At 39.5% G+C, this 72,089-nt stretch overlaps 3 protein-coding genes, 2 long non-coding RNA genes and 1 pseudogene across 6 annotated transcripts; 3 read left to right on the forward strand and 3 right to left on the reverse strand.

The window, feature by feature from the left end:
• The first annotated feature begins 203 nt into the window (after window positions 1-203).
• On the forward strand, window positions 204-2,407 carry LOC148203786 (uncharacterized). The gene is made up of 2 exons (XR_015784509.1): window positions 204-1,523; window positions 1,607-2,407. It is a non-coding gene; the product is annotated as an uncharacterized LOC148203786 (long non-coding RNA).
• Window positions 2,408-11,958: 9,551 nt separating this feature from the next.
• On the reverse strand, window positions 11,959-13,378 carry LOC148203787 (uncharacterized). The gene is made up of 3 exons (XM_088107754.1): window positions 12,680-13,378; window positions 12,408-12,523; window positions 11,959-12,015 (listed from the first exon to the last, which is right to left on the reverse strand). Exons 1-3 carry the CDS (start codon window positions 13,272-13,274, stop codon window positions 11,959-11,961), a joined length of 768 nt encoding a protein of 255 aa, XP_087963880.1. The 5' UTR covers window positions 13,275-13,378.
• Window positions 13,379-25,951: 12,573 nt separating this feature from the next.
• On the reverse strand, window positions 25,952-28,601 carry LOC148203788 (uncharacterized). Its single transcript, XM_088107755.1, has 3 exons — window positions 27,443-28,601; window positions 26,870-27,099; window positions 25,952-26,668 (listed from the first exon to the last, which is right to left on the reverse strand). The coding sequence occupies exons 1-3, from the start codon at window positions 28,599-28,601 to the stop codon at window positions 25,952-25,954; spliced, it is 2,106 nt and encodes a 701-aa protein (XP_087963881.1).
• A 6,114-nt stretch (window positions 28,602-34,715) lies between these two features.
• LOC148203789 (uncharacterized) lies at window positions 34,716-35,501 on the forward strand. Its single transcript, XM_088107756.1, has 3 exons — window positions 34,716-34,770; window positions 34,867-35,137; window positions 35,219-35,501. Exons 1-3 carry the CDS (start codon window positions 34,716-34,718, stop codon window positions 35,499-35,501), a joined length of 609 nt encoding a protein of 202 aa, XP_087963882.1.
• A 6,338-nt stretch (window positions 35,502-41,839) lies between these two features.
• LOC148203790 (3-dehydrosphinganine reductase TSC10A-like) lies at window positions 41,840-49,546 on the forward strand (annotated as a pseudogene). Its single transcript, XR_015784261.1, has 3 exons — window positions 41,840-42,382; window positions 42,933-43,080; window positions 44,180-49,546. The product of XR_015784261.1 is annotated as a 3-dehydrosphinganine reductase TSC10A-like (transcript).
• A 1,469-nt stretch (window positions 49,547-51,015) lies between these two features.
• On the reverse strand, window positions 51,016-54,915 carry LOC148203791 (uncharacterized). Its single transcript, XR_015784262.1, has 2 exons — window positions 53,034-54,915; window positions 51,016-52,952 (listed from the first exon to the last, which is right to left on the reverse strand). It is a non-coding gene; the product is annotated as an uncharacterized LOC148203791 (long non-coding RNA).
• Between the last annotated feature and the right edge of the window lie 17,174 nt (window positions 54,916-72,089).

The raw sequence follows: 72,089 nt of genomic DNA on the forward strand, positions 1-72,089 counted from the left end.
TTAAGAATACAGTACAGTGCTAGGAAGTGACTCCTAGGTCGTCTCTCAGGGACCAAATGTGGTTCAGTCTCAGGTCAACACGTAGTGGGGGGCTTATTTTGGTGGTTTTGGTTGCGGATAAATTAAAAAGTGTTTAATTAAAATTCAAAACAGTAAAACGAAATTAAAATAGAAAAACGAAATTGGTACAATAAAAACTAAATTACAGTAACATGAAACAATAAAAATAAATCCGGGACAGTAAAACAAAAATACAGAAAATCATTTCAACATATAAAATAAAATATTTTAAGACAAAAGAAATAAAAGAAAATAAAACTTTTCTACCGTCACACATTCATCTACCAAAAGAAATTGAAATTGTAAATGCTTTTAAGAAAAGAACTCCTTGGCCGTGCAATTTCATATGTTCCATTCAAATAAAATTAAAATAAGTTAAATGCTTCCTTAGTTACTCTTTTGCCGTGACATTCCTATGGGTTGCATCCAAAGAAGATTAAAGGTTTAATTGCTTCCTTTGTCCCCAGTTTGGTTGAATTGTGTCAAATTCATCCTCATTTTTAAAAAAGTTTCATTGTCGTCCTCACGTGGTGTAAAAGTTTCATTGTCGTCCTCACGTGGTGTAAAAGTGTCAATTGAATCCAAACATAGAAAAAATTTGTGTCAAAGTAGTCATTTTTCCTATATCTCTGTGTCTTCCTTTCATACAATCAAGTACAGATATTCATTTTACCTTATCCAATTTAAGGCTTTTCATAGCTCCAGAGAAGTGACATATGAAAGGAAGACACAGATATATAGGAAAAATGACTACTTTGACACAAATTTTTTCTATGTTTGGATTCAATTGACACTTTTATACCACGTGAGGACGACAATGAAACTTTTTTAAAAATGAGGATGAATTTGACACAATTCAACCAAACTGGGGACAAAGGAAGCAATTAAACCAAGATTAAAATAATGGGAATGCCTCCCTTAATGAATGGTTCCTTACGTGAATATGGTGCACTTCCAACATATATATTTTTTTAATGACCATGTGCTCCACCCATTTCCAAAAAGTGAATTGATACCTTTTCTTAAATTTCAACCGTGCAACTACTACTCTTATCTAGTCAAGGTCCATTTTCAAGGAATAAAAGAAATGCATCAAATGGCCATGGGCCACTTTTCCTTTCACGTGAATAACTCTTCACGGCTCCACCCTCCTTGCTTTCTATCTAAAGTCAATCATTCTTCTCCATGGGCAGCTGCACTCTCCACGTAAATAATTCCATTTTGGCACCTAGCTAAATGAAAGATGTGCTTCCTTTCTACTATAAACCGACGCACCTCTTCAACAATTTTGCTGCTGGACCATTCTCTTAAACACCTTACTTCCTTCCTTGCAGCAACGTCCTCCTCTCCTCAAACGTATCAAATCCTTCTCTTCCTCTCTACGTGTACTTGCCTCCAACAAAGCAATTCAAAGTGTGTGGTGCCCCTTTCCATCCAGCAAAAAAATAGATCAACCCTCCAAGGTTTCACTTGCCTCTCCGCTTCTCTTTACCGTGAACTCCCTTCTCCAATTAAACAACTTTCTTTGTGTTTTTTTATTGAGTAGGTGACGGCAATCTCCTTGCTACTCTACTATGAAAGCTAAACAAATAAACTTGTTCTTTGGTTCTACACAAAGCCGTGAATCATCTTCCCAAAGGTTACAAGATGCTAAGAGATTGTATAAAAATGCAGAAAACCAAATGGAAGATGCAATCACAATTCAAGAAAGGGAATAAACATCAGCTATTCATTCATCATGAACATGTTTCCAGTTCTCTCAAGGAAAAACATTCAAAGTACAAAGAAACAAAGCAAAGTAAAGGAAACAAACTAGCTGCCTCTTGGTCTTGTGTCTTCTTCCAGCAGTGTTTCAAGAATCAAATACAGTTTTGCTTCCCCCCTCTAGCTCTCTGGACGTATCATCTCACACCAGCACCCTGCCTTCCTTCATCAAGCCATGATCCCTCTAATACTCTTGCTCCGTACGTACTCTCTTCTTAGAAAGGGGATGAATGATTTCTTTTTAAAGTTGCTGAAAAGAAGGAGTTAAGAGTCTCCACTCTAGACCGTGTGTTGTATTTTTGTGAGCATAGAGTGGTAGCTTGTCTCCCCTAGCAGCTAGCTTAGTTTCATTTTCTTCAAATCAATCCCCTCTTTTCAACTCCCTGTCCCTGCTTGTGCTCTTGGACGTTACCTAGGCATGGAATATTTTTAGCCACCTGGACAACTGCTGCCACATATGTTGTGCACGGATGTAGCACTTCATAATATTTGTCGTGGTGTTTATTGTTGCTGTGTACACCCAAATTCCAATCTGTAGATTTGCTTTAGAATTATCAATTGGAAATTAATAATTGCTGGCTTCTTTCCCTGTGCAAAATAAATTTCATTTTTGTTTCTCATTTAGTTTAAAATGTAATTAATGAGAAATTTATCTTTCGGTCCTAAAATTATCCAATAATTTCCTTGCACTCAATAATGTAAATAATTAATCTCAAACAATTCAAATTAATTAAAATACGAATGTCTGATCGAATTAAGCACAATTCAAAAAAATGGGAAAATACTGGATATTTAAACACAATTTCCTGATTAACTCTAGTACAATAAACTAAGTGAAGTGAAGAAAATAATGACTCATCAGGAAGCTTATTAATTTAATTCGTATGCTGATTGTATGCTTGCTGAAAATGAATGTATGTTGCTGAATGAGTGAATGTATGTATACAGTATGAGGATAATGTATGATGGTTGATATGTATGAAGTATATGAATATGAAAATGATTTATAAATTTGAAGTATAAATTATGGATGTGGATACTATAAAGTCTGAAGATTTATAATTTAGATGAAGTATAAAGTATGAACTGGTATGTGGAAATCTTAAGTTGAAAATATTTATGAAATTGAATATGAACTTTTACTATGGTTGTATACGTTCGTCATCGGATGGTCTTCTACCGTTCGGTTTTCCAGTCGTACCTAATATTCGAAATAAAGTAATATATATATATATATATATATATATATATATATATATATATATATATGTACCTTGTACTTTAAAGATTTGTAACGCTCGGACTTACACCTAGCGTTCGTAATAAGTAGTGCTCGGTCTTACACCAAGCGTACGTCCTATGTACTGCTCGGTCTTACACCAAGCGTACGTCCTATGTAGTGTTCGATCTTACACCAAGCGTACGTCCTATGTAGTGCTCGGTCTTATATTGGATGCTCGTATTCGTCTTTAACCATCAAACGTGTGGAAATAGCGTACGTTCAAACTTTCGTAAAATTCCCTTACCGCGTTCGGTCATAGACTGATAGTCGGTCTCTAAACTTAGAATTATTCTCGTTATGGTTCTGAAATGGTCTTGTGGTGGTTTAATCCATTGGATCCGGCCTGGAGTCCTGTACTTAAATTATTCTTTGAGTATTGAGTTAATCTTCTGAGAATCAGTTCATTTAACTGGTTCAAATGGTAAATAATGTTCATTAAAAGAGATGCTTATTTGTAGTCAAATTTATTCGGTTCTGGAACGAAGGTTGTCGTTCTCTTTTCTCCCGTTCGTCCTCATTATGAAGAGGACTGAACGTTCGTTATTTTATGAAATTGGATTGGAAGATGAAAATGAAAATAAGGGGAAATATTATAAAGAATGAACAGTATATGAGATGAATAAGTGATGGTGGATTTTGAACGAGCGTTCCAAGGAGGAACGACTCTATGATTTGAATATGGGAAGTTGTGTAGTATGAATGATTTGAATATGGGAAGTTGTGTAGTATGAACGTGGTAAAGCTACTGATGGCAGTTCATCCTGATGTTCCGTGAGTGCTCATCCTCACGTAGAGGAGAGTGATAACAGTTGAAAAACTGTTATTTTCATGCTTAAAAGTGATACTAAAAGCAACCTTTAGACTTAGAAACTAGCTTGAAATCATGCATTTTGTTTATATTTTCAGAAATAAGAGAGCTGGACAGGTTTATGCTTGATTTGAGTATTTTTGTGCAGGTTTTGAGGTGAATTTGGTGAAAGAAGTGAAGAATGAGAGAGAGGACATTAGAAAAGACAAGAAAGAGTGCAAAAAGGAGAAGTCGAAGGCACCGCTCAGCGGCACACTACCGCTGAGCGGCACTCAAGAGGTGGCGTTGGAACCGCTGAGGGGCAAATGGCCGCTGAGGGGAAGAAAGAAGACGCGTAACCACCGCTGAGCGGTAAATGGCGCTGAGCGGCACTTTTCGGGCTTGGGCTTTTGTAATCTTTTGTAACTCTAGATTAGTATATAAGGGCTTGCACGTCCTTTAGTTAGGTATCTTTGGCAGAAACGAGGCAAACACTCTCTCTTTCACCCCTTTGAAGGAGGATCTTGGATGCTCAGGCTACCTCTTCATCTTTATTGGGTTTATTCTTTCATACTTTCATTGTTATTCATCTAGGTTCACCATGAATATGGTGAACTAAACCTTGTATGTTTGTTGGGGAATCAATGTAATCTCTTGAAGCTCTCATATATGGATTTGTTGAATACATCTTTGAATTAAGACATATGCTTTCTTTTCATCATTAGTTAGGGTTTTTCCTCTTTGCTCAATGCTTGCATTGTTTAACTCATTCTAATGCATGATTATTGGTTTTGTTGATACGGACACGTACGGGGAAATCTAGATCCGGGGAATTTCTCCCAATATTTTACTGACAATATTATATTGGTTGCCTTAAGCTCCTGCGGTAATGAACTAATCATTAGGAATGCTAGGAATTGTATGAACTATTTGATTAGGGAGAAGCCATCTAGAATGGTACATTAGTGAGTGGCATTAACAATGATGATTTGAATGATGAATTCCTAAAATATATGAGAGTGGATGAGATGAAATTGACCCCCAACAACATATTCATTCATATATTCCATTGAAAGTGTTTATCTTTTGTCTTTGCCATTGATCAAAATTCATGCATACATGTTTATTTTCTGTCTTGCATTTTAAACCCAAATATTTCGTTTGTAAGTCTTAGTTAATCAAGAAACCACATAACTAAACTAGGCCGTGAGTCCTTTGGGAAGAACGATACTTGGTCTTACCAAGTTTTATTACTTGAACGATTCGGTCATACTTGCCGATTGTGAAACAAGTTTGTGACATCATATTTTGGTGCTTACAAATTTGTCCATCAAGTTTTTGGCGCCGTTGCCGGGGACTCGTGGTTTAACTGGTTAATTTGTGTGATTATTGATTATCTTTGACTTATTTTTTTTTTTATTTTATTTTAAATTTCGAATTTTTATTTTATTTTTCTGTTTATATTTTTCAGTTTGTATTTTATTTGATTTTATTTTATTTTTTTTAGATTAGATTTTATTTTATTTTATTAGGTTTTATCTTTTTATCTTTTTAGGTTAGATTTTATTTTATTCTTATTCTATCTTTTAGGTTAGGTTAGATATTATTTTGTTTTATCTTTTAGATTAGATTTTATTTTTTTAGATTAGGTTTTATTTTATTTTATTTCATTCTATCTTCTAAATCTTCTATCTTCTAAATCTTTTTATCTTTTGAATCTCTATCTTCTCCTATATCTTTTTGTGCTAACAATTGTTTTTAGGGTTTTGTGCCTAATGTCTGCAGAATGCAATTTGGTCAAGAGTTTAACTATAGGGGCACTCAATTCTACCAAAGTAATCTCAACCAATGGTGGGAACCTCACTCAAGCATGGATCAAAGCCAAGTTTGGCAAGCTGCTGGACAATTTGAGAACCAACCACAACAACAATGGCAGCAACAACCCTTTCTATCAGGAAGTTTGGATAGGTTGGAGAACACCCTTCAACGATTTTTGAAAAATTCCGACTCTACTCAGAAAAGCATTGAAGAATCATGTAAAAGAATGGAGATGCAACTTCGTCACATTAGTCAGATATTAAATGATGATGTTAATACTGATGTTAACCTTAAGGAGGAAGGGCAAGTCATTATCACTGAAAGTGACAAGATTCTTGATGAGGAAAAATTAGAGGGAGATGAGGAAAGGGTAGAGAGAAAAGAGAAAGAAGAGTTGAGTGAGAAAGATAAAGATGAAGAAAAAGAAAAAGAATTGGTTGAGAGAGAAGAGAGAAAGAAAATTTGTGTGAAGATAAAGAAGTTGAGGAGAAAAAGAGAAAGGAAGAAAAAAATAAAAGAAGAGAAAAAGAGAAAATTTAGGGAGAGAAAAAGGAAGAAAAAGAAGATGAGAGGAAAGAAGAAGAAATCACATGAAAAATCACATCCTCATCTAAAGAAGAATCATAGGAAGGAAAAGAAATTTAAGTGCTTTATGGAAATCTTCAAGAAATTGGAGATTAAAGTTCCTATGATTGAGACACTGCAACAGGTTCCTGGTTTGATCAAATTTCTGAAGAAGTTCAGTAGAAAGAAGAAAAAGAAGAAGGAACTTGAGCTTTATTGGGTCAAGCTAATGACGTTAAAAGAGCGCTTGCTGGGAGGCAACCCAGTGAATTTAAAAACTTTTGATTTGGTTTTGTAATTTTTAATTTGTGAACATTATTTTTGTATTTATTTTGTTGGATATAGCATCTACTGAAGGATGCTAGGTGGTTAAGCATCTACTGAAGGATGCTAGGTTTGTAACACCTACTGATGGGTGTTGGTGAGAAGATTTTGCACCTACTGATGGGTGCTGGTAAGTTTGAAACACCTACTGATGGGTGTTGGTGGATTTTGGGTCAGGCTCGTGACGTTAAACAAGCGCTACCTGGGAGGCAACCCAGTTGATTGATTGTTTTCTGTTTGTTTATTTTTAGGATTTGCATAAGCATTTTTAACATTGAATTGCAGGGAACCTATGAGGGGTATGCTAGGAAGGCACGTAGGTCAAGAAAAGAAGGAGAAGGGCACATCACGAAAGTGCCGCTGAGCGGCAATTACCGCTGAGCGGTACTATCGCAGATGGGCTTAAGTTCCCCTTAGCGGAACCCGAGCCCATTGGGGTATTTTTAAACCCTAAGCTGCGCGTTTTTACATTCTTTCAAGCTCTTCTCTGCACTAAGACTCCCACATATCTCCTCTTAGGTTTCCCACATCTTTTTACTCTTCCCTCTTTAGAAAATTTCTCTTCCACTCACTTTTACACTAGTGTGCTATCAAAGTTTGGGGTTGGAAGAGAGCATTCTAGTTTATATCATCTAGCATCTCCACCCAAGTAAGTAAAATGCATTTTGTTCATTCTAGGGTTCTTGAAATTGACTGTGATTGTCAAAGCATGAATATTTAGGGGTTTTGATTTCTATGCATGATTTGATGATATATTTGATGTTTGAACCGATTAAACTGCTTGATTATGAACTGGAAAATTGAAAATTGCATTTGGGTGGAGTTAGGACAGTTTAAAAACGAGATTTGCAAAAATCTGCAGATAACCGCTGAGCGGCATTTACCGCTGAGCGGCACTCTGCCAGATTTGCTTTTTCTGGTTTGTTGCGTGTTTGAATGTGGCACTGGTGGCGCTGAGGGGAAATTCTGGCCCTCAGCGGTGGTTTAGCTTCAAAAGGAGTTTTGTTTTGTGTTTACTAATGATTAACATCATGTTCTGTGGTTTTGGATTTATGTTTGAATGCAGGAATGGCATCCTCTTCAGGAAAGAGATTGAAAACCATGGCAACCAAGAGAAAGGAAAAGGAACCAGAGCAGCCCCATAATGGCAGGTTCCTCTCTAGGAAACATGAGAAGCACTTTAGGGTGGTTCAGGACAGGAGACTTCTAATGGAGAGAAAGGTTGGAATGATACCTAACTTTGCTCCTCAATTTGGAGAGCAAGTGTTAGGGAATGATTGGGGGAAGCTAGCCACTTATCCATCACCTGCCAACATAGCTGTGGTGAAAGAATTCTACACCAATGCAAAGAAGATTGGTGATTATCCAGCTGAGAATTATTTGGGCTATGTTAGAGGCCATGCTATCAGGTATGATCCTAGGTCGTCTCTCAAGGACCAATTTTGGTTCAATCTCAGATCAAACACGTAATGGGGGAATTTGATGGTTGTTTTTGTGCAGGAAAATGTAAATGTTGAAAGTAGTAAATTAACAAACCGTAAAAATAAAACAGTAAGTAGTAAAAACGAAATTAAACAGTAAAAATCGAAATCACAGTGAAAATAAAATGCGGAACAGTAAATTGCAGAGACGCACAATTACGGAAATTAAATTTTGAAAGTGAAATTATTTCTAAAAATTCCTAAATGCCATAACATGTTGAGCCTCCATGTATTTCATTCAAAAGAAAAAAAAAATAAAACAAAAGGAAATAGGTTCTTCAAACAAAAAAAACCGTGGCCTCTCATCCTCTCCACACGTAAACATACTTACTTCTCCTATGATTAAACTACAATTTAAAATCAAGTGCTAAAGTATTCTACCAACTCTTATCCTTCACGTAAAGAAAAGAATCCAAAACCAAATTCTCTTCTCATTTAATTAAGTTGCTCAAAGAAAAACCAATCTCATGACAATAAGATTCAACACTAAGTATGCGGAAATAAGATTCTCATTCAGCTGAGTAAAGAACTTGAATTGCAAAGATAAGCCAATGCTAGTAAAATTTCAGTGATGTGCTAATAAAATAACAGTACATTCCAGCAGCTCAAGAAGAGAAATAGAACAACATTCAAGCTACTATAAGAAGTGAAAACACGTTCATGGAATAGAACAAAATGAGTGAACTTCCCCTCTTTCACGTCCCTTTCTCCATGTGTCAGCTCAACTCTTCCAGCTCAACCGTAACCCTCCATTCTCTCAACGTACTGCTCCCCTCTTCAAAGCAAAGAAAACCAAAAAAAAAAAAACTAGGTGGCGGCTGGATGCCTCCTACGTCTAACCCTTCAGGTTTTTTTTTTAAACCCTCATGTGCCATCTGTCCAGCCCTTACGTGTGTTGTTGGACTTGCTTCTCCACCGTGCACACCCCAAGCTTGCTGCTCCAGATTAATCTGTCCGTGGGCCCCTTGTGCCAAGCTGCTGGACTGCTGCTTCTTGTTGTTGTGTTGGGCCGGGAGTTGCTTGGATTGGACCGAGATGCTCCTGGAAAGCTGGACGCTCCCTCCAAGCTGCTGAACTTGAAGGCTTCTACTGGACCAAGCTACTGTCAACGCTTCTCCAAGCAGAAAATGAAGTTTCGTGGTGTAGCCCTTTGCTGGATGCTACCTTCCATTGCTTTTCTTCAACTGATCCAGCGTGGACGCTGCCTTCCACTCTGCTGGACGTGCGTCACCTCTTTTTCTGGGCCAGCTTGCTACTGGAAAATGCTGTAGACTTCCTCTGCTGGGCTGTTGATGTGCTACCATTGTGGGCCGTGGCATTCTCTTTCCCAGCCAGCTGGACCCGTGAGTTCCTCTTCAAAACGTGTATATCCAAAGCTGCTCCTACTTGAAGGCAATAAAGAAACCAAAACTTCAATTTGTGGGCCGTTCGTGTGCTTCTTGCTGGACGTGTGAAGGCCTTAAATGAAAGATTACTTCCTCCTTAGGTGGCAGCTGCTGCTTCCTTCCGTGCTGCTGAATGGTGGAGATGGATGTGTCCTGGACCGAGAGGAAGCTCCTGGATGCTTGGTTCCAAGTATGCACGTTGAAGTTGGACGTGTGTGCAGCTGCTTGCTGGATGCACTGGACTCCCGTGTGCGTGGACCTGTTTCCCATTTCTCTCCCCGCACCTCCTACAGCACGCTACAGCTCACCTCCTAATTTGCTGGACACGTGAAGCTTGTTGGACGGACATAAGCCGTGACATGCGTGAGAGTCCAAGTGAATCCCGCTTTTTCCCTGCTGCACCTCCCTTCTTCTCCAAGCACACACCTGCTGGACCTGCTCCTGCTGCTGGGCCATGGAGGCTGCTGGAAAATAAAGCCCAACGTGCTGACTCCCAAGCTGCTGGAACGCTGGACCGAAAACTGTGTTGGCCGTGATACTTCTTTTTCTTCCCGCACCACTTCTTAGCTTCTCCAATCAAGCCCATCTCCATGTGCACTCCCATAATTTAAATCCACACCTCCTCACTCATTTTAGTTTAAAGTATATTTGATGTGGTATTTCTTTTCACCTCCAAATGTCCCAAATATTATCCAACAATTTCCCTACAATTAATAATGCAAATAATTAGCTCAAATAATTCAAATTAATTAAAATAAGAATTTTTGGTCAAATTAAGCACAATTATCAAAAACGGGAAAATACCGGACAATTAAGCACAATTTCCCGATTAAATTCGGTACAATAAACTAAGTGAAGTGAATAAAATATTGACTCATCAAAATAGACCACACTTAGTCTTTTGCACTCCTGGGCAAAATCAAGACGCAGATCAAGGAATAGTTCAAAGGACATCTAGGGTATGACACAAACTTAGCACACAGAAAACAAAGACTCGCAAGGAAACAAACAGAATTTACACAGTCCTCAAGAAATCTGGACCAAGAAAGGAAGTAGACAATATCCAACACAGAATCAATCAGAGAAAGCAAATACTCATTAAATCATCCAAGCAATTCAAGACATGGCAAAATGATCAATCAGCTCAAGAGGTGAATCAAAAGCAACAAAAACTCACAGATGCACTATCAGTGTTTCTCTCAAGTGTATAAGGTAAAGAATTTCAACTCAATGCACTCAAGAAAGCAAACAACAACAGACTTGGCAAACCTCTAATATCAACACTCAAAACATATGCATGTTCAAATCAAAAGGTCTTTAATGGGTGAAATGGGGCCAAGGACAAGGGAGGATAAACATGGATGAGAAGTTACAAACCAAAAGAAATAGAGGAGCAATGGGGAACAAGTGTAAACACAGTCAGCTCACACCCAAAACCTCTAATTCAATCCTCTTCTTGACTCCCTTATTCACAAAATATTTTTTTTTTCTCTTTTTTTTTTCATTTTTTTTTCATTTTTTTTTTTTTATATTTTTTTTCCATCCTGTCTCTTTTCTTTTCTCTCTGTTTAGGACACAACTATAAGAGACAAGATACACAACATATTTACAAACATAAAACAAGAAGAGGAACCAACCAGCCAATTCATCAGAAACCCCAAGGAGACCACACTTGTTCCCAAAACACTTCCAAAGCTCCAAAATTCCCTAAGGTTAAGGTAATCATGGTTTTTCACTTAGGGCTAGTGTATGAGCTTCAAAACAAAGAATTGGGGGAAAGTATAGGCTCAAAAGGGGTTATCAAAGGATCAAAACAAGGTAAGCTTATTTGGCTAGAGAGGCTCAAAAACAAAACTGCCTTTATCACTTCCAAACATGCATATCAATCAAGAGTTGTCAACAAGAGTCAAGCCAAGGCATATGCGCAAGCAATCAAGAGACATATCACACACAAGAAAGAACATAAAGTGGCTCAAATCTCACACAGGGTAATTTTGTGTCACAATCAATTCAACTCTCAAACATCATGACCATCTTCCAAGCAAAGAAAAGCAAAGGATCTCAAACCAATAAGTATCAATGAAGTGAAGTGAAAGACTAGTCTACAACTTAAACAAAGTCCAGAAATCAAGAGAAACATGTAAAACTGTATACAAGACACGACAAAATAACCTAGAAAAGAAAAAAAAATTTAACCAAGAAATCAAAAACTAACAAAGAAAAATAAAAATCTCCCCCAATAGACCACACTTAAACTACACAGTGTCCTCAATGTGTCATAAGCATAAGATCAGAAATCAGAACAATCAACACATCATGGACAAGTGCAATAAAAGTAGGAAAAGGAGGAGAAGAGAAAAGGAAAACTCCCTTGATCATGGTGGCAGTTGCCAATTTTGGACTTGTAGGGAGATGTTTTTCACCATAGTATCCAGCAAGAAGGTTTTGAGGACAAACTGCTTCATCCTCCAGATTTGATCTAGCAGGGAGATATCATCCACAGCTGGATCTAGGAAGCAAAGACTGTTGATGAGCGGGTTCAGCAGGTGCCTACTGATGTTGAAGCTTTTGTGAGTGTTAGCACCTTTGTTTTCCACTGTGGGTGCATGTTGGTCACATTCTTGTGTACCTCCTGCAATAGGGTTAGTGCAATGTGGCTCTACAGAAATTACATGCAGGGGTATAACACCCAATCCAAGTGTAATAGACTGAACCTCAGATACATCCTCAGAACATGAATCAATTTCAAAATCACAAGCAATATCAACGACAGACTCAGATTCATGTCCAATGCATGGAGAATAAACATTCGGATGCGACATCAAAAATTGGTTCTCATCATGCATAGAGGGAAAATTAAAATCAGACTCAACAACAATACAATCATCAGCATACCTCTCAACAACATAATCATCAACATAATCAAACTGAGGTATGCTTACCTCCTCTTCCTTGAAGATTGCTAAAGTGTGGGAAGATGAAGGTGGTCTACCTGGTTCAGGTTTACTGCTTATTTCTGCCTGCTCCTCAAAATACTCATCACTCTCCTCAGGTGCAAAAGTAGGGACATAGGATGATGGGAAAGTAGATGGCGTAGTAGTAAACTCATAACTCTGTTCCCCATCTCCTATGTGGACGACACTATCATCATCAGGAATCTGAACAGTCTGAAATGATGATTCCTCTAAATCATGAGGCTGTTCCTGATTGAGCTGAGTAGCTGTCTGCCCTATCTGATCATTCAAACTCTGAATGACAACTTCTGTTTCCTGCTGAAACTCCATTATTTCTTGCTTGAACAGAAGATTTTGCATGGTCATCTGCTCTAATAACTCCTTCAATGTAGGTTTAAAAGTAGAAGGCTGAGGAGCTATTTGAGCAGGAGCATCATAAAATTGCATCTGTTGTTGTTGCTGCTGTTTTTGTTGCCTGTTGTTGTAGATGTTTGTAACATAAGCCTGAGGTGCATCAAAGGCAGCATGGTGTTGCAAAGAAGGACATGCATCTGTATAGTGGTCACTAGAAGGACAAATAGCACATAGTCGTGCAACAAATGCAGATGGAGATGCAGATCTCTGGTTGGTAGTGAACTGTGTCACCAACTTCGAAAGAGAGTCAATCTTTCCTTCCAACTTGCTTTCAAAATCTGATAAAGACTGGGCAACATCATCATGTACGCCCCTCACCAGAGGATGCGCAATATTGTTCTCCTTATAGAAATCAGTAGAATAATTAGAGTACCATGCAGAAGGAGAATCATAAGTATCGGCGGAATAAGCACTATTCACAAAACCAGAATAAGTAGACATGGAAAAATAAAAATACTAAAAATTACGAAACAAATAAAACACAACACATTTATACATGCAACACGCACACACAAAACAGAACATCACATCACATCACATCACAACACAAGACAAAACACAACACACACAAACACAACAAAAAGACCTAAGACTGAACCGTTGGTCCCCGGCAACGGCGCCATTTTGATGAGAGGGTCGCACCTCCCACAAAAGTTGTGCATAAAAGAATGCAGTATAGTGCTAGGAATTGACTCCTAGGTCGTCTCTCAAGGACCAATTTTGGTTCAATCTCAGATCAAACACGTAATGGGGGAATTTGATGGTTGTTTTTGTGCAGGAAAATGTAAATGTTGAAAGTAGTAAATTAACAAACCGTAAAAATAAAACAGTAAGTAGTAAAAACGAAATTAAACAGTAAAAATCGAAATCACAGTGAAAATAAAATGCGGAACAGTAAATTGCAGAGACGCACAATTACGGAAATTAAATTTTGAAAGTGAAATTATTTCTAAAAATTCCTAAATGCCATAACATGTTGAGCCTCCATGTATTTCATTCAAAAGAAAAAAAAAATAAAACAAAAGGAAATAGGTTCTTCAAACAAAAAAAAACCGTGGCCTCTCATCCTCTCCACACGTAAACATACTTACTTCTCCTATGATTAAACTACAATTTAAAATCAAGTGCTAAAGTATTCTACCAACTCTTATCCTTCACGTAAAGAAAAGAATCCAAAACCAAATTCTCTTCTCATTTAATTAAGTTGCTCAAAGAAAAACCAATCTCATGACAATAAGATTCAACACTAAGTATGCGGAAATAAGATTCTCATTCAGCTGAGTAAAGAACTTGAATTGCAAAGATAAGCCAATGCTAGTAAAATTTCAGTGATGTGCTAATAAAATAACAGTACATTCCAGCAGCTCAAGAAGAGAAATAGAACAACATTCAAGCTACTATAAGAAGTGAAAACACGTTCATGGAATAGAACAAAATGAGTGAACTTCCCCTCTTTCACGTCCCTTTCTCCATGTGTCAGCTCAACTCTTCCAGCTCAACCGTAACCCTCCATTCTCTCAACGTACTGCTCCCCTCTTCAAAGCAAAGAAAACCAAAAAAAAAAAAACTAGGTGGCGGCTGGATGCCTCCTACGTCTAACCCTTCAGGTTTTTTTTTTAAACCCTCATGTGCCATCTGTCCAGCCCTTACGTGTGTTGTTGGACTTGCTTCTCCACCGTGCACACCCCAAGCTTGCTGCTCTAGATTAATCTGTCCGTGGGCCCCTTGTGCCAAGCTGCTGGACTGCTGCTTCTTGTTGTTGTGTTGGGCCGGGAGTTGCTTGGATTGGACCGAGATGCTCCTGGAAAGCTGGACGCTCCCTCCAAGCTGCTGAACTTGAAGGCTTCTACTGGACCAAGCTGCTGTCAACGCTTCTCCAAGCAGAAAATGAAGTTTCGTGGTGTAGCCCTTTGCTGGATGCTACCTTCCATTGCTTTTCTTCAACTGATCCAGCGTGGACGCTGCCTTCCACTCTGCTGGACGTGCGTCACCTCTTTTTCTGGGCCAGCTTGCTACTGGAAAATGCTGTAGACTTCCTCTGCTGGGCTGTTGATGTGCTACCATTGTGGGCCGTGGCATTCTCTTTCCCAGCCAGCTGGACCCGTGAGTTCCTCTTCAAAACGTGTATATCCAAAGCTGCTCCTACTTGAAGGCAATAAAGAAACCAAAACTTCAATTTGTGGGCCGTTCGTGTGCTTCTTGCTGGACGTGTGAAGGCCTTAAATGAAAGATTACTTCCTCCTTAGGTGGCAGCTGCTGCTTCCTTCCGTGCTGCTGAATGGTGGAGATGGATGTGTCCTGGACCGAGAGGAAGCTCCTGGATGCTTGGTTCCAAGTATGCACGTTGAAGCTGGACGTGTGTGCAGCTGCTTGCTGGATGCACTGGACTCCCGTGTGCGTGGACCTGTTTCCCATTTCTCTCCCCGCACCTCCTACAGCACGCTACAGCTCACCTCCTAATTTGCTGGACACGTGAAGCTTGTTGGACGGACATAAGCCGTGACATGCGTGAGAGTCCAAGTGAATCCCGCTTTTTCCCTGCTGCACCTCCCTTCTTCTCCAAGCACACACCTGCTGGACCTGCTCCTGCTGCTGGGCCATGGAGGCTGCTGGAAAATAAAGCCCAACGTGCTGACTCCCAAGCTGCTGGAACGCTGGACCGAAAACTGTGTTGGCCGTGATACTTCTTTTTCTTCCCGCACCACTTCTTAGCTTCTCCAATCAAGCCCATCTCCATGTGCACTCCCATAATTTAAATCCACACCTCCTCACTCATTTTAGTTTAAAGTATATTTGATGTGGTATTTCTTTTCACCTCCAAATGTCCCAAATATTATCCAACAATTTCCCTACAATTAATAATGCAAATAATTAGCTCAAATAATTCAAATTAATTAAAATAAGAATTTTTGGTCAAATTAAGCACAATTATCAAAAACGGGAAAATACCGGACAATTAAGCACAATTTCCCGATTAAATTCGGTACAATAAACTAAGTGAAGTGAATAAAATATTGACTCATCAGGGAATGATTGGGGGAAGCTAGCCACTTATCCATCACCTGCCAACATAGCTGTGGTGAAAGAATTCTACACCAATGCAAAGAAGATTGGTGATTATCCAGCTGAGAATTATTTGGGCTATGTTAGAGGCCATGCTATCAGGTATGATCCTGACTCCATCAATAACTTTCTGGATACTGTGTGGGCTGGTGAGCAATGCCAGTTTGCTCTTAGCATGGAGGAAGGTGCTGACTTTGAGGATGTTGAGAGAGTATTGTGCATACCTGGAGGACACTTCCAAAGGAATAGATCTGGAGCAGTGGTTAACATTAGGAGGACAGACTTGACTCCTCTTGCAAAGTATTGGATGGCATTTTCTCATGCCAACATTCAGCCATGCTCACATGTGTCAGATATCACTCTCAGCAGGGCATTATTCATCTATTGTGCTATCAGAAACTTGAATGTTAATATTGGGCAGGTGATAGCTGATGAGATTAGTGTGTGTGCTAACACCTCAAACAACAAAGCACCACTGGGACATCCTTCTTTGATCACTCACCTTTGCAAGCTAGCTGGGGTGGATACTTCTGTTCCACCATTTGAGAGGCCAAGAAAAGCTATAGATGAGGCCTATTACAGACAGTACAGTGGAGGTGAGGAGGCAGCCCAGCCAGTTCCACCACGCCAGGCTCGTAGAGAGAGAAGGCCAGCACAGGGCAGGACTTCTGCTGATACTCATGAGGCAGAACCATTCCAGATGAGGGACATGTATATGTCTCTTATAGGTGCTCAGTTGCAGTCCATCCACAGAGGGCAGGTGGCCACGGCTGAGATGATAGTGGGGATGTATGATACCCCTCCAGCACACAGGTGGACTATGGATGAATTCCATAATGTGGTAGCTTGGCCAGAAGAACCATGGCATGGAGGAGCTGAAGCAGCTGAAGCTTCAGCCCGAGACATGGATGAAGATGAAGCTGAGAAGGAGGATGCGTTTGATGATGATGATGATGAGGAAGAAGAGGAAGATACAGAGGACAGCTCAGACTGATGAGGAGCTGAGATAGCATTTACTGATGAATGTTATCATATGATTATGCTTTTGTGGTTTAAGTTTTCTGAACTTATTTGTTTTTGTTTTTAGATTAGGGTTTGATGTACTCTATTTGAAACCTGGTTTCTTGTGATGGTTTGCTATTAACTGTGATTGTGTGATAAGTAATGCTGAATGATGCTTATGGTTAATTGATGTTGAGATGATGTGCACATTAAAATGCTTATATAGGTGATTCACAAGCTTTGTGAACAAATGCATAATATCATGATTGTGATTGTGAAATTAAGCAGGATGTGCATGTCAAATGTGAATGAGCTTATATGTGAGGTTTTGAGCTCCAGAGTTGTTATTGTTGAATGCTATTACTTTGCAAGCATGAATGACTTTGCCCAGGTTTTCTATGATTGAATCAATTGCTTGTTTTGCATCATATGATCAAAGGCCGTGTTGTTGAAACCCATTTTTATTGGCCAAATTCATAAAGTTAGCCTTCTAAAAGAGAACACGTTGTGTTCTATCCTTTGAACCCTTAGCCTTAAATATACACTGAACACCCTTGATTGAAAATCTTTACCTTGAGTTAAGTAGAAGATCTTGTGTGGTATTGTTAAATGTTCAAGTTTGGGGTTATTGGGGAAACATGAAAAAGGAAAAAGCATTGAGCTAACAGCTAAAAAGTAAGAATATGTAAAGAAAAGAAAAGAAAAAGAAGCAAAGCTCAATGCAAATGCAAAAGCAAAGGCAAAAGAAAGTTGGGAATGAATAAGAAGATTGTGTTGTTATGATTCTCTTAACTCAAGGATTTTGTGATCCAGAAAAACCAATTTTCTTGTTAGCCCAGCCACATTATAAGCCATTGAAAAGTCCTTGTGATGATGCATGCTTGTGAGTGTATTTGATTGTGGTTAAATGAAAGGCAAAGTTGATTCATGTGACATTGTGATAGTGGAGTGAATGAGTGAAACACTTTACCTCTTATACACTTGTGTGTTGAGTGAAACACTTTACCTAGTGAGGAAATATTCCATAAGCACATGAACATCCATGCTTAATTGATTGATCATTCATGAAAAATAGCATTTGTTGGAATTTAAATGACTTTGTGAACACTAAAGCATGTGCACATCTTGATTGAACTCTTGGTCTTAAGTTTGAGTGAAGTTATTACTTATCTTGAAAAGAGGATTTTGAATGAGTAAACCATCATATGAATTGGTTGGAGATGGAGTTACATTTTGTTTGCTTGAGGACAAGCAAAGTTCTAAGTTTGGGGTTGTGATAACAGTTGAAAAACTGTTATTTTCATGCTTAAAAGTGATACTAAAAGCAACCTTTAGACTTAGAAACTAGCTTGAAATCATGCATTTTGTTTATATTTTCAGAAATAAGAGAGCTGGACAGGTTTATGCTTGATTTGAGTATTTTTGTGCAGGTTTTGAGGTGAATTTGGTGAAAGAAGTGAAGAATGAGAGAGAGGACATTAGAAAAGACAAGAAAGAGTGCAAAAAGGAGAAGTCGAAGGCACTGCTCAGCGGCAAACTACCGCTGAGCGGCACTCAAGAGATGGCGTTGGAACCGCTGAGGGGCAAATGGCCGCTGAGGGGAAGAAAGAAGACGCGTAACCACCGCTGAGCGGTAAATGGCGCTGAGCGGCACTTTTCGGGCTTGGGCTTTTGTAATCTTTTGTAACTCTAGATTAGTATATAAGGGCTTGCACGTCCTTTAGTTAGGTATCTTTGGCAGAAACGAGGCAAACACTCTCTCTTTCACCCCTTTGAAGGAGGATCTTGGATGCTCAGGCTACCTCTTCACCTTTATTGGGTTTATTCTTTCATACTTTCATTGTTATTCATCTAGGTTCACCATGAATATGGTGAACTAAACCTTGTATGTTTGTTGGGGAATCAATGTAATCTCTTGAAGCTCTCATATATGGATTTGTTGAATACATCTTTGAATTAAGACATATGCTTTCTTTTCATCATTAGTTAGGGTTTTTCCTCTTTGCTCAATGCTTGCATTGTTTAACTCATTCTAATGCATGATTATTGGTTTTGTTGATACGGACACGTACGGGGAAATCTAGATCCGGGGAATTTCTCCCAATATTTTACTGACAATATTATATTGGTTGCCTTAAGCTCCTGCGGTAATGAACTAATCATTAGGAATGCTAGGAATTGTATGAACTATTTGATTAGGGAGAAGCCATCTAGAATGGTACATTAGTGAGTGGCATTAACAATGATGATTTGAATGATGAATTCCTAAAATATATGAGAGTGGATGAGATGAAATTGACCCCCAACAACATATTCATTCATATATTCCATTGAAAGTGTTTATCTTTTGTCTTTGCCATTGATCAAAATTCATGCATACATGTTTATTTTCTGTCTTGCATTTTAAACCCAAATATTTCGTTTGTAAGTCTTAGTTAATCAAGAAACCACATAACTAAACTAGGCCGTGAGTCCTTTGGGAAGAACGATACTTGGTCTTACCAAGTTTTATTACTTGAACGATTCGGTCATACTTGCCGATTGTGAAACAAGTTTGTGACATCATATTTTGGTGCTTACAAATTTGTCCATCAGAGAGTAGGTCATGTGTGGGAACGGCAGGAGGTCCTAGTCCTTAGGAGTACTTTGGACTGATAGGGCTAACCTCGGGTGGCAGCTGTTGAGTGTTTCCTAGTTATCACATCACCCGGGTGCACGAACGCCTGTAGATACACGGATTCATACAGTCTGGACGGTCTGTCTAATGAGAGTTTTTGGATGATTATATGTGTTGAGATATTCTTGTATTGCTGGTATGTGTATTTGTATGTTTGATGTATGAATTAAATTATATAAGCTTACCCTGTGTTCTTTCCTTGTGTTGTCTTGTACCTGTACGTCCGTCCTGTCAATGCAATGATCATCCGTGTGGATGTGAGCAGAGGAAGACACTCTTTTGGAGGAGGTGGTAGAAGAAGAGAATAACGTGGAAGTAGAAGTGAAGGCCGAGACTTAGATCGTTCATTAGAATTAAGCATTCTTAGACTTTATGACGTTCGGTTATTGGTTTTTGTAAAACCGTTCGTCCTGAACCCTTATCACTTCTGTATTAAATTGTTAAACTCTGTATTGTTGTGACGTTCGGCTTTTGATAGCTGATTGCTGATTTAAGACTGCACTGTTTGATTATATAATGTGATTAATTCTAATTTATGGTTATTACTATATTTTGGGATGTTACATTAGTGGTATCGGAGCAGTTTTGTTCTCTTAAGGACATTGTAGGTTATGAGTACACTATGTTTTTGCTGTGTGTGATGAGTCAATATTTTTTCAATTTCACTTAACTTATTGTACCGAATTTAATCGGAGAATTGTGCTTAATTGTCCGGTATTTTTCCGTTTTTGATAATTGTGCTTAATTTGACCAAAAATTCTTATTTTAATTAATTTGAATTATTTGAGCTAATTATTTACATTATTAATTGTAGGGAAATTGTTGGATAATATTTGGGACATTTGGAGGTGAAAAGAAATGCCACATCAATTATATTTTAAAATAAAATGAGAGAGGAGGTGTGGATTTCGTTTTTTTAGGGGTGCACATGGAGATGGGCCGGAATTAAGAGCACATGCGGGGATTAATTTTGGAGCTGTGCGGAACTGAAGTGGAGGTGCACGCAGAAGCACAAGTCCAGCAACTTCCACATCCCACATTTGTCTAGTGTCCAATCCAGCAGCAACAGCCACGTAAGAGGGGGTGTGTCCAGCTGAAGCAAGGAAGCAGGCGGCCCACATCTTCATTTTTCCAGCACAATTCAAGCGTCCAAGAAGTGGCAAAAAGAAGTGGTCCAGCAGGAGCAGATGTCACGCGTCCCAGCACCAACACAGCCTTCAAGCACACGCACACGCTAGCAGCAAAAAGGGAGGTGCTTGGAGAAGAATATGGTGTCACGGGCTGGTCCAGAAGAACGTCCAGCACCTGGACCCCTGCTGCAACCTAGGAAGAGGACATTTTAAGTTCACGTTTTTTGGCTTGGAAAAAGGGGGGACGTGCGTGGAAGCCGCCACCCTCACGGAGTGATTATTTTGGCTGGAATTCTCGGAGAGAAAACTGGTTGGAGGGCAACGAGCAGGGGGGTGCGTGCAGCTGCCACAGAGAAGAAGCTTTTGGTTGAATTTTATTGAGTACAGTTTCCAGAGGTTTTGCTTGTATTTTAATGCTGAACCAAGAATCATTTTATTATTATTTTACACCTTGGAAAGCATTAACCGAAGTAGCCTTGTTCATTTGCTGTTAACGCTTTCATCTAATGCCATTTCACTTTGAATTGCATTTAATGTTTCGTTTGTTTCTTGTATCTTTGTTTTATTCCATGAGCTTTGTCACTTCTACACGGTTGAACTAAATAATTGCTGGAGTGGAAAGAGTATAATATTTGTTCAATTGCTTCAAGGGAAGATTAAGTCTTTGGTTTTGCTAGAATAAAGTATAATATGTGTAGGAAGTGGTCACGGCATTTTGCACACATATCAATCTTTAAAAATCAGAAAAGCATTGTCTAGAAGCATGGCATATGAGGTGATGAATAAAAAAATGAAGGTGGAAACTAGATGGTATTAGGTGTCACGGTTTTGAAAGGAAGAAGGAAGAGGGGTCTTGGCTTTTGAATTCTGCACGGTTCTTACCCCTTCTTCCAGAGAGTTTCTGTAACATCCCAAAATTATACAGTCATCAAACTATATATTTAGAATAATCACATGTATCAATAAAGCAAAACAGTCTTAAAGAAAAAGGGAATCAGAGATTCAAAAGTGGCCGAACGGCCTAATATATATATAAACACAGATGAATTCAAGAGCGTTTACAAAAGAATGAGGACGAACGGTTTACAAAACAATTACCTAACGTCCTAATATTTACCACCAACAAAAGGGCGCTCGCTCACAGCGGCCCGATATCCTAAATATTTTAACTAAAAACCGAACGCGCTACTGTTCGGCCTTCACTTCAACCTCAACTAAATTTTCTTCAGCAGGGATCCCATCTTCCAGTGTTTGCTCCAGAGACACATCTCCCCCTGCTCACATCCACACGGATGATCATTGCATTTGACAAGACGGATGTACATAACCAGACAACACAATGGAAAGTGCAAGGGTAAGCTTATTGAATTTAATTCAAGTCAAACAGATATTTCATACTTAACAAATTCAGCAAGTACATTCACAGCATATACATTCAATTCATACATAAATTTCATCCAAAATCCTAATACTAGACCGACCGTCCGGACTGTATGAATCCTGTGTAGCTAAGGCGTCCGTGCACTCAGGTGGGGTAACTGGAATGCTCATCAGTAGCCACCTGAGGTTAGTCTGTTCTGTCCAAGTTACAGTTATGGACTGGACCTCCTGCCATTCCCACGCATGACATACTCCTCTCTACTTGAGAACGAGCACTCACGGAATATCAGGATGAACCACCATCTAAGCTTACCACATTCATACTTACAAATCTCAATTTCCAACCAAGAGTCGTTCCTCCCTGGAACGCTCGTTCAAAATCCACAACCGTTTATTTCATCTCATATAATGTTCATCATTCATAATCTTTCACTTTTATTTTCACTTTTATACAGATGGACGATCTGTATTAACACGGGTGCTCGACACTGTCGGTCGACCCAAATGGACGAACTGTATTAAGAAGGTTGCTCGACACTATCGGTCGACACAGATGGATGATCTGTATTACCAAGGGTGCTCGACACTGTTGATCGCCACAGATGAAGGATCAGTATTACAAGGATGCTCGACACTGTCGGTCGACACAGATGGATGATCTGTATTACCAAGGGTGCTCGACACTGTTGATCGACACAGATGAAGGATCTGTATTACAAGGATGCTCGACACTGTCGGTCGACACAGATGGATGATCTGTATTACCAAGGGTGCTCGACACTGTTGATCGACACAGATGAAGGATCTGTATTACAAGGATGCTCGACACTGTCGGTCGACACAGATGGATGATCTGTATTACCAAGGGTGCTCGACACTGTTGATCGACACAGATGAAGGATCTGTATTACAAGGATGCTCGACACTGTCGGTCGACACAGATGGATGATCTGTATTACCAAGGGTGCTCGACACTGTTGATCGACACAGATGAAGGATCTGTATTACAAGGATGCTCGACACTGTCGGTCGACACTATTCATTATGAACTCTAAGTAGAAGACCGACACAACACATACTCAACCAGAATTCTTCCCAAATGAAAGAGTTCAACTATTTCAAAGGAGTTACTGAAAATACCGATCGGTCAAAGACCGTTTCGACATCGAACGTTCATTATCATAGAATTTCATACTTAAATTCAACTTACGGTAAACACATTTTTCAGTATAACTTTCATACATTTAATTAACCCTATCATAGTATATCCCAATAATTCTCATGCATCGAATCATAATCATATACCAAAAATCCAATATCAAAATCATACTGCATACAAATTTACAGAACGTTCATACAGTACAACGCATCTAATTCACAAACATTCATACATCACAGTATAACACAAGAACTAAATCTAATAAGCTTCCCTTACCCGAATTAAGCAGTGTGCGTTCGTTCTTCAGAAAGAAAACAAGATTCCAGTATACTCTTCTACCCTTAACGTTCAAACTCAAAAAAAAACTCCTCAAACCGTTTTAGAATCCAAAACTGTTCGGTTTGATGGAAAGCTCACGGTGCAGGGATGGTTCTCACGGTGCTGAAACGTGAACGGAGCAGCGTAGGGTGAGTTACAGAAGAGAGAAGGAGAGGGGTTCTAGAGAGAAGGAGAAGAAAAATGGAGATTTTGAATTTCTGAGGAAGATGAAAGTGCACGCAGAGGAGGGGAAGAGTGTTTCAGAAAAATTTAATTCTCTTACCAAATCATACGGACGTTCCTTCCTGTGCTGACACCTGGCTTCCAGAATTGAGTGCAGAACCTTTCGATGTGACATATGTCAGAGAGATTCAGAGAATGAAAGTGCACATTAGTGGCACCGCACGTGGGGGGCGTGGGTGTATTAATGAGGACACAGTGGCATTAAATGGGGCGTGACAATCCCCCTAACTACAAAAATTTTCGTCCTCGAAAATTAAATCTTACCGGGGAAGAGGTGAGGGTATAAATCCTTCATAGCGTCTTCCACTTCCCAGGTAGAGTCGCCCGTCTTTTCGTCCCACACTACTTTCACCAACCGAACGTCCTTTCCCTTATAGAATTTAGTGCGAACGTCTTCAACTCGAACTGGCTTCATCTTTATCGTTCGGTCTTGTTGAAGACGAACGTTCTCTAGCTCCAATATGTGCGAGGGATCTGCTATGTATTTGCGGAGTTGGGAAACATGGAACACCGGATGAAGGTTGGATAGTTGAGGAGGCAAGGCTAGCTCGTACGCTACTGGTCCAATCTTCCTTAGAATTTGATACGGCCCCACGAACTTGGGAGATAATTTCTTTGGTCGTAACGCCCTGCCTACTCCAGTAGTTGGATTCAGTCTCAGGAAAACGTGATCGCCAGCTTCGAACTCCAAGGGTCGTCTCCTCTTATCTGCGTATGACTTCTGCCTGCTTCTGGACGTCTTCAACCTCTCTTGAATTAATTTCACCTTTTCAGTCGTTTGTTGAACGAGCTCGGGTCCAGTCAATATGTTTTCTCCTTCTTGAAACCAGCAAAGTGGGGTGCGGCATTTACGTCCATACAGGGCTTCAAAAGGAGCCATTCCAATGCTTGACTGGAAGTTGTTGTTGTAGGTGAACTCTACTAACGGCAGGACTTCATCCCAAACGCCCATGTGATCGAGTACGCACGTTCGCAATAAATCTTCAAGCGTCTGAATTGTTCTCTCAGATTGACCGTCCGTCTGAGGATGATATGCTGAACTCATTTGGAGTCTGCTGCCCAGTTCGCTTTGCAACGACTGCCAAAACCGAGAGGTGAACCTGGTGTCTCGGTCAGAAATGATGCTGGACGGCACTCCATGTAGACGAACGATCTCCTTGATGTAGAGCTTTGCCAAGTTAGTCAACGACATCTTCAGGTTGACAGCTAGGAAGTGAGCACTCTTTGTTAGACGATCCACTATCACCCAAATAGAATCGAGATTCTTGACTGTGCGAGGTAAGTGAGTCACGAAGTCCATTGAAATGCTATCCCACTTCCATTCGGGAATCTCCAAAGGTTGTAGTAGGCCGCCCGGCCTCTGATGCTCCGCCTTCGCTCGCTGACAGGTCAAACAAGACGCCACAAAACGAGCGATGTCATTCTTCATTCCCGGCCACCAAAATGACTTTCTGAGATCTTGATACATCTTAGTCATGCCAGGATGGATGCTAAGACGGCTGTGATGCCCTTCTTCCAATATAATTCGCTTCAGATCTCCATCATTTGGAACGCACGTCCTACCCATATAGCGTAATAGGCCGTCCGTCCCAGCATTGAATTCCTTTGCTTGATCTGTGCCGAGCGCGTCTCTTATCTTCACCAATTCTTCATCTTCAAGCTGCTTCGTTCTGATCCGTTCAAATACTTCACTGGATATCCTAAGGTTACAGCATTTGATGCTGTCCGGTTCCAAATTGAACTGCAACCTTAGGTCTCTAAAGCTCTCCACCAAGTTCAACTCACGTACCATCATGGACGACAGATGCACCACCTTCCTGCTCAATGCGTCCGCCACAACGTTCGCTTTACCAGGATGATAAAGCAACTCGAAGTCATAGTCCTTCAAGAACTCAAGCCACCTCCTTTGTCTCATGTTTAGTTCCTTTTGATCGAAGAGGTACTTGAGGCTCTTGTGATCGCTGAAGACTTGGAAAACGGATCCATACAAGTAGTGCCTCCAAATCTTCAAGGCAAAGACGACCGCTGCCAGCTCCAGGTCGTGCGTTGGATAATTCCTCTCATGTACCTTCAATTGCCGAGAGGCATACGCCACCGCTCGTCTTTCTTGCATCAATACACAGCCCAAACCTTGGTGGGACGCATCTCAGTAGACTTCAAAAGGTTTGGCCGTGTCCGGAATTACTAGAACTGGAGCGCTCGTCAACTTCTGCTTCAGCTCTTGGAAGCTAGATTCACACCGATCGGTCCAAGCGAACGGGTGATCTTTCCTGGTCAGTTGCGTTAACGGTGCTACTATCTTAGAAAACCCTTCTATAAAACGCCTATAGTAGCCCGCAAGTCCCACAAAGCTTCTAACTTCAGTAACCGAGCGCGGACTCTCCCATTCCAAGACCGCTCGTACTTTGACTGGATCAACTGAAATTCCACCCTCGGATACAACGTGACCCAAGAACTGTACTTCCTTCATCCAAAATTCACATTTAGATAACTTAGCGTACAACTCTTTTTCTCTCAACACTCCAAGTACCAACCTCAAATGCTCTTCGTGCTCTTCACAGTTCTTGGAGTAGATGAGAATATCATCAATAAATACCACTACGAATTTATCCAAATACGGCCCAAAGATGCGGTTCATATAGTCCATAAAAACTGCTGGAGCGTTCGTCACGCCGAACGGCATCACTACGTACTCATAGTGTCCGTACCGAGATCTAAAGGCCGTCTTCTGAATGTCTTCATCTTTAACTCGAATCTGATGGTAGCCCGATCTTAGATCAATCTTTGAGAAGACGCTCGCTCCATGCAATTGATCCAGTAGATCGTCAATCCGAGGCAGTGGGTATTTATTCTTGATGGTCAGCTTATTTAATTGACGATAGTCAATACAAAGCCGAGAGCTGCCATCCTTCTTCTTCACCAATAACACGGGCGCTCCCCAAGGTGACACGCTTGGACGGATGAACCTCTTGTCCATCAATTCTTCAATTTGCTTCTTAAGCTCAACCAATTCAGCGGGTGCCATTCTATATGGTTGAACGGATATGGGAGTCGCGGTCGTTACCAGATCAATGGTAAACTCAACTTCACGAACGGGAGGCAATCCAGGCACCTCATCCGGGAAGACGTCCGGGAATTCATCTACTACCGAACGTGCTTCTCTCCACTTAGAATGCGTTCGTTCAGAACCTTCAGATTTATTATCCGCGTGAGTCATGATTAGAAAGCAACTGGCGCCTTCCATTATATCTTCCCTCAACTGACCGAGCGTCACATTCAAGTCTTCTTCATAATCTTCAGGAAAAATCAATTCCTTGGCTCCACAATCTATGAGAATGTGATTGGTAGTCAGCCAATCCATTCCCAGAATCACTTCTAAGTCCTTGAGAGGCAAACATATTAGGTTCACCTTGTATCTACGCCCTTCAACCTCAAAAGGACATCTAACACATACTGTAGACGTTCTCACCTCACCAGCCGCTGGGGTTGACACCACCAAGTCGAACTGCATTTCACTCTCTGCTAACCCCAGTTTTTCAACGCACGCCTTCGAGATGAAGGAGTGTGTTGCCCCCCGAATCATACAACACGCAGCAAGGTATTCCATGAACTAAGCAGGTACCAGTGACGAGCGTACCTGAGCTCGCTGCCTCCGCTCCAGTGATCGCATACACACGTCCAACAGCTTGGGCTCGTCCACTTCTCCCTTGCTGGTTCCTCCCAGCGTTCGGCGGCCTTATTACAGCGCGTCCGCCCATATTGCATTCACTCTCCAGATGTCCATTTCTTCTGCACCGATTACAATACTTTCCTCCAATCAATTGAGGGCATGATGATCTAAAATGAGGTCCTCCACACTGGAAACATCTAACCGGCCCCTGTTGGTTTGCTTGTTCAGCAACTACCATAGCTTGCGAACCACTTGACTGAGCTGGACGAGCGTATGGGGTCCTGTTCCGACCCTGATTGGGTCTCGACAGAATTGGTCCTCTTGACACCTGTAATTTCTTCTGTTGTTCTGCCTCAGCCATATTTTTCTCTAACACTTTAGCCCTCTCAACCATTGCAGGGAACGAACGGATACACAGGCTGGAAATCAGTACCTTCAAATCACTCCTCAGCCCATTTTCAAATTTTCTGCATTGCCACTCCTCACTGGTTGCCATGGTGTTGAAACGAACCAAGTGTTTAAACTTGTTCGTATATTCAGAAACTGACTTCCCTCCCTGTACCAATTGCAGAAATTCCACTTCCTTAGCAAAACGAACGCTATCCGGAAAGTACTCCTCATAGAACTTGCCTCTGAATACTTCCCAGTTAATAGGACTGTGAGCGTCCGTCAATAAAGCCTTCACGCTCGCCCACCAATGGCTTGCTTCTCCAGTAAGTAAATACTCCGTGAAAGCCAAACGATTCTCATCTGGACACCTCTTAGCATTATAAATTCTTTCCATGTCCTGCAGCCACTGATCTGCCTCATCCGGGAGGCCCTTCCCACTAAACTTGGCTGGATGGTGTTGAAGAAAATTCTCCAAACTCCACTCGGTATGATGAACAGCACTGGAAGAGGACGCTCCTGGCGTGCCTCTGGTGGCAGCGATGAGTTCCATTAATTGTCTCTGAGTAGCTTCGGAGTTCTCGCGTGCGGCCTCAAGACTTCTTAAAGCAGCTGCGTTCTGCTCCATTAGTGTAGCGTTTTGTTGTTGCAACCGTTCGATCACAGTTTCCAACAATCTGGCACTGTCGGACGTATCTGATCCATTGGGTGGTGGAGGAGGAGGAAGTCTAGGCGCCATTTGTTCTCTGAGCCAGAGAAAAACGAACGTTAGAAATGTTTAAGAGTTAAAAACAATAACTCACCAAACATATAATAAGCACACAGCAAAAACACAGTGCACTCATATCCTACAGTGTTTTTTTTATAGAACAAAACTGCTCTGATACCAATAATGTAACATCCCAAAATTATACAGTCATCAAACTATATATTTAGAATAATCACATGTATCAATAAAGCAAAACAGTCTTAAAGAAAAAGGGAATCAGAGATTCAAAAGTGGCCGAACGGCCTAATATATATATAAACACAGATGAATTCACGAGCGTTTACAAAAGAATGAGGACGAACGGTTTACAAAACAATTACCGAACGTCCTAATATTTACCACCAACAAAAGGGCGCTCGCTCACAGCGGCCCGATATCCTAAATATTTTAACTAAAAACCGAACGTGCTACTGTTCGGCCTTCACTTCAACCTCAACTAAATTTTCTTCAGCAGGGATCCCATCTTCCAGTGTTTGCTCCAGAGACACATCTCCCCCTGCTCACATCCACACGGATGATCATTGCATTTGACAAGACGGATGTACATAACCAGACAACACAATGGAAAGTGCAAGGGTAAGCTTATTGAATTTAATTCAAGTCAAACAGATATTTCATACTTAACAAATTTAGCAAGTACATTCACAGCATATACATTCAATTCATACATAAATTTCATCCAAAATCCTGATACTAGACCGACCGTCCGGACTGTATGAATCCTGTGTAGCTAAGGCGTCCGTGCACTCGGGTGGGGTAACTGGAATGCTCATCAAGTAGCCACCTGAGGTTAGTCTGTTCTGTCCAAGTTACAGTTATGGACTGGACCTCCTGCCATTCCCACGCATGACATACTCCTCTCTACTTGAGAACGAGCACTCACGGAATATCAGGATGAACCACCATCTAAGCTTACCACATTCATACTTACAAATCTCAATTTCCAACCAAGAGTCGTTCCTCCCTGGAACGCTCGTTCAAAATCCACAACCGTTTATTTCATCTCATATAATGTTCATCATTCATAATCTTTCACTTTTATTTTCACTTTTATACAGATGGACGATCTGTATTAACACGGGTGCTCGACACTGTCGGTCGACCCAAATGGACGAACTGTATTAAGAAGGTTGCTCGACACTATCGGTCGACACAGATGGATGATCTGTATTACCAAGGGTGCTCGACACTGTTGATCGCCACAGATGAAGGATCAGTATTACAAGGATGGTCGACACTGTCGGTCGACACAGATGGATGATCTGTATTACCAAGGGTGCTCGACACTGTTGATCGACACAGATGAAGGATCTGTATTACAAGGATGCTCGACACTGTCGGTCGACACAGATGGATGATCTGTATTACCAAGGGTGCTCGACACTGTTGATCGACACAGATGAAGGATCTGTATTACAAGGATGCTCGACACTGTCGGTCGACACAGATGGATGATCTGTATTACCAAGGGTGCTCGACACTGTTGATCGACACAGATGAAGGATCTGTATTACAAGGATGCTCGACACTGTCGGTCGACACTATTCATTATGAACTCTAAGTAGAAGACCGACACAACACATACTCAACCAGAATTCTTCCCAAATGAAAGAGTTCAACTATTTCAAAGGAGTTACTGAAAATACCGATCGGTCAAAGACCGTTTCGACATCGAACGTTCATTATCATAGAATTTCATACTTAAATTCAACTTACGGTAAACACATTTTTCAGTATAACTTTCATACATTTAATTAACCCTATCATAGTATATCCCAATAATTCTCATGCATCGAATCATAATCATATACCAAAAATCCAATATCAAAATCATACTGCATACAAATTTACAGAACGTTCATACAGTACAACGCATCTAATTCACAAACATTCATACATCACAGTATAACACAAGAACTAAATCTAATAAGCTTCCCTTACCCGAATTAAGCAGTGTGCGTTCGTTCTTCAGAAAGAAAACAAGATTCCAGTATACTCTTCTACCCTTAACGTTCAAACTCAAAAAAAAAACTCCTCAAACCGTTTTAGAATCCAAAACTGTTCGGTTTGATGGAAAGCTCACGGTGCAGGGATGGTTCTCACGGTGCTGAAACGTGAACGGAGCAGCGTAGGGTGAGTTACAGAAGAGAGAAGGAGAGGGGTTCTAGAGAGAAGGAGAAGAAAAATGGAGATTTTGAATTTCTGAGGAAGATGAAAGTGCACGCAGAGGAGGGGAAGAGTGTTTCAAAAAAATTTTATTCTCTTACCAAATCATACGGACGTTCCTTCCTGTGCTGACACCTGGCTTCCAGAATTGAGTGCAGAACCTTCCGATGTGACATATGTCAGAGAGATTCAGAGAATGAAAGTGCACATTAGTGGCACCGCACGTGGGGGGCGTGGGTGTATTAATGAGGACACAGTGGCATTAAATGGGGCGTGACAGTTTCTCGGCAATTGATGTGGAGTGGAAGAAGTGAAGCGGTGTTGAATGGAGAATGGGCACAGACACTTGGCTGGCTGCAAGAAAAGTGTGAGTGTGCACACGGAAATGAGACTCTCGGTCTTTATTCCAGCAAAGGGAGAGCTCCAATAAGTTTTCGGTTTTTCTTTATTTATAATTGCACTGAGAATGTTTTATAGTCTATACATTGAATTGCATTTAGCTTGGAAGCACCCTGCTCAATTTATTTCAGTTTATTGTTCACGCATTTTATTTTAAGTGTTACATCCGTGATGAATTTCATTTTCTTTATTAGCTAATTGTTGCAAATTTACATTGAATGATGATTTATCCTTGCACTTCAAGATGTTTACTTAAGCTGAATTGGAATTTTATTTTCGCTGCTTGGTGTTTAAATTGCATTCGTAGTTGCATTTCACTAACATAAGATGTGTTTTCGGATTTATCAATTGCAATTCAATTCGATCATGAGTTGTCTTAATTATTTATTGCATTTAATTTAGTTCATCCGTATTCACAAAATCTGCACCATTCCCCCACTACGTGTTTGTCCTAAGACCCGAACCACATTTGGTCCTTGAGAGACGACCTAGGAGTCACTGCCTAGTATATACTGCATTCCTTTATGCACAACTTTTGTGGGAGGTGCGACCCTCTCATCAGTGTGCTTATTGTGTGTTTAATGAGTTACTCTTAAACTCCTTGAACATGACTAACGCTCGTTTTTCTCTGTTTCCCAGAGAACAAATGGCACCTAGACTCCCTCCTGTAACACCCAAATAATTTAAAGGGTATATTACTTATAGTAAAGACTAAATTAATTTGATATCTGATATAAACAATCAAACTTTATTTCAATTCTTTCAAAGTACAATTCCAAACTTACAAACTTTAAACATTATAGTCTTCACCACTTAACATAAATTTGAAATTTAACTTGTAAGTCTTACACAACATATTTTTCCAATGCAAATTTATTCTTTTTACAAAAATCCCTGAAAGTTTTTCCCCGCATCTCTCTCATCATCTTTAAGCTTTTTCAACCGCATCTGCAACATTATCTGCTCACATATAACATGAGTTATATGATCATAGCACAAACAAATAAGGGTAAGCCAACCATATCATACAATCATTAAACTTAATTATAATATAAATGTTTCAATCATATATTTCCACAATTTATAAATACCATTATCCCGATGTCATTAATCCATTTTTTTTTCTTCAAAATCCTCTTTCCCATTTTCATAAACCTTACAAGTATACCATGCTTACTCACGAAGCCTTATGGTCAGACCGCTCTCTGCCTGCTTCTTTAAGCCTTACCTGTATACTATGTCTTACTCTCTGAAGCCTTATGGTCAGACCCCTCTCTGCCTGCTTCTATAAAACTTACGAATCATATGTTTATGTCAAAGCCTTATGGTCAGACCATTTTCTGCCTGCTTTCATAAACCTCAGGTGTTACTTAGCTCATATCAAGCTCTCATGGTATAACTCGAACACACTACTCCCGGTAGTAAACATCATTTCATAAGTAATGATTTCTTATATCTACTCCAACATTTCATGAAATCAACAATTCATACCCTCTTATCCACCTAACTCAATCATGTTCATTCTTTAATCATGAATTCATAATAACCCGTTTTGGTGTCAATAAATTAAACATATTGCCAAATATCAATACTTCATATTATAAACTCATTTTGCCCATAACGAGTATAACTCAACATATTTTCACCAAACAAAGATCATAGATCAGCCAAAATACATCAACATATCTTAGGAACTACATATTAAAGTCTGGGCTCAATGTAACGATAAATGAAATATATATATGAAGATTTTACCATGATAACTTTATGCATCTACAATTAACTTGTTTTATTTTATTTTCATCCTAGTAGAAATCTTTCTTTACCCCAATTGGTCACCGGAGAGGACCCCGATGTCTGAACGCATCAAACTCACCTTCGACGCCAGCACATATGACTAGTCACAACTGACTGGACCAGGCCAGGGCTGCTCTATGATCAGGGATGTGCCAACTCAGGTTTTTAAGGTTCCTCTATCCTACCAACAAATAAGGCCCTCAATAATTAATTGAATTTATTTAAATTATCTATCCTGTTCTCTTATGCTCTAAATCTGAAATGCCAATTTTTAATATTTTCAATTCCTCTCACGGTAACCTCAAACAATATTTGTACATCTATTTAATACCTATATACAAGCTATTACAGAACCCTTACTCCAGACCTTCCAATCAAGATCAATTTCAGCCAACAAACTCATTCAAAACAGATTGAATTCATTACATCACAACATGTACAATTTCACAGTTTCAGTTATAACATTCAATATAATAAAAGTCATAAAATAGTTTCACAAGAGCACACCAGTTCAATATTCATATGCATATATTTTTATAAAATTAAATTCATACAAAATAATTAGCTCTCCTTACCATAATAATATTAATATAAAAATTCAGGGGAAACAAGAAGTTGAATCTGGCAGAGCCGGTTAGACAACTTCTCATCCTTCCAGAAAGATGCAATAACAATAAAAAAATAGATAAAACAATAAAATTTATGGGGAAACAAGAAGTTGAATCTGGCAGAGCCGGTTAGACAACTTCTCATCCTTCCAAAAATACAATATAAATAAGAAGTAAAAAGTATGGGGAAACAAGAAGTTGTATCTGGCAGAGCCGGTTAGACAACTTCTCGTCCTTCCAAAATAAAGATATAAGAAACAAAAAAAGCTTTGGGGAAACAAGAAGTTGAATCTGGCAGAGCCGGTTAGACAACTTCTAATCCATCCAAAAATACAAACATAAACCACTAATAATATACCAATGATATAACATAATCAATATCACAATTTTACAACTATCACACTTGGATCTAAACACAAAAGCATGTTCTCATTCAAATTTCAAGGTCATGCAGAAACAAAATACTTCATATTCAAAATTTAAAATCACACAAAAGCAAAATATTTCATATTCAAGACTCAAGATAATACGAAACGAATTGCTCAAGGTTAGCTCCCCTTACCTGATTCTCCCTCCTTTATGAATGAAGAGCACTTCTTCAGAAGCTCTCGCTGCCTTCTCTACAACTCAGATTCTATTCCTAATATCTCCTTATTTTTGGCAAAAGTCTTACCCAATTTCACTCTCCTCCCCTAAAATTTCATTTCTCACTCCTATTTATAGTTGAAGTTAGGGGTTACTGTAGCAGTACTGTAGCTGTACTACAATTACTGTAGCAGTACTGTAGTTGTACTACTATTCACTGTAGCGGTACTGTAGCTTGTACTACATTTTTCCTGTAGCAACACTGTAGCAACACATGATTCACGAGGTATTTTTACTGTAGCACTGTACATATTTTACTGTAGCACTATACGTATTTTACTGTAGCATTTTACTGTAGCATTTATACATAAAATTATTTTTTATTTCAAAAATATCTAGTATCTTAATTACAACAAGTTTCAAGGGTCTTACACCTCCTCCCCCGCAGCCCAATGAACCTGATGCGCCCAACAACGCTAGGTTGTTGGAAACAGTGATTGAGAGGCTACAACAACAGAACACCACATTAATGCAGCAGAACGCAGCTGCTCTACAGAGTTTGGAGATCATTGCTGCTACCAGGGGTACACCAGGAGCGTCCTCTTTCAACGCTACCCACTAGGCTGAGTGGAGCTTGGAAAGCTTCCTACAACACCACCCTGCCAAATTCAATGGAAAAGGTCTTCCGGATGAAGCAGATCAGTGGTTGAGAGGTATGGAAAGAATCTACAACGCCAAAAGGTGTCCAGATGACAACCGTTTGGCGTTCACTGAATATTTATTGACTGGAGAAGCTAGCCATTGGTGGTCAAGTATGAAGATGTTACTGGCTGAAGCTCAAAGTCCCATTTCCTGGGAAGTGTTCAGGGCTAAGTTTTATGAAGAGTATTTCCCTGATAGTGTACGGTTTGCTAAAGAGGTAGAGTTCCTTCAGTTGGTGCAAGGTGGGATGTCCGTCTCGGAGTACACCAACAAATTCAAGCACCTGGTTCGTTTTAATACCATGGCTACAAGTGAAGAATGGTAATGCAGGAAGTTTCAGAATGGGCTGAGGAGTGACTTGAAAGTATTGATATCCAGCCTGTGCATTAGATTGTTCCCTGCTATGGTCGAGAGAGCCAAAGTGTTGGAGAAGAACGTTGCTGAGGCAGAGCAACAGAAGAAACAGAAAATGAGTAGGGGGCCGGTTTTATCAAGAAATACTTCGAATGTGAGAAGATCGCCATACGTTCGTCCAACCCAAGCCCCTAGTGGATCACAAGCATTGGTTACCGTCGGCCAATCTGGGCAGCAGAGGAGTGTGACTTGCTTTTAGTGTGGAGGACCGCACTACCGGTGGGCTTGTCCTCAATTATCAGTGGGAAAATATTGTAATCGTTGCAGACAGAATGGGCATTTGGAAAACGAATGCAATATGGGAGGACGAGCGGCAATGAGGCCGCTGAACGCTGGAAGAGTACAACAGGGAAGAGGTGGGCGAGCACAGGCAGTGGGGAGAGTGTATGCGATCACGGGTGCTGAAGCTGCTCGTTCAGGTACACTCATCACCAGCACTTGCATATTGTATGGAAAGCCTTGCTGTGTATTGTATGACTCGGGGGCAACTCATTCCTTCATCTCGAAGGCGTGCGTTGAGAAACTGGGGTTAGGGGAGAGTGAATTACAGTTCGATTTGGTAGTGTCAACCCCAGCGGCTGGTGGGATTAGGACATCTACAGTTTGTGTCAGATGTCCCATAGAAGTTGAGGGGCGTAGATTTAAGGTTAACCTCATTTGTTTACCCCTTCAAGACTTAGAGGTAATTCTGGGTATGGAGTGGCTGGCTACCAATCGCATTCTCATAGACTGTGGTAAGAAGGAGTTAGTCTTTCCTGATGAAGAAGAAGAGGAGTTATCAGTTACGCTCGGTCAATTGAAGGAAGACATCATGGAAGGAGCTAGCAGTTTTCTAATAATGACACATGAAGATAAAGAGGTGGGGAAAGTGAATTTTGAGCGATCGTCCAACAATGAACTCAGTGAAGGACGATCGGTTGTGGATGAATTCCCGGACGTCTTTCCGGACGAAGTTCCTGGACTACCTCCCGCTCGTGAGGTTGAGTTCACGATCGACCTAGTAACAACCGCCGCACCCATCTCTGTTCAACCTTATAGAATGACACCAGCTGAGTTGGCCGAACTCAAGAAGCAAATTGAAGAATTGATGGATAAGAAGTTCATCCGGCCGAGTGCATCACCTTGGGGAGCGCCTGTGTTATTAGTAAAGAAGAAGGATGGCAGCTCTAGACTCTGCATTGATTACAGGCAACTTAATAAGCTGACCATCAAGGACAAGTATCCACTGCCTAGGATTGACGATCTGCTGGATCAGCTACAAGGTGCGAGCGTGTTTTCAAAGATTGACTTACGGTCGGGCTATCACTAAATTAGAGTGAAGGAAGGGGACATTCAGAAGACTACCTTTCAGTCTCGTTATGGACATTATGAATATGTGGTGATGCCATTTGGGGTGACAAACGCTCCAGCAATCTTCATGGACTATATGAACCGAATCTTCAGACCGTACCTGGACAAGTTCGTGGTGGTGTTTATTGACGACATCCTCATCTACTCCAAGAGCTGTGACGAGCATGAAGACCACTTGAGGGCAGTACTGGGCGTGTTGAGGGAAAAGGAATTGTATGCCAAGCTGTCAAAGTGTGAATTTTGGATGAAGGAAGTCCAGTTTTTGGGGCACGTTGTCTTTGCCGGAAGTATCTCAGTAGATCCGGCCAAGGTGCAAGCAGTCCTGGATTGGGAGAGTCCACGTTCAGTCACGGAGGTTAGAAGTTTTGTGGGGCTCGTGGGCTACTATAGACAGTTCATTGAGGGATTCTCCAAGATAGTAGCTCCGCTGACTCATCTCACCAGGAAGGATCAACCGTTCGCCTGGACCGATCGGTGTGAGGAGAGCTTCCAGGAATTGAAGAGAAAGTTAACGAGCGCCCCAGTGTTGGTCATTCCTAACACGGCCAAACCTTTTGAAGTGTATTGTGATGCATCTTATCAAGGTTTGGGCTGCGTACTCATGCAAGAAAGGAAGGTGGTGGCATACGCTTCTAGGCAGCTGAAAGTCCACGAGAAGAATTACCCCACGCACGACTTAGAATTGGCAGCAGTCGTTTTTGCACTGAAGATTTGGAGGCATTACCTGTATGGATCTACGTTCCAAGTCTTCAGTGATCACAAGAGCCTCAAGTACCTCTTTGATCAAAAGGAGTTGAACATGAGGCAAAGGAGGTGGCTTGAGTTCTTGAAAGATTATGAGTTTGAACTACTATATCATCCCGGGAAGGCTAATGTGGTGGCGGACGCTTTAAGCAGGAAAGCAGTCAGGGTCTCGGCAATGATGGTTAAAGAGTTGAGTTTGGTGGAAAGTTTTAGGGATCTAAGGTTACAGTTTGACTTAGGATCGAACGTTATTAAATGCTGTAATCTTAGAATTTCCAGTGATGTGTTCGACCGATTCAGAAGGAAGCAGCGTGATGATGAAGACTTGGTAAAGATATTGAGTGCGCTCGGTACAGATCAGACTAAGGAGTTCAATGCTGGAACGGACGGTTTACTACGCTATATGGGTAGGACGTGCGTTCCAAACGATGGTGATCTGAAGAGAATTATCCTGGAGGAAGGGCATCACGGCCGTCTTAGCATGCATCCTGGCATGACTAAGATGTATCAAGACCTCAGGCAATCATTCTGGTGGCCGTGATGTTGCACGTTTTGTGGCATCCTGCTTAACTTGTCAGCGAGCGAAGGCTGAACACCAGAGACCAGGCGGCTTGCTGCAGCCACTGGAGATTCCAGAATGGAAATGGGATAGTATTTCGATGGATTTTGTGACTCATCTACCTCGCACACTCAAGAATCATGATTCCATCTGGGTTATAGTAGACCGATTAACTAAGAGCGCCCACTTTCTACCAGTCAACTTGAAGATGTCGATGACCAATTTGGCCAAGCTGTATATCAGAGAAATCGTTCGTTTGCATGGAGTACCCTCGAGCATCATTTCTGACCGAGACACGAGATTCACATCTCGGTTTTGGCAATCTTTGCAAGGAGAATTGGGGAGCAGCTAAAGATAAGTTCCGCCTATCACCCTCAAACGGACGACCAATCTGAGAGGACCATCCAGACGCTCGAAGATTTACTGAGGACATGCGTCCTAGATCATATGGGAGTATGGGGTGAAGTTCTGCCGCTGGTAGAATTCACCTACAATAACAGCTTTCAAGCTAGCATTGGAATGGCACCGTTTGAAGCTCTCTACGAAAGAAAATGTAGAACACCACTTTGTTGGTTTCAAGAAGGAGAGAAAGTGTTGACGGGACCCGAGCTTATCCAACAAACGACCGAGAAGGTGAAGCTGATCCAAGAAAGATTGAAGACGTCGCAAAGCAGGCAGAAATCTTATGCTGATAAGAGAAGAAGACCTTTAGAGTTCGCTGCAGGAGATCACGTTTTTCTTAGATTGAATCCGATCACTGGAGTAGGCCGAGCGGTTCGACCAAAGAAGTTATCTCCTAAGTTCGTCGGACCTTATCAAGTATTGCGGAAGATCGGACCAGTGGCGTATGAGTTGTCTTTACCTCCTCAACTATCCAACCTTCATCCAGTCTTCCACGTTTCCCAACTTCGGAAGTACATAGCTGATCCCTCGCACATACTGGAGTTGGAAGACGTTCGTCTTAGTCAAGACCGGACGCTGGAGATGCAACCCATCCGTATAGAAGATAGCCGCACCAAGTACTACCAGGGAAAGGACGTTCGTTTAGTGAAAGTGGTGTGGAATGAAAGGACTGACGACTCTACATGGGAAGTGGAAGAGGCGATGAAAGATTTATATCCTCACTTATTTCCTGGAAAGTTTTAATTTTCGAGGACGAAAATTTTTGTAGTTAGGGGGAATGTAAGACCTTAGAAAATGAACACCATTAACCACCTATCACATCCCCTTTAATTACTCCCAAAACCCTTCTGCAATGCATTAAAAACGCACTTCCATACTCTCTGCCTTCCTGCCAAGTGTCGCGATGGAATGTTCTGAAATCAGTAATGGAAGACAAGTGTCAGCAAGAGAACGGACGTTGGTTTTTAAACAAAATTGACTTTTCTAAAATCCGCGTCCCTCTCTGCATGCACTCATCTTCTCCAAAAACCCTGATCTTTCGAATTCTCCTCCTTCTCTCTAGAACCATTTCATCTTCTCTCTACTGTAACTCACCACCCTCTTCTCCGATCAACTTTCAGAAACCGTAGGAGCGTTCTCTAAGTTGTAAGCTTCAATCTGAACCGAATAGATCCAAGTTCTGAAACCGGTAAGTCTCTCAACTCTAGACGCTCGTTTCTGAGTTACATGCAAACCAAGATTCGGTTGCATGCAAGGGTATAAGCTAAATTCTTCTGCGTTTTCTTTTGGTTAGATTTAGTTGGAGAACTTAAGAAAAACGTTGAGGGTAGAAAGCCATAGTTGGACGAGTCAAAATCACACTCTTAGGACGTTCACTACTGATCCAGGTAAGGGAAGCTTATTAATTTAATTCGTATGCTGATTGTATGCTTGCTGAAAATGAATGTATGTTGCTGAATGAGTGAATGTATGTATACAGTATGAGGATAATGTATGATGGTTGATATGTATGAAGTATATGAATATGAAAATGATTTATAAATTTGAAGTATAAATTATGGATGTGGATACTATAAAGTCTGAAGATTTATAATTTAGATGAAGTATAAAGTATGAACTGGTATGTGGAAATCTTAAGTTGAAAATATTTATGAAATTGAATATGAACTTTTACTATGGTTGTATACGTTCGTCATCGGATGGTCTTCTACCGTTCGGTTTTCCAGTAATCTGATTAAAGTGGAATTCCTTCATTTGGAAGGAACTCTGATCGAGAACGAGCGTTCTCATGTGGAAAGAATAATCTTGGAGCGTTCGGCTCAGAACAGTCGTACCTAATATTCGAAATAAAGTAATATATATATATATACATATATATATATATATATATATATATATATGTACCTTGTACTTTAAAGATTTGTAACGCTCGGCCTTACACCTAGCGTTCGTAATAAGTAGCGCTCGGTCTTACACCAAGCGTACGTCCTATGTACTGCTCGGTCTTACACCAAGCGTACGTCCTATGTAGTGTTCGGTCTTACACCAAGCGTACGTCCTATGTAGTGCTCGGTCTTATACTGGATGCTCGTATTCGTCTTTAACCATCAAACGTGTGGAAATAGCGTACGTTCAAACTTCCGTAAAATTCCCTTATCGCGTTCGGTCATAGACTGATAGTCGGTCTCTAAACTTAGAATTATTCTCATTATGGTTCTGAAATGGTCTTGTGGTGGTTTAATCCATTGGATCCGGCCTGGAGTCCTGTACTTAAATTATTCTTTGAGTATTGAGTTAATCTTCTGAGAATCAGTTCATTTAACTGGTTCAAATGGTAAATAATGTTCATTAAAAGAGATGCTTATTTGTAGTCAAATTTATTCGGTTCTGGAACGAAGGTTGTCGTTCTCTTTTCTCCCGTTCGTCCTCATTATGAAGAGGACTGAACGTTCGTTATTTTATGAAATTGGATTGGAAGATGAAAATGAAAATAAAGGGAAATATTATAAAGAATGAACAGTATATGAGATGAATAAGTGATGGTGGATTTTGAACGAGCGTTCCAAGGAGGAACGACTCTATGATTTGAATATGGGAAGTTGTGTAGTATGAACGTGGTAAAGCTACTGATGGCAGTTCATCCTGATGTTCCGTGAGTGCTCATCCTCACGTAGAGGAGAGTAGGTCATGTGTGGGAACGGCAGGAGGTCCTAGTCCTTAGGAGTACTTTGGACTGATAGGGCTAACCTCGGGTGGCAGCTGTTGAGTGTTTCCTAGTTATCACATCACCCGGGTGCACGAACGCCTGTAGATACACGGATTCATACAGTCTGGACAGTCTGTCTAATGAGAGTTTTTGGATGATTATATGTGTTGAGATATTCTTGTATTGCTGGTATGTTGATTTGTATGTTTGATGTATGAATTAAATTATATAAGCTTACCCTGTGTTCTTTCCTTGTGTTGTCTTGTACATGTACGTCCGTCCTGTCAATGCAATGATCATCCGTGTGGATGTGAGCAGAGGAAGACACTCTTTTGGAGGAGGTGGTAGAAGAAGAGAATCTCGTGGAAGTAGAAGTGAAGGCCGAGACTTAGATCGTTCATTAGAATTAAGCATTCTTAGACTTTATGACGTTCGATTATTGGTTTTTGTAAAACTGTTCGTCCTGAACCCTTATCACTTCTGTATTAAATTGTTAAACTCTGTATTGTTGTGACGTTCGGCTTTTGATAGCTGATTGCTGATTTAAGACTGCACTGTTTGATTATGTAATGTGATTAATTCTAATTTATGGTTATTACTATATAAGATTTGATTACTTCCTAATTTTCCTTCCATATATATGATTTTGATAGAATAAAATAAGTTCCCTAATTGATGGAAGCACATACTCTTACTTACTCTCGGTACTAAAATAAAATAAAAATGGTATCCATTTTCAAAGTCGCATAGACTTTTGCTCCCAGTGGGTATAGTTTCGAAGGCTTATCATCAATGGCGGACGCATACTTCTTTCTTTTCTTTCTCCTTCCTCTGCTTCTTCTGGTCGTGCTCTATTTACTGGTTAAACCGCGACCGGTGAAGATCCCTATCAAGAATCGGCACGTGTTTATCACGGGCGGATCCAGCGGCATCGGGCTGTCTCTGGCACACCGCTCGGCGGCGGAGGGCGCGCGTGTGTCGATATTGGCGCGGTCGCTGGGGAAGCTGGAGGAGGCGCGAAATGCGATCCGGCTGGCGACGGGGATCGAGGTGGCGGTATTCGCGGCAGACGTGCGGGACTTCGAGGCGGTGAAGCGCGCGGTGGACGAGGCAGGGCCAATCGACATGCTGTTGCTGAACCACGGCGTGTTCGTAGCGCTGGAGTTGGAGAAGATGGAATTGAGTGAGATAAAGTTCACCATGGACGTCAATCTCATGGGAACGTTGAACCTCATCAAGGTCGTGCTTCCCCGCGATGAAAAACCGGAAGGACCCGCTGCCCGCTTCCATTGCCCTTGTTTCCTCACAGGCCGGTTAAGTATTATGTGAATTACTATTGTTGGGTTTATACATGTGAATTACTTATTTGGTTGTATTGTATATATCTGCATTTTATAGGTTTTAGTTTGTATAACTATGAAGTAATAATTATAGTCCTAGTGTATACACCTTTAAATTCGATTTAGGCTTTGCTGACACTAAAAATTGTCCAGATTAAACTAATAAAAAAATTATCTGTTGGAACTAAAACGAGTTAAGCAGTGTATGAACAAATACTGAAATGAATATTTTCTAGGTGGAAGGACTAAGTGCATGGACTAAGTGCAACTTTTTGATTAATGTTTACAAGAGCAATTGTGGTCTTACTTCTTAAGACTAAGTTTGCAGACAAAATTTTAATGTGCAAATGTGCTTATCAGAGCAACAATACATGTCACAAAACTTTTACTTTCTAAACTCAGTTTGAAACATTCCCAACTGAAAACCAAACATAGCCTAAGACATAAACTTTTAACAGGTATAACGACTAAATAAGTAATTAAACTTTATTTTATTTATTTTGATGTGGAATTTGTTTTTATGTTTAGGCGGGCATTTATGGCTACGTAGCTTACTCAGCGAGTAAATTTGGTCTCCGTGGTTTAGCAGAAGCATTGCAACAAGAGGTTATAGCTGATAATATTCACGTTTCTCTGATTTTTCCTCCGGATACAGATACTCCAGGATGAGCAGAAGGTAGGTATTGAATTGGATGCTTGAATTTATTTCTTCACACCTATTACCTTTGCTAGTTTCTACTTCATTTTTCGTTGTAAATAACATGTCAGTTTGTGTAAAGCTCACCATGGAAGTCGTGCACTTGCTGTAACTCCTTGAAATTGCATAGGGTGTGCTTGATTTCCATTTCCGAAAGTTTTCAAAATGTAACTAGGCGAGTTGCTCAAATACCTGGTGGCGGGTGTAGGCACGGAGCATACCTTGAAATTGAGGAAGATGTTGAACAAAATGCAAAGAAAAGATGGGAAATCTTGCATTTCTTTATGTATTTAGTTTTTAAAACACCTTTTTTTTTAAACAATTTCGTAACATAACAGACTTTGGATGATAAATAACATGTCAGTTTGTGTAAAGCTCACCATGGAAGTCGTGCACTTGCTGTAACTCCTTGAAATTGCATAGCGTGTGCTTGATTTCCATTTTCGAAAGTTTTCAAAATGTAACTAGGCGAGTTGCTCAAATACCTGGTGGCGGGTGTTGCAAGGCACGGAGCATACCTTGAAATTGAGGAAGATGTTGAACAAAATGCAAAGAAAAGATGGGAAATCTTGCATTTCTTTCTGTATTTAGTTTTTAAAACACCTTTTTTTTAAACAATTTCGTAACATAACAGACTTTGGATGAGAAGATGATTGTTGAGTAGGGTGAAATTTTTTAAGAAAATAGTTTTTAAAACTGAAAAATGAAAAGAAAATCAATTAGGTCTTAAGTTTGTTACACATAATTCTGCATGAATTGCGGATTTAATAACTCCGGCTCCTCCCTTATTATCTGAATATCTCTCATTTTTGTATCTGATCTAAATTCATACATTTGACTGATGCCATGGGGGAGGCTATTGTATCAATCCTATTACAAACTTAGAGATTCGAGAATGAAATTATTGCTTAAGATAATAAGTTTGAATCCATGATTACTAAATATCCACTTAGAGTTCATGAGTATAAAAATAAAATTGTTGCTTTCAGCTTATTAAATGTCTGTTTGTAGCATCTCTTGTGAAGTCTATGTATCCTGTAATCAAAGTGAAGTACAATCTGAAAGGTCACTTTTACAGAAAACAGGAGAAAACCGGAGCTCACCAAAATCATTGCAGCCTCATCTGGTTGTATGACAGCTGAAAAAGTTGCTCAGAAAGCTTTGGATGGTATAAAAAGTGGCAGCTTTATTGTTTCTTGCAATTTGGAGGGAATTGTGCTATCCCTAGCAACTGCAGGTTTATCCCCTCAGAGGTCTTTCTTGATGGCCTTTGTTGAGGTGGTTGCTGCTGGAATTCTACGGATTGTTGCACTAGGCATGCAGTGGACTTGGTATGGAAGTATATCTTCTCTTATATCTTTTTGTGCTAACCAAATATTCTAGGGTTTTGTTTTCTTGTGTATGCAGGAGGCAATTCGAACTAGGAGCAAGATAACTGCAGAACCTCTTCTTGAAGGTTTAGACGAGAGTAGACGGAGGAGAAGAATCCGAACATCTAGAGAACTTTTCCCTCCTCCGGAAACTCTGTTGCAACCATCACCACAAGGTTCTGACCATAGCACAGAAAATATGGAGAACAACAATATCAGAAGAACTCATGCTGATTACACCAATACAGTTGGGCATCAACACTTTAACAGCATAGCTAGACCTAGAGTCAATGCAGCTAACATGGAGGTCAAACCAGCATTGATTCAACTGGTGAAAAACAATCAATTCAATGGGTTATCTCACGAAAGCCCATATGAGCACCTCACTACATTTAATGAGATCTGCAACACAGTGAAAATAAATGGGGTGCTAGATGAAGCGATCAAACTTAGCTTGTTTCCCTTCTCATTAGGAGGCAATCCTAAGCTTTGGTTAAATTCTTTTCCAGAGGGAAGTTTCACAGAGTGGGAAGCAGTGGTAACAAAGTTTCTAAATAAATACTTCCCACAATCAAAGGTGAACAAAGGCAAGCAAGAGATTTCTTCATTCAGGCAGGGCATGGAAGAATCACTGGGTCATACATGGGATAGATATAAAAGCTTGCTACGAAAAACACCCACGCATGGATTCGATGAAGTGGAAGTAGTCCTTACCTTCCTTGGAGGTCTTGGTTCACAAACCAAGATGATGCTTGATGCCTCAGCAGGAGGAAACATTAAATGGAAAACTCCAGAGGAAGCAACAGAAATTATTGAAAATATGGCTACTAGTGATAATGAGCTAAACAGTGAAAGAGGAGCTCCTATGCAACAAAAAGGAGTTCTACAATTACAGACAAATGATGCCTTGCTAGCACAAAATAAAATTCTAACTCAACAGCTGGAGACTCTTACTAAAACACTTGCACAATTGCCTAAGGAGTTGAAGACTGCTGCACAGGTACAATCTCAGTTGTGTGAATTATGTGGGGGCGACCATATCAATGGTCAATGTGCCTTTCCAGCAGAAGCCGTAGAGGATGTGAATTACATGACCAATCAATACCGTCAAGGGAACTACAATCAAGGGTGGAAACCACACCCAAGTATTGGTCAAGGGAAAACTGGGCAAGCTGGTCAATTTAATAAGCAGCAGCAGCAACCCACCTTATGGCAGCAGATTTCTATGCTTAATGAAAGGTCCATGAGGATGGAAGAAACTCTCAACCAGTTCATACAGAAAATTGAGTCTACCCAAAAGAGCACTGAAGCTGCTATAAAAAATTTGGAGATTCAGATGGGGCAGATCACTAAGCAGGTGGAAGATAGGCCAGATAGAAATTTTGGGGCTAATACTGAGGTTAACCCCAGAGAAGAATGCAAAGTGTTAGAGAGTACTAATGAAGAGATAGTTGAGTTAGAAGGAGGAGAAACAGAAGAGAAAAGAGAGAAAAGAGAAATAGAGAGTAAAAATACTTTTCCTTTTCCAATACATCAAGGGAAACAACTTGATTTCATAGAATTATTCAAGATGGTGGATAATGATTCACCTTGGGAGTAGATTCTACAATAAATTACAGTTTACACTAAAACTGATGAAGACGTCTCTACAAAGAAAAGACGTAGAGATGATGAGGCAAAGAAGTGTAAAACTGTTAAAAAAGAGTCATTCCCTCCAAAAGCGACAAACCCAAGAGGCTTTTCTATTCCTTGTACCATAGGAAAGAAAAGGGTTAAAAAAGCTCTTCTTGATTTAGGTTCAAGTGTTAACTTGATACCTTACTCTTTACTGGAGCAAATCGGCGATGTTAATGTGAAACCTGTAAAGGTTAATCTAGTAATGGCCGATGGATCTTCAAAGGAGCCATGTGGGATTGCAGAGGACATTATAGTTTGTGTTGGCAAACTTCAGTTCTTGACAGACTTTGTGGTGATGAAGATGGAGACAGAGAAGATACCTGTCATACTTGGAAGACCGTTTATGAAAATGGCCAGAGCTATCATTGATGTAAATGAAGGTATAGTGGTGCTCCAGGATCGAGAGGAGAGAGTGGTTGTAGACGTCTTCAAGGATGAAAAGCCCAAGGTTGCAGGTAACCATTGTTTGTTGTTTCAGGTACACATGGAAGAAAAGATTGGAAGAGGAGGAGAAATTCCTGGTGACTGGGAGAAAAGAAGACCCCAACTTGGCACACTTGTAAGAATCAAGAACAAGTTGTGGGTTGTAAAGGGCTTTAAAGAGAAGGAGATGATAGAGATAGAGTCTCCACATTCTAGAAGGACCAAAACAGTTCACAGGAAACAGCTGAGGAGTTGGTGGGATGACAACATCAACTATAAAGCAGGAACTTGAGCTTACTGGGTCAAGCTAATGACGTTAAAAGAGCGCTTGCTGAGAGGCAACCCAGTGATTTTAGAACTTTTAAATTTTACTTTGGTTTGTAATCTTTAAATCTGTTGAACATTATATTGCTGAACATAGCATCTACTGAAGGATGCTAAGTGGTAACACCTACTGATGGGTGTTGGTGGATTTTGGGTCAGGCTCGTGACGTTAAACAAGCGCTACCTGGGAGGCAACCCAGTTGATTGATTGTTTTTGTTTGTTTTATTTTAGTTAGGGTTTGCATAAGTATTTTAAACATTGAATTGCAGGGAACTAGTGAGGGGCATGTCTAGGAAGCACGTAGGTTAAGAAAAGAAGGAGAAGAGCACTTCACGAAAGTGCGGCTGAGCGGTACTCTCGCAGAATGGGCTTTAGTTCCCCTTAGCGGGACCCGAGCCCATTAGGGTATTTTTATACCCTAAGCTGCACATATGCTCATACTTTCAGGCTCTTCTCTGCACAAACACTCCCACATACCTTCTCCAAGGTTTTCCACATCTTTTCCCTCATCCCTCTTTAGAAAATCTCCCTTCCACTCACTTGCTCACTAGTTTTCCATTTAAGTTTGGGGTTGGGAGAGAGCATCATTGAAGGGGCTGATTTCTTCATTGTGGTTTACTAATGCTTAACAATGTATCTTTTGGTTTTGTGAATTATGTTTGATGCAGGGATGGCCTCCTCATCGGGCAAAAAGAATCAAGACTATAAGATCCAAGAAGAAGGAAGATACAGAGGACAACTCAGACTGATGAGGAGCTGAGATAGCATTTACTGATGAATGCTATCATATGCTTATGCTTTTGTTGGTTTAAAGTTTTCTGAACTTATTTGTTTTTGTTTTTAGATTAGGGTTTGATGTACTCTATTGGACACCTGGTTTGTGTGATGGTTTGCTATTAACTATGATTGTGTGATAAGTAATGCTTGATGATGCTTATTGAGTGATTGATGTTGAGAATGATGTGCACATTATATGTTTATACAGGTGATTCACAAGCTTTGTGAACAAATGCAGGATATCATGATTGTGATTGTGAAATTAAGCAGGATGTGTATGTCAAATGTGAATGAGCTTATATGTGAGGTTTTGAGCTCCAGAGTTTTTATTGATTGAATGCTATTACTTTGAAAGCATGAATGATTTTGCCCAGGTTTTCTATGATTGAATCAATTGCTTGTTTTGCATCATATGATCAAGGCCGTTTGTTGGAACCCTTTTTATTGGCCAAATTCATAAAGTTAGCTCACTAAAAGAGAACACTTTGTGTTCTATCCTTTGAACCCTTAGCCTTGAACATAAATTGAAAACCCTTGCTGAAAAGCTTTACCTTGTGTTAAGTAGAAAATCTTGTGCGGTTTTGTTAAATGTTCAAGTTTGGGGTTGTTGGGAAAGCATGAAAAAGAAACAGGAAAAGCATTGAGCTAAGAGCTAAGAAATAAGAATGTGAAAAGAAAAGAAAAAGAGAAAGAAAAGAAAAGAAAAAGGCAAAGCTCAATGCAAAGGCAAGTTGGGAAAAATAAGAATAATTGTGTTGTTATGATTCTCTTAACTCAAGGATTTTGTGATCCAGAAAAACCAATTTTCTTGTTAGCCCAGCCACGTTATAAGCCATTGAAAAGTCCTTGTGATGATGCATGCTTGTGAATGTTTTTGATTGTGGTTAAATGAAAGGCAAAGTTAATTCATGTGACATTGTGATAGTGGAGTGAATGAGTGATTACCTCTTATACACTTGTGTTTGAGTGAAACACTTTATCTAGTGAGGAAATATTCCATGAGCACATGAACATCCATGCTTAATTGATTGATCATTCATGAAAAATAGCATTTGTTGGATATTAAGTGACTTTGTGAACACCAAAGCATGTGCACGTCTTGATTGAAATCTTGGTCATAAGCTTGATTGAAGTCTTTACTTATCTTGAAAAGAAGATTTTTGAATGAGTGAACCATTATATGAATTGGTAGAAGATTGAGTTACATCTTGTTTGCTTGAGGACAAGCAAAGTTCTAAGTTTGGGGTTGTGATAACAGTTGAAAAACTGTTATTTTTATGCTTAAAATTGATACCAAAAGCAACCTTTAAGACTTAGAAACTAGCTTGAACTCATATTTTTGCTTTAGTTTTGTGAATAAGAGAGTTGAAAGTGAATTTAATGGTTTTGTGCAAGATTCCCTTTATTTTGTAGGCTAATTGAATGATTTGAAAGAAGAATTGAAGTACCGAATGATTGGAGTGCTGAAAAATCAACCAGAAACCAGAAAAGTCAACCAGTCAACCAGAAAAGTCAACCAGTCAACCAAAAAAGTCAACCAGACAACCAGAATACGAAAAAAGTCAACCAGACGAGTTTTGGGCCAGTTTTATGCGATTTTATGATCTGTTTGGGCCTGGACCCGTTTTCTATTATTTTTATGTCCTAATTAAAGACCTAGATGTCTTAGGGTTGGTATCTTTGGTAGAAATGAAGCAAACACTCTCTCTTCCACCCCTTTGAAGGAGGATCTTGGATGCTCAGGCTACCACTTCACCTTTCTAGGGTTTTATCTTTCATTCTTTCATTATTGTTCATCTAGGTTCACCATGAATATGGTGAACTAAACCTTGTATGTTTGTTGGGGAATCAATGTAATCTTTTGAAGCTCTCATATATGGAATTTGTGCTTGCATCTTAATCTAAGATTTATGCTTTCTTTCATCATTAGTTAGGGTTTTTCCTCTTTGCTTAATGCTTGCTTTGTTTAACTCATTCAATGCATGATTATTGATTTTGTCGATACGGGAACGTACAGGGAAGTCTAGATCCGGGGAATCTCTCCCAATATTATATTGGTTGTCGTTAAGCTCCTGTACTAAAAGCACTAATTATTAGGAATGCTAGGAATCGTATGAACTCGTAATTAGGGATAGGCCTTCTTGACAAGGTAATTTAGAGAGTGGCATTAACAATGATGATTTGAATGTTGAATTCCTAAAATATATGAGAGTGGATAAGATGAAATTGACCCCCAACAACATATTCATCCATATATTTCATTGAAAGTATTTGTCTTTTGCTTTTGCCATTGATCAAAACCTCATGCATACATATTTATTTTCGTCTTTTGCATAGTAAAATCCAATTATTTCGTTCTTAAATCTTAGCTAATCAACAAACCACACAACTAAACTAGGCCGTGAGTCCTTTGGGAGAACGATACTTGGTCTTACCAAGTTTATTACTTGAACGATTCGGTCATACTTGCCGATTATAAAACAAGTTTGTGACATCATATTTTGGTGATCATAAATTTGTCCATCACATGTCCACTTCATTCTCCAAAGAAAACATGTCCTTTCTAGCAACCGTACTCCTACCACTTTTTGTCTTTTTCCTAAATGAAAAGTAAATGGAATTGTGCTATCCACATAAGCAAACTCGACACCCTTCACCCATGGGAGCCGTGCCTCTCCACTCCTTCTCCAAAACCACCAATGAAAAGACAAAATCAATGCAAGAAAGGGTCCCACTAAATGCTAATGCTTTTTTTTAAAAAAATATCTCCATTTGGTTTCTAAAAGAAAAAGAAAGCCTTTTGACGTGACAGTGTTGTCTTCTCAACCATGAATGAGCACTCTTTTCAATAGCACATGCAGCCTCCAAAACAAATGAAAAGAAATGAATCACCAAAATGTTGGACGTAACTCTAGGAATGAAACTTGGCAGCAAATAAAATACACTAAGCAAGCAAATAAAATAACTGAGCAAGTAGTGCAGCGTGTCCTTTAAAAGATTCTGGATGTCCAAAAATTCCTCCCTTCACCTCGGCTGCTGCGTGCTGGACGAACACCAGCTCCCTAAAACAAGTGGTGGCTAGTTCCTCATAATGCGTGTGCTACACCCCTGAGTTGTGTGCTTTTATTAAATGAAAGATGAATCCCTCCCCTGCACCGTTTCAGCCGTAGCCCCCATATCAGAATGTTCGTGTGCTTCTCCATTCTCATTCAAAAACAATGTTCCCCCAAAATCCAAGAGCAGAATGAGAGAATAAAATTCGTGAGGGGTGGTGGCTCATCTTCTCTCGTTCAGCACCGCTTCATTCTCAAAATAAAGGGGCCATGAGTAAATCAACAAAGAGGAGTAAAAATAAGCTCTTCATTCATCATCCCAGAAACAACATTCCAGTATAGAAACATGAAAATGTGGCGAAATAAAATAAAGACAACATTCAATTCCAAACAATGTTGGCCGTGACAGTGTTGGAATCAAGAGGACAAAACAGTACTCAATGCAAAAGTGCTGAATCCATTTGCATTCAATGAAAAAAAAGCGTAAAAACTCAAAAACTCTCCAAAACGTCCAAAAGCCAAACCCCTCCCAAAAACAAGTGGCAAGTGGCGGCTGGAAGCATCTCCAAGGCCGTGAGTTTCTTATAACGAGGGTGGGGTCCACACAATAAAACCCTAGGGTGCCAAGTCATCCACCCTCATTTTTTGTCTAGTTCATTTTGCCAAAAATGGGCTAAATCTACTAAAGTTAATCCAAAAACATTCTACACTACTAAATTACAATTTAATTAATTCTAGATGCCTATGTGGAGAGTCTTGAATTTATTTGCATTCTTCCAGATGTCCCAAAATGTATCTCCAAAATTTTCCTGCAGTCAATGATGAAAATAATTAACTCAGATAATTCAAATTAATTAAAATAAGAATTTCTGGTCAAATTAAGCACAATTAACAAAAACGGAAAAATACCGGACATTTAAGCACAATTCCCTGATTAATTCTAGCACAATAGACTAGGTGAAGTCAAGAAAATATTGACTCATCAAAATAGACCACACTTAGTCTTTTGCACTCCTAGGCAAAACCAAGACGAAAACCAGGGAATAGTTCAAAGAACATCAGGGAAGTGACACAAACTCAGTACACAGAACACAAAGACTAACAAGGATAGAAACAGAATTACACAGTTCTCAAGGAATTTGGACCAAGAAAGGATGTAGACAGTACCCCACACAGAATCAAAGAAAGCAGATACTCACAGAATTCATCTAAGCAATTCCAATCATGGCAAAATGATCAATCAGCTCAAGAGATGAATCAAAAGTAACAAAACCTCACAGATGCACTATCAGTGTTTCTCTCAAGTGTATAAGGTAAAGAATTTCAACTCAATGCACTCAAGAAAGCAAACAACAACAAACTTGGCAAGCCTCTAATATCAACACTCAAAACATATGCATGTTCAAATCGAAAGGTCTTTTCATGGTTGTAATGGGGGCCAAGGATAAGGGAGGATAAAATATGGATGACAAGTTACAAACCAAAAGAAATAGAGGAGCAATGGTGAACAAGTGTAAACACAGTAAAATTACACCCAAACCTCTAATTCAATCCTCTTCTCGACTCCATTATTCACAAAATTGTTTTTCATTTTTTTTCATAATTATTTTTTCATTCTGTCTCTTTTCTTTTCTTTCTTTATCACTCAACAGGATCATACTTCCAAAAACAACACAAGATGAGGGATCAACTTGCCAATTCATCAGAATCCCCAAGGAGACCACACTTGTTCCCAAAACATTTCCAAAGCTCCAAAATTCCCTAAGGTTAAGGTAATCATGGTTTTTCACTTAGGGCTAGTGTATGAGCTTTAAAACAAAAAAATGAGGAAAGTATAGGCTCAAAAGGGGTTTTTAAAGAATCAGAACAAATAAGCTTATTTGGCTAGAGAGGCTCAAGAACAAAATTGCCTTTATCACTTCCAAACATGCATATCAATCAAGAACTATCAACAAGAGTCAAGCCAAGGCATATGCGCAAGCAATCAAGAGACATATCACACACAAGAAAGAACATAAAGTGGCTTAAATCTCACACAGGGTAATTCTGTCACAATCAATTCAACTCTCAAAAATCATAATCATCTTCCAAGCAGAGAAAAGCAAGGAAGTTGCCAATTTTGGACTTTCAGGGAGATGTTTTCCACCATAGTATCCAGCAAGGAAGTTTTGAGGACGAACTGCTTCATCCTCCAGATTTGATCTAGCAGGGAGATATCTTCCACAGCTGGATTTAAGAAGCAAAGATTATTGATGAGCGGGTTCAGCAGGTGCCTATTGATCTTCGAACTATCGTGTATGCTAGCACCTTTTTTTTCCACAGTAGGTGTTTGTTGATTGATGCGGCTGTCGCGGCCCATCAAATTTGATGTGCATTAAAGAATGCAGTATAGTGCTAGGAAGTGACTCCTAGGTTGTCTCTCAAGGACCAAATGTGGTTTAGTCTTAGGTCAAACACGTAGTGTGGGGTTTGAAAGTGTTTTTGTGATTCGAAATGAACTAAATTAAAAACTGGAAATTAAAGGCAACCAAAAATAATTGAAAACATTGAAGTAAATTAAAACATTAAATGCACAGTGCAGCTTGGAAGTAAAATTAAATACTCAACATGATAAATTAAAATGCAAGAAGTAAGCTTGTGGAACTCTCATAAAAAGGCTGAACGTGGTAGTCATGCCCTTTCTCCAAAATAAATCACTAAAATTAAATATATCAGTGTGCTTTTCCTCCACCCAATACGTAACAACACCTCCAAAGTAATGAATAAGAATTTTTTTTTTACTAAAAGCAAAAGTGAACTAAAGCCTTAAGGCTTCAATAACCTGTGTGCATTTCTTAAGGAAAGAAAATAAGATGCATCCTAAAGCTAATAAATTAAATGCATCCTAAAGCTAATAAATTAAATGCATGTAATAAATGCAATGCATCCTAAAGTTAATAAATGAAATGCTAAGTTATCACCTGAAAATATATAAAGAAAAGGACACATGAATAGAAATGGATTAGAATTATGGAAAGTTAATGATGAACATTGAAAAACGTGAATGGTGATTCATACAAATAACTTCAAAACCGGTGGCCCATTGCTTTTAGTAGTTCAACAATTGGAAATTAATATAAAATTCATTCTCAAGCAAATTGATTCAGCGTTGCAAAGAAAAAAAAACACTTAATACTAAATAAAATAAAATAAAATAATGCAAGGTGCTCTTGAAAAGAGTTGATGTGACCATAATGAAAAGAGAGAAAATGTTACTTCATATTGAAAATGAGCACCCTTTTTTTTTTCTTTCCAGCCAAGAAGTAATGACACGCTTCAATCAAAGTGCATAGAAAATAAACAAAATGGAAAGGGCAGAGTGTGCTTCCTCCTTCCAAACTCAATCATAGCTATCTGCCTTAGCCGTCTAGACCGTAACCCTCCATGCGTGCTCCCTCTGTGTGCTTTCAATTCAGCCTACGTGTGTCTTCCAGCTAGTCATAGCCCTCCATGAATTGATGTCTGTGTTTTCTTTCTCCAGGTCTCTTCTTCTCCAAAAAGTGAATGAATCCTCTCTTTCCTTTTTCTACCAGGTGGCGGCTGCCCTACTTCATATTAATTGGCCCCCATCCACATTGGACGCTGTTGGACTCTCCTAGGACGCATGTTGCTGCTGTTGTCTTTGGACACCCCCTGTTTTCTGGATGCGTGCCTTTTTGCTTGACTGCTGCTGTGTGGGCCGTGACACCTCTCCAAAATGAACGTGCTGTATTTCTTGCTGGACGAGAACTCCCTCAACTCCGTGCATTATTGGATCGTGCTGGACCAAGAGGGTGGAGTGTGTTTTTTTTTCCCTCCTTTCTCTGCTGGACTGTGAAGTGGCTGCTGGACTAGCTTCTTCTTTTTGCCACTTCTTGGACGCGTGCACCCCTCCAATAGCAAGCCAACATTCTCTCTTCACCATGCACACCACTCTTTCAAGCCCAAAATCCTCTGTCCATGTGGGCCATAACAGTGTTGCTCACCAAATACTAATTGCCTACCATATGCTTCCTAAAGCAAAACATTACAGCGCATCTTCATAAGATGAAATCAAAATGTAATGTGCCTTTTTAATTGGTGGCAGCCGCTGTCCGTGAGTGCTTTCTTTCTTCCAGCACCCCCTTCTTCATCTTATTTAGCCTTCAAATGTCCCAAATTGTATTTCTAAAATTTTTCCTGCAATCAATGATGAAAATAATTAGCTCAAATAATTCAAATTAATTAAAATAAGAATTTTTGGTCAAATTAAGCACAATTAGCAAAAACGGAAAAATACCGGACATTTAAGCACAATTCCCTGATTAATTCTAGCACACTAAACTAAGTGAAGTCAAGAAAATATTGACTCATCATTGATCAAATTCATTTGTACCTCCTGCAACATGGTTAGTGCAATGTGGCTCCAAAGAAATGCTATGCAGAGGTATAACACCCAATCCCAATGTAACAACCTGAACCTCAGATACATCCTCAGAACATGAATAACTTTCAGATTTAGAAACAATATCAACCACAAACTCAGATTCATGTTCAGTACATGGAGAATAATCATTCGGATGTGATATCAAAAGGTAGTTCTCATCATGCAGAGAGTAAGAATTAAGAACAGACTCATCAACAATATAAGCATTAACAACATACCCATCAACAGCATAATCATGGACAACATAATCATGAACATAATCATCAATGACATGATCATACTGAGGTATGCTTACCTCCACTTCCTTGAAGGTTGCTAGCGTGTGGGAAGATGAAGGTGGTCTACCTGTCTCAAAAGTGTTGCTCATATCTGCCTGGTCCTCAAAATCTTTCTCGGTCTCCTTAGGTGCAAGAGTGGGACCATCTGAAGGTGGGAAAGTATGTGGCGTAGTAGTAAGCCATAACTCTGCTCCCCATCTTCTATGTGGATGACACTAACATCATCAGGAATCAGAGCAGTCTGAAATGGTGATACCTCTAAATCTTGAGACTGTTCCTGATTGAGTTGAGTGGTCAAATGCCCTATGATGACAAATTTATGAACACCGAAATACGGCGCCACAAACTTGTTGAACAATCGGTAAGTGTGACCGAATTGTTTCAAGTAATAAACTCGGTAAGACCAAGTATCGTTCTCCCAAAGGACTCACGACCTAGCTTAGTTATGTGATTCGTTGATTATTTAGGTCTTAAGAACGAAATAAGTGGAGTTTAATATGCAAAACAGAAAATAAACATGTATGCATGAATTTGATCAATGGCTAAACAAAATACAAACACTTCAATGGAATATGTGGATGAGTATGTTGTTGGGGTTATCAATTTCATCTTATCCACTCTCATATACTTTAGAAATTCAACATTCTTTTCATCAATTGTTAATGCCACTCTCTAAATCACCTTGACAAGAAGGCCTATCCTTAATTACGAGTTCATACAATTCCTAGCATTCCTAGTAATTAGTTCTTAAGTGCAGGAGCTTAACGACAACCAATATACTATTGGGAGAAATTCCCCGGATCTAGATTTCCCCGTACGTTCCCGTATCGACAAAATCAATAATCATTCATTGAATGAGTTAAACAAAGCAAGCATTGAGCAAAGAGGAAAAACCCTAACTAATGATGAAAGAAAGCATAGGTCTTAAATATAAGATATAAGCACAAATTCCATATATGAGAGTTTCACAAGACTACATTGATTCCCCAACAACAATACAAGGTTTAGTTCACCATATTCATGGTGAAACTAGATGAATAATAATGAAAGAATGAAAGATAAAACCCTAGAAAGGTGAAGAGGTAGCCTGAGCATCCAAGATCCTCCTTCAAAGGGGTGGAAGAGAGAGTGTTTGCTTCATTTCTGCCAAAGATACAAACCCTAGGACGTCCTAAAGCTTATATACTATTCTAAAATTACAGAAAATTTAGGCCCAAGCCCATAAGTGTGCCGCTCAGCGGTAAAGTGTCGTTCAGCGGTAAGTGCGTGAGTTGGTTTCTTCCCCTCAGCGTCCATTTTGCCCCTCAGCGGACCTCCCGTGAACTCCTGAGTGCCGCTCAGCGGTAAACTGCCGCTGAGCGGCAGTTGCGGCTTCTCTTTTTGCACTTTTTGGTGTCTTCTCTGATTTCATCTCTCTCCTTCTTCACTTCTTTCACTAAATTCACCTTAAAAACTGCACAAAAACACTGAAATCAAGCATAAACTTGTCCAGCTCTCTTATTTCTGAAAATATGAATAAAAGCATGATTCCAAGCTAGTTTCTAAGTATAAAGGTTGCTTTTAGTATCAATTTTAAGCATGAAAATAACAGTTTTTCAACTGTTATCACCCTATCTGATTGCTCAAACATTGAAGGTGTGCTCTATTCTCTTGCTGAAACTGAAGGTTTTGCATGGTCATCTGCTCCAACAACTCCTGCAGTGTAAGCTTAGAAGTAGAAGGTTGAGGAGCTATCTGGGAAGACTCATAAAGTTGCAGCTGTTGTTGTTGCTGGACTGGTTGAGGCATATAAGTGTTATGAAATGGTGCTTTCTGATATTGCTGTGGAGCATCATACCATCCCAAGCTAGGGTCATTCCATCCAGGATCATTGATGTAACCATACTGAGCGGGGAAGAATTCATCCAAGAACATATGCTTAAGATTTTCCCAAGAAGTGATGGATCCTAGAGGAAGACAATACAACCAATCCCATGCTGCTTCTTGTAATGAATGTGGGAATGCCCATAAGAACATGTGATCAATTGGTACATGTGGAGGCTTCATTGAAGAGCAAATGTTGTGGAATTCCTCCAAATGTCTGTGTGGGCATTCACCTGCAAAACCATGAAACTTAGGCAGCAAATGTATCAGTCCAGTCTTGAGAACGTAATGAACATCATCCTCAATAGGTGGAACCGGTTCCCAAAGAGAACTCAGAAGTCGGAGGATGAGCCATATTGTTCTCAACATACAAATCAGCAGAATATGAATTACAATCAGAGTAACATGCAGAAGGAGAATCATAATCAGAGGCACTGGCAGAATAAGCAGTATTCACAAAATCAAAAAATGGTAGACATGGAAAGAGAAAAATACTAAAAATTACGAAACAAATAAAACACAACACATTTATACATGCAACACGCACACAGAAAACAGAACATCACACTCACAACACAAGACAAAACACAACACACACTAACACAACAAAAGACCTAAGACCGAACCGTTGGTCCCCGGTGATGCACAAATTTATGATCACCAAAATATGATGTCACAAACTTGTTTTACAATCGGCAAGTATGACCGAATCGTTTCAAGTAATAAACTCGGTAAGACCAAGTATCGTTCTCCCAAAGGACTCACGACCTAGTTTAGTTATGTGATTCGTTGATTAGCTAAGACTTAAGAACAAAATAGTTGGATTTTACTATGCAAAAGACGAAAATAAACATGTATGCATGAGGTTGATCCATGGCAAAACAAAATACAAGCACTTTCAATGAAATATATGGATGAATATGATGTTGGGGGTCAATTTCATCTTATCCACTCTCATATATTTTAGGAATTCAACATTCAAGTCATCATTGTTAATGCCACTCTATAAATTACCTTGTCAAGAAGGCCTATCCCTAATTACGAGTTCATACAATTCCTAGCATTCCTAATAATTAGTTCTTTTAGCACAGGAGCTTAACGACAACCAATATACTATTGGGAGTAATTCCCCGGATCTAGACTTCCCCGTACGTTCCCGTATCGACAAAACCAATAATCATGCATTGAATGAGTTAAACAAAGCAAGCATTGAGCAAAGAGGAAAAGACCTAACTAATGATGAAAGAAAGCATAGGTCTTAGATTAAGATGTAAGCACAAATTCCATATATGAGAGCTTCGAAAGATTACATTGATTCCCCAACAAACATACAAGGTTTAGTTCACCATATTCATGGTGAACCTAGATGAAAAAGAATGAAAGAATGAAGGATAAAACCCTAGAAAGGTGAAGAGGTAGCCTGAGCATCCAAGATCCTCCTTCAAAGGGGTGGAAGAGAGAGTGTTTGCTTCGTTTCTGCCAAAGATACAAACCCTAGGACGTCCTAAAGCTTATATACTAATCTAAAATTACAGAAAATTCAGGCCCAAACCCATAAGAGTGCCGCTCAGCGGTAAAGTGCCGCTCAGCGGTAAAGTGCGGCTCAGCGGTAAGTGCGTGAGTTGGTTTCTTCCCCTCAGCGGCCATTTTGCCCCTCAGCGGATCTCCCGTGAACTCCTGAGTGCCGCTCAGCGGTAAACTGCCGCTCAGCGGTACTTGCGGCTTCTCCTTTTGCACTTTTTGGTGTCTTTTCTGATTCCATCTCTCTCCTTCTTCACTTCTTTCACTAAATTCACCTTAAAACCTACACAAAAACACTGAAATCAAGCATAAACCTGTCTAGCTCTGTTATTTCTGAAAATATGAATAAAAGCATGATTTCAAGCTAATTTCTAAGTATAAAAGTTACTTTTTGTGTCAATTTTAAGCATGAAAATAACAGTTTTTCAACTGTTATCACAACCCCAAACTTAGAACTTTGCTTGTCCTCAAGCAAACAAGATGTAACTCAATCTTCTACCAATTCGTATGATGGTTCACTCCTTCAAAAATCTTCTTTTCAAGATAAGTAAACACTTCAATCAAACTTATGACCAAGAGTTCAATCAAGATCTGCACATGCTTTAGTATTCACAAAGTCATTTAAATTCCAACAAATGCTATTTTTCATGAATGATCAATCAATTAAGCATGGATGTTCATGTGCTCATGGAATATTTCCTCACTAGGTAAAGTGTTTCACTCACACACAAGTGTATAAGAGGTAATCACTCATTCACTCCACTATCACAATGTCACATGAATCAACTTTGCCTTTCATTTTACCACAATCAAAAACATTCACAAGCATGCATCATCACAAGGACTTTTCAATGGCTTATAATGTGGCTGGGCTAACAAGAAAATTGGTTTTTCTGGATCACAAAATCCTTGAGTTAAGAGAATCATAACAACACAATTATTCTTATTCTTCCCAACTTGCTTTTTGCATTTGCATTGAGCTTTGCTTTTACTTTTTCATGTTTTCCCAACAACCCCAAACATGAACAATTAACAATACCACACAATATTTTCTACTTAACTCAAAGTAAAGTTTTTCAACAAGGGTTTTTTTTTTTCAATTTATGTTCAAGGCTAAGGGTTCAAAGGATAGAACACAATGTGTTCTCTTTTAGTGGGCTAACTTTATGAATTTGGCCAATAAAAAGGGTTCCAACAAACGGCCTTGATCATATGATGCAAAACAATCAATTGATTCAATCATAGAAAACCTGGGAAAAATCATTCATGTTTCCAAAGTAATAGCATTCAATCATAACAAAAACTCTGGAGCTCCAAACCTCACATATAAGCTCATTCACATTTGACATACACATCCTGCTTAATTTCACAATCACAATCACAATATCATGCATTTGTTCACAAAGCTTGTGAATCACCTGTATAAGCATTTTATGTGCACATCTATCTCAACATCAATCAATCAATAATCACCATCAAGCATTACTTATCACACAATCATAGTTAATAGCAAACCATCATAACAAACCAGGTTTCCAATAGAGTACATCAAACCCTAATCTAAAACAAAAATAAATAAGTTCAGAAAACTTAAACGAACAAAAGCATAAGCATATGATAGCATTCATCAATAAATGCTATCTCAGCTCCTCATCAATCTGAGCTGTCCTCTGTATCTTCCTCTTCTTCCTGATCTTCATATCTTCAAATGCATCATCATCATCAGCTTCATCTTCTTCCATCTCCCTAACTGAAGCTTCAACTGCTTCAGCTCCTCCTCCTTGCACTGGCTCCTCTGGCCAAGCTACCATATTATGGAATTCATCCATAGTCCACCTGTGAGTTGGAGGTGTATCATACATCCCCACCATCATCTCAGCAGTAGCCACCTGCCCTCTCTGAATGGACTGTAACTGAGCACCTATAAGAGACATGTACATGTCCCTCATCTGGAACGGTTCTGCTTCATGTGTCTCAGCAGATGTATGGTTCTGTGCTTGTCCTCTCTCTCTACGAGCATGGCGTGGTGGAACTGACTGAGCTACCTCCTCACCTCCACAGTACTATCTGTAATAGGCCTCATCAATGGTTTTTCTTGGCCTTTCAAATGGTGGAGCAGAAGTGTCCACCCCAGCTATCTTGCAAAGGTGAGTGATGAAGGAGGGATGTCCTAGGGGTGCTTTGTTATTTGAGGTATTGGCGCATACACTAATCTCATCAGCTATCACCTGCCCAATATTAACATTTAAGTTCCTGATAGCACAGTAGATGAATGGTGCCCTGCTGAGAGTAATATCTGACATATGTGAACATGGCTGAATGTTGGCATGGGAAAATGCCATCCAATACTTTGCAAGAGGAGTCAGATCAGTCCTCCTAATGTTTACCACTGAGCCAGATCTATTCCTTCGGAAGTGTCTGTATACATAGTACTCTCTCTACATCCTCAAAATCAGCCCCTTCCTCCATGCAAAGAGCAAACTGGCATTGCTCACCAGCCCACACAGTATCCAGGAAGTTATTGATAGAATCAGGATCATACCTGATAGCATGGCCTCTGACATATCCTAGATAATTCTCAGCTGGATAATCACCAATCTTCTTTGCATTGGTGTAGACTTCTTTTACCATAGCTATGTTGGCATGTGCAGGATATGTGGCTAGCTTTCCCCAGTCAATCCCTAACAATTGCTCTCCAAATTGAGGAGCAAAGTTAAGTATCATTCCAACCTTTCTCTCCATAAGGAGTCTCCTGTCTTGAACCACTTTGAAGTGCTTCTCATGTTTCCGAGAGAGGAACCTACTAGAATGAGGCTGTTCTGGTTCCTTTTCTTTTCTCTTGGTTGCCATGGTCTTCAATCGTTTTCCTGAAGAGGATGCCATTCCTGCAATCAAACACAGATACAAAACCACAGAACATGATGTTAATCATTAGTAATACACAGAATACAACTTCTTTCAAAGCTAAACCACCGCTGAGGGTCAGAATTACCCCTCAGTGCCACCAGTGCCACATTCCCGAACGCAACAAACCAAAAAAAATCAAGTCTGGCAGAGTGCCGCTTAGCGGCAATTTACCCCTGAGCGGTAACTCTGCAACATTTAGAAAAACCTCTTTAAGCTGTCCTAACTCCACCCAAATGCAATTTTCAGTTTTCCAGATCAAAATCATGCAGTTTAATCAGTTCAAACATCAATTATATCATCAAATCATGCATAGAAATCAAAACCCCTAAATATTCATGCTTTGACAATCACATTCAAAATAAAGAACCCTAGAATGAACAAAATGCTTTACTTACTTGGGTGGAGATACTAGATGCAATGAGAATGCTTCCAAGCTAAGATGCTCTCTTCCAATCTCTGAAGCTCAATCAATAACAACTCTGAAGCTCAAAACCTCACATATAAGCTCATTCACATTTGACATACACATCCTGCTTAATTTCACAATCACAATCATAATATCCTGCATTTGTTCACAAAGCTTGTGAATCACCTGTATAAGCATTTTATGTGCACATCTATCTCAACATCAATCAATCAATAATCATCATCAAGCATTACTTATCACACAATCACAGTTAATAGCAAACCATCATAACAAACCCAATTTCCAATAGAGTACATCAACCCTAATCTAAAACCAAAAATAAATAAGTTCAGAAAACTTAAACCAACAAAAGCATAAGCATATGATAGCACTCATCAGTAAATGCTATCTCAGCTCCTCATCAATCTGAGTTGTCCTCTGTATCTTCCTCTTCCTCCTCATCTTCATCATCTTCAATTGCATCATCATCATCAGCTTCATCTTCTTCCATCTCCCTGACTGAAGCTTCAGCTGCTTCAGCTCCTCCTCCATGTGCTGGCTCCTCTGGCCAAGCTACCACATTATGGAATTCATCCATAGTCCACCTGTGGGCTGGAGGTGTATCATACATCCCCACAATCATCTCAGCAGTAGCCACCTGCCCTCTGTGAATGGACTGTACTGAGCACCTATAAGAGACATGTACATGTCCCTCATCTGGAACGGTTCTGTCTCATGTGTCTCAGCAAATGTTTGGCTCTGTGTTGGCCCTCTCTCTCTACGAGCACGGCGTGGTGGAATTGGCTGAGCTGCCTCCTCACCTCCACAGTACTATCTGTAATAGGCCTCATCAATAGCTTTTCTTGGCCTTTCAAATGGTGGAGCAGAAGTGTCCACCCCAACTAACTTGCAAAGGTGAGTTATCAAGGAGGGGTGTCCTAGTGGTGCTTTGTTATTTGAAGTATTGGCGCACACACTAATTTCATCAGCTATCACCTGCCCAATATTAACATTTAAATTCCTGATAGCACAGTAGATGAAGAGTGCCCTGCTTGAGTAATATTTGACACATGTGAACATGGCTGAATGTTGGCATGGGAAAATGCCATCCAATACTTTGCAATAGGAGTCAGATCAGTCCTCCTAATGTTTACCACTGAGCCAGATCTATTCCTTTGGAAGTGTCCTCCATGTATACATAACACTCTCTCCACATCCTCATAATCAGCACCTTCCTCCATGCAAAGAGCAAATTGGCACTGCTCACCAGCCCACACAGTATCCAGGAAGTTATTGATAGAATCAGGATCATACCTGATAGCATGGCCTCTGACATAACCTAGATAATTTTCAGCTGGGTAATCACCAATCTTCTTTGCATTGGTGTAAAATTCCTTTACCACAGCTATGTTTGCAGGTGCAGGATATGTGGCTAGCTTTCCCCAGTCATTCCCTAACACTTGCTCTCCAAATTGAGGAGCAAAGTTAGGTATCATTCCAACCTTTCTTTCCATCAGAAGTCTCCTGTTCTGAACCACCTTGAAGTGCTTCTCATGTTTCCGAGAGAGGAACCTACTAGAATGGGGTTGTTCTGGTTCCTTTTCCTTTCTCTTGGTTGCCATGGTTTTCAATCTTTTTCTTGAGGATGATGCCATTCCTGCAATCAAACACAGATACAAAACCATAGAACATGATGTTAATCATTAGTAACACTCAGAACACAACTCCTTTCGAAGCTAAACCACAGCTGAGGGTCAGAATTTCCCCTCAGCGCCATCAGTGCCACATTCCAGATCGCAAGAAATCAGAAAAACCAAGTCTGGCAGAGTGTCGCTCAGCGGCAGTTTACCCCTGAGCGGTAACTCTGCAGAATTTTGAAAAATCTCTTTTAAGTTGTCCTAACTCCACCCAAATGCAATTTTCAGTTTTTCAGTTCAGAATCATGCAGTTTAATCGGTTCAAACATCAAATATATCATCAAATCATGCATAGAAACCAAAATCCCTAAATATTCATGCTTTGACAATCTCATTCAAAATCAAGAACCCTAGAATGAACAAAATGCTTTTTACTTACTTGGGTGGAGATACTAGATGCAATGAGAATGCTTCCAAGCTAAGATGCTCTCTTCCAACCCCAGACTTAGATGGCACACTAGTGAAAAAGTGAGTGGAAGAGAAGTTTTCTTAAGAGGGAAGAGGGAAAATATGTGGAAAACCTTGGAAAAGGTATGTGGGAGTGTTTGTGCAGAGAAGAGCTTGGAAAGAAAACCTAAAACGTAGCTTGGGGTATAAAAATACCCTAATGGGCTCGGGTCCCGCTAAGGGGAACTAAAGCCCATTCTGCGAGAGTACCGCTCAGTGGTAAGTTGCCGCTCAGCGGCACTTTCGTGATGTGCTCTTCTTCTTTTCTTAACCTACGTGCCTCCTAGACATGCCCCTCACTGGTTCCCTGCAATTCAATCCTCAGATTACTTATCACAACCCTATTACTACTACAATGAAACAAACAAAAACAATCAATCAACTGGGTTGCCTCCCAGGTAACGCTTGTTTAACGTCACGAGCCTGACCCAAAATCCACCAACACCCATCAGTAGGTGTTACAAACTTACCAACACCCATCAGTAGGTGTTACAAACTTACCAGCACCCATAAGTAGGTGCAAAATTTTCTCACCAACACCCATCAGTAGGTGTTACAACTTAGCATCCTTTAGTAGATGTTATATCAAACTAGCATCCTTCAATAGATGCTATCTCCAACAAAATAATTACAAAATAATGTTCAACAGATTAAAAATTTACAAACCAAAGTAAAATTAAAAAGTTCTTAAATCAACTGGGTTGCCTCCCAGCAAGCGCTCTTTTAACGTCATTAGCTTGACCCAGTAAAGTTCAGGTTCCTTTTTCTTTTTCTTCTTTCTACTGAACTTCTTCAGAAATTTGATCAAACCAGGAACCTGTTGCAATGTCTCAATCATAGGAACTTTAATCTCCAATTTCTTGAAGATTTCCATAAGGCACTTAAATTTCTTTTCCTTCCTACGATTCTTCTTTAGATGAGGATGGGATTTTTCATATGATTCCTTCTTCTTTCCTCTCATCTTCTTTTTCTTATGCTTCCTCTCCCCAAATTTTCTCTTTTTCTTTTCTCTTATTTTTTTCTTCCCTTCTCTTTTTCTTCTCAACTTCTTTATTTTCACACAAATTTTCTTCCTCTCTTCTCTCTCAACCACTTCTTTTTCTTTTTCATCATCTTTATCTTTCTCACTCAACTCTTCTTTTTCTTCTCTCTCTATCTTTTCCACATCTCTCTCTATTTTTTTCTCAGCAAAAATCTTGTCACTTTCAGTGACAATGGCTTGACCTTCCTCCTTAAGGTTAACTTCAGTATTAACATTCAATTTCTGACTAATGAAACGAAGGTGCATCTCCATCCTTTTACATGATTTTTCAATGCTTTTCTGAATAGAGTCGGAATTTTTCAAAAATCGTTGAAGGGTGTCATCCAAATTTACTGATAGAGAGGGTTGTTGCTGCCATTGTTGTAATGGCGGCCTATCTAATTCTTCGGCAGCTTGAGTGGTTTTGTGATGACAATCAGGTATCTGTATGTACTGTTGAACTGCCTCCTCCAACGTTATCCTTCTTCCCGATAGAGAGGGTTTTCGCTGCCATTGTTGTGGTGGTCATTCTTAAATTGTTTGACAGCTTCCCAAAATTGATCATTATCCATGCTTGAGTGAGGTCCCATCAGTGGTTGAAATTACCTTAGTAGAATTGAGTGCCCATATAGTTAAATTCTTGACCAAATTGCATCCTGCAAACATTAGGCACAAAACCCTAAAAAATATTTTTTAGCACAAAAAGATATTTGAGAAGATATAAGATTCAGAGAATAAAATAAAATAAAATAAAATAAAATAAAATAAAATAAAATAAAATAAAATAAAATAAAATAAAAAATAATAAAATAAAATAAAATAAAATAAAATAAAATAAAATAAAACAAAATAAAATAAAATAAAATAAAATAAAATAAAATAAAATAAAATAAAATAAAATAAAATAAAATAAAATAAAATAAAATAAAATAAAATAAAATAAAATAAAATAAAATAAAATAAAATAAAATAAAATAAAATAAAATAAAATAAAATAAAATAAAATAAAATAAAAACCGAAAAATAAAAACAGAAAATAAAAACAGATATTCAAAATTAAAGTCAAATATAATCAATAATCACACAAATGAACTAGTTAAACCAGAGTCCCCGACAACGGCGCCAAAAACTTGATGCACAAATTTATGATCACCAAACTATGATGTCACAAACTTGTTTTACAATCGGCAAGTATGACCGAATCGTTTCAAGTAATAAACTCGGTAAGACCAAGTATCGTTCTCCCAAAGGACTCACGACCTAGTTTAGTTATGTGATTCGTTGATTAGCTAAGACTTAAGAACAAAATAGTTGGATTTTACTATGCAAAAGACAAAAATAAACATGTATGCATGAGGTTGATCAATGGAAAAACAAAATACAAGCACTTTCAATAAAATATATGGATGAATATGTTGTTGGGGGTCAATTTCATCTTATCCACTCTCATATATTTTAGGAATTCAACATTCAAGTCATCATTGTTAATGCCACTCTCTAAATTCCCTTGTCAAGAAGGCCTATCCCTAATTACGAGTTCATACAATTCCTAGCATTCCTAATAATTAGTTCTTTTAGCACAGGATCTTAACGACAACCAATATACTATTGGGAGTAATTCCCCGGATCTAGACTTCCCCATACGTTCTCGTATCGACAAAACCAATAATCATGCATTGAATGAGTTAAACAAAGCAAGCATTGAGCAAAGACGAAAAACCCTAACTAATGATGAAAAAAGCATAGGTCTTAGATTAAGATGTAAGCACAAATTCCATATATGAGAGCTTCAAAAGATTACATTGATTCCCCAACAAACATACAAGGTTTAGTTCACCATATTCATGGTGAACCTAGATGAAAAAGAATGAAAGAATGAAGGATAAAACCCTAGAAAGGTGAAGAGGTAGCCTGAGCATCCAAGATCCTCCTTTAAAGGGGTGGAAGAGAGAGTGTTTGCTTCGTTTCTGTCAAAGATACAAACCCTAGGACGTCCTAAAGCTTATATACTAATCTAAAATTACAGATAATTCAAGCCCAAGCCCATAAGTGTGCCGCTCAGCGGTAAAGTGCCGCTCAGCGGTAAGTGCGTGAGTTGGTTTCTTCCCCTCAGCCATTTTGCCCCTCAGCGGATCTCCCGTGAACTCCTGAGTGCCGCTCAGCGGTAAACTGCCGCTCAGCGGTACTTGCGGCTTCTCCTTTTGCACTTTTTGGTGTCTTTTCTGATTCCATCTCTCTCCTTCTTCACTTCTTTCATTAAATTCACCGTAAAACCTGCACAAAAACACTGAAATTAAGCATAAACCTGTCCAGCTCTCTTATTTCTGAAAATATGAATAAAAGCATGATTTCAAGCTAATTTTTAAGTATAAAAGTTGCTTTTTGTGTCAATTTTAAGCATGAAAATAACAGTTTTTCAACTGTTATCACCCGGCAATGGCGCCATTTTGTTGTGAAGGTCGCACCTCACACAAAAGTTGATTGCAAAATTAATGCAGTATAAACTAGGAAGTGACTCCTAGGTCGTCTCTCAAGGACCAATTGTGGTTCAGGTAATAGGTCGAACACATTAGAGGGGGCTTTTGTGAAAGGTTTGTGAATGCAATTTGACTAAAAATGAAATTCAAACACAACCGAATACAAATGAAAGCATTAAAATGGAAACTACAACAGATAAATATCCAAATATAATTCAAGTGGTAAAAATGTAACTCTTGAGATAAAACATTAAATGCACAATATTGTCACCTATCCTACACATTCACCACCAAAAAAAAAGAAAATCATTTCAACATATAATATAAAATATTTTAAGGTAAAAAAAATAAAAGAAAATAAAACTTCTCTACCATTAATCGTGACCCATTCATCTACCAAAAGAATTTGAAATTGCAAAAAGAAAAATCATGTTTGCTTTGGTTTCATTCAAAGGAAAAAATAAAAAAATAAAAAATAAAAATGGGTTACGGTTCCCTCTTCCAACATGTCCTTCCAACATACATCTCCACTTCATTCTCCAAAGAAAACATGTTCTTTCTAGCAACAGTACTCCTACCACTTTTTGTCTTTTTCCTAAATGAAAAGTAAATGGAATTGTGCTATCCACATAAGCAAACTCGACACCCTTCACCCATGGGAGCCGTGCCTCTCCACTCCTTCTCCAAAACCACCAATGACAAGACAAAATCAATGCAAGAAAGGGTCCCACTAAATGCTAATGCCTTTTTTTAAGAAAATATCTCCATTTGGTTTCTAAAAGAAAAAGAAAGCCTTTTGACGTGACAGTGTTGTCTTCTCAACCATGAATGAGCACTCTTTTCAATAGCACATGTAGCCTCCAAAACAAATGAAAAGAAATGAATCATCAAAATGTTGGACGTAACTCTAGGAATGAAACTTGGCAACAAATAAAATAGACTAAGCAAGCAAATAAAATAATTGAGCAAGTAGTGCAGCGTGTCCTTTAAAAGATTCTGGATGTCCAAAAATTCCTCCCTTCATCTCGGCTGCTGCGTGCTGGACGAACACCAGCTCCCTAAAACAAGTGTTGGTTGGTTCCTCATAATGCGTGTGCTACACCCCTGAGTTGTGTGCTTTTATTAAATGAAAGATGAATCCCTCCCCTACACCGTTTCAGCCATAGCCCCCTGTATCAGAATGTCCGTGTGCTTCTCCATTCTCATTCAAAAACTATGTTCCCCCAAAATCCAAGAGCAGAATGAGAGAATAAAATCCGTGAGGGGTGGTGGCTCATCTTCTCTCGTTCAACACCGCTTCATTCTCAAAATAAAGGGGCCATGAGAATCAACAAAGAGGAGTAAAAATCAGCTCTTCATTCATCATCCCAAAAACAACATTCCAGTATAGAAACATGAAAATGTGGTGAAATAAAATAAAGTCAACATTCAATGCCAAACAATGTTGGCCGTGACAGCGTTGGAATCAAGGACAAAATAGTACTCAATGCAAAAGTGCTGAATCCTTTTCCATTGAATGAAAAAAAAGCGTAAAAACTCAAAAACTCTCCAAAACGTCCAAAAGCCAAACCCTCCCAAAAACAAGTGGCAAGTGGCGGTTGGAAGCATCTCCAAGGCCGTGAGTTTCTTATAACGAGGGTGGGGTCCACACAATAAAACCCTAGGTGCCAAGTCATCCACTCTCATTTTTTGTCTAGTTCATTTTGCCAAAAATGGGCTAAATTTACTAAAGTTAATCCAAAAACATTCTACACTACTAAATTACAATTTAATTAATTCTAGATGTCTATGTGGAGAGTCTTGAATTTATTTGCATTCTTCCTGATGTCCTAAAATGTATCTCCAAAATTTTCTTGCAGTCAATGATGAAAATAATTAACTCAGATAATTCAAATTAATTAAAATAAGAATTTTTGGTCAAATTAAGCACAATTAACAAAAACGAAAAAATACCGGACATTTAAGCACAATTCCCTGATTAATTCTAGCACAATAGACTAGGTGAAGTCAAGAAAATATTGACTCATCAGCATCCTCTTCAGGGAAAAGATTGAAGACCATGACATCCAGAAGAAAAAAAAAGGAACCAGAACAACCCCATTCTAGTAGGTTCCTATCTCGGAAACATGAGAAGCACTTCAAGGTGGTCCATAATAGGAGACTCCTTATGGAGAGAAAGGTTGGAATGATACCTAACTTTGCTCCTCAATTTGGAGAGCAATTGTTAGGGAATGATTAGGGTAAGCTAGCTACATACCCTTCACCTGCCAATATAGTTGTGGTGAAAGAATTCTACACCAATGCAAGGAAGATTGGTGATTATCCAGCTGAGAACTACCTTGGCTATGTCAGAGGCCATGCTATTAGGTATGATCCTGATTCCATCAACAACTTCTTGGATACTGTGTGGGCTGGTGAGCAGTGCTAGTTTGCTCTTTGTATGGAAGAAGGCGCTGATTTTGATGATGTGGAGAGAGTTCTATGTGTACCTGGAGGACATTTTCAAAGGAATAGAATTGGCTCTATGATGAACATTAGGAGGACTGACTTGACTCCTCTTGCAAAGTATTGGATGGCGTTTTCTCATGCCAACATTCAGCCATGTTCTCATGTGTCAGACATCACTCTTAGCAGGGCACTCCTCCTTTACTGTGCAATCAGGAACTTGAATGTCAATATTGGACAGGTAATAGCTGATGAGATAAGGATGTGCACTAACACAACAAACAACAAAGCACCCTTAGGACATCCTTCTTTAATCACACACCTTTGCAAGATAGCTGGGGTGGATACTTCTGCTCCACCATTTGAAAGGCCAAGGAAAGTAATTGGTGAGGCCTATTATAGACAATACTGTAGAGGTGAGGAAGCAGCTTAGCCAGTTCCACCACGCCGTACTCGCAGAGAAAGAGGGCAAGCATAGAGTCAGGCATCTACTGAGACACATGAAGCAAAACCTTTCCAAATGAGGGACATGTACATGTCTCTTATAGGTGCACAGTTACAGTCTATCCATAGAGGGCAGGTGGCCACTACTGAGATGATTGTTGGAATGTATGATACACCTCCAGCACACAGGTGGACTATGGAGGAGTTTCATAATGTGTTAGCTTGGCCAGAAGAGCCGGTACAAGGAGGAGGAGCTGAAGCAGTTGAAGCTTCAGTTAGGGAGATGGATGAAGATGATGTTGCTGATGATGTGCTGATGCATTTGAAGATGTTGAAGATGAGGAAGAAGAGGAAGATACAGATGATAGCTCAGATTGATGAGGAGATTGAGATAGCATTTACTGAGGAATGCTATCATAACTAGAGCAGAACTTATGCTTTTGTTTGGTTTAGTGTTCTGAACTTATTTACTTTTGTTTTAGAATAGGGTTTGATGTACTCAATTGGAAACTTGGTCTGTTATGATGGTTTGCTTATGATTGTGATTGTTTGATAAGTAATGCTTGATGATTCTTTGATATTGATTGATGTTGAGATGTGTACATTATATGTTTATACAGGTGGTTCACAAGCTTTGTGAACAAATGCATGATGTTATGATTGTGATTATGATACTAAGCAGGATGTGTACATGTGAAATGTGAATGAGCTTATATGTGAGGTCTTGAGCTCCAGAGTTTTTGAGATTGAATGCTTTTACTTTGAAAGCATGAATGATTTTGCCCAGGTTTTCTATGATTGGTAGAAGATTGAAAAACTGTATGGATTGGTAGAAGATTGAGTTACATTTTGTTTGCTTGAGGACAAGAAAAGTTCTAAGTTTGGGGTTGTGATAAAAGTTGAAAAAATGTTATTTTCATGCTTAAAATTGATACTAAAAGCAACCTGTAACACTTAGAAACTAGCTTGAAATCATGCTTTTGGTCATATTTTCAGAAATAAGAGAGTTGGACAGGTTTATGCTTGATTTGGTGTTTTATGCAGGTTTTAAGGTGAATTTGGTGAAAGAAGTGAAGAAGGATAGAAATGGATCAGAAAAGACATCAAAAAGTGCTAAATGAGAAGTCGAAGTTACTGCTCAGCGACAGTTTACCGTTGAGCGGCACTCAGAAACCCACGTTGGATCCGCTGAGGGGTGAAAATGCCGCTGAGGGGAAGAAAACAACTCACGCACTTATCGTTGAGCGACACTTTTATGGGGCTTGGACCTAATTTTCTGTGTTTTTAGAATAGTATATAAGCTTTAGGACGTCCTAGGGTTTGTATCTTTGGCGGAGACGAAGCAAACACTCACTCCTTGAAGGATGATCTTGGATCCTCAGGCTACCTCCTCCTCTTTCAAGGGTTTTATCT

Source organism: Vigna umbellata, chromosome 2 (assembly GCF_029865625.1).
Source record: "Vigna umbellata cultivar VRB3 chromosome 2, Vumbellata_1.0, whole genome shotgun sequence".
Classification (NCBI taxonomy): domain Eukaryota; kingdom Viridiplantae; phylum Streptophyta; class Magnoliopsida; order Fabales; family Fabaceae; genus Vigna; species Vigna umbellata.

Coding starts and splice junctions, on each gene's coding strand:
- LOC148203787 (XM_088107754.1), bottom strand. CDS start 13,274: ATGTCTACTTATTCTGGTTTTGTGAATAGTGCTTATTCCGCCGATACT. Junction 12,524..12,679: donor GATAGGGCAGACAGCTACTC/AGCTCAATCAGG, acceptor ATGTCCCTACTT/TTGCACCTGAGGAGAGTGAT. Junction 12,016..12,407: donor CAATCTTCAAGGAAGAGGAG/GTAAGCATACCT, acceptor CAACATCAGTAG/GCACCTGCTGAACCCGCTCA.
- LOC148203789 (XM_088107756.1), top strand. CDS start 34,716: ATGCAGCAGAACGCAGCTGCTCTACAGAGTTTGGAGATCATTGCTGCT. Junction 34,771..34,866: donor GATCATTGCTGCTACCAGGG/GTACACCAGGAG, acceptor TCAATGGAAAAG/GTCTTCCGGATGAAGCAGAT. Junction 35,138..35,218: donor CAGTTGGTGCAAGGTGGGAT/GTCCGTCTCGGA, acceptor ATGGTAATGCAG/GAAGTTTCAGAATGGGCTGA.
- LOC148203788 (XM_088107755.1), bottom strand. CDS start 28,601: ATGGCGCCTAGACTTCCTCCTCCTCCACCACCCAATGGATCAGATACG. Junction 27,100..27,442: donor AGCGGAGGCAGCGAGCTCAG/GTACGCTCGTCA, acceptor TTTTTCCTGAAG/ATTATGAAGAAGACTTGAAT. Junction 26,669..26,869: donor TTGAGTTTACCATTGATCTG/GTAACGACCGCG, acceptor CAATTAAATAAG/CTGACCATCAAGAATAAATA.